Source organism: Melitaea cinxia, chromosome 27 (assembly GCF_905220565.1).
Source record: "Melitaea cinxia chromosome 27, ilMelCinx1.1, whole genome shotgun sequence".
In the NCBI taxonomy this organism is placed as follows: Eukaryota; Metazoa; Arthropoda; class Insecta; order Lepidoptera; family Nymphalidae; genus Melitaea; species Melitaea cinxia.
In genome coordinates, this window is record NC_059420.1 from 10,589,812 (window position 1) to 10,661,900 (window position 72,089).

The window sequence follows — 72,089 nt, forward strand, 5'->3', positions numbered from 1 at the left end:
TTTACTCACTCATCACGAAATCTCCGAAACTATTACACCTAAAAACTTGAAATTTGGCAAATAGGCTCCTTAGAGGGCGTAGACATTCGTTAAGAACAGGTTTTACAAAACTCGACCCCTAAGGGGGTAAAACGGGGGTTGGAAGTTTGTATGAAAGTCATATGTTTTTGAAGTAAGAGACTTGAAATTTAAAATGTATGCTCAGTAGATGCTGAGGAGGTGTCCAAATAATGTATCGTAATCTATATATATAAAAGAGAAAGGTCACTGATTCACTCATCACGAGAACTCAAAAACCGCTGGGACCATCCAGTGGTTTTTAATCCATCCAGGATGGACAAAGATGAAATTTGGTAGGTAGGTAGATTATAGTAAGTAGGCATCCGCTAAGAACGGATTTTGCGATATTCCACCACTTAGAGGGTTTAATTGGGGATGATAGTTTGTACGAAACATAAACAGCAGCTATAAGTTCGCCTGATAGGTTATTTATACTGCAGCCTGAAAATAAAGCTAAAATGTGGTGCATAGAGAGGTTTTATAAAAATAACTATTATATTATACGAAATTGTGCCTTTTAAAAAGTTACTCAGTGTGATAAGCATTTCAAGTGACTGAAATAAAAAAATAGTTTGCGTTAAACATCTTAATAGTAATGCATATCTTCAAAACCACGCGAACGTAGTCGCGGGCAACAGTTAGTATATTATAAAACAAAGTCCCCAAAAGCGTATGTGGTCGATTCCCTAATCAAAAAATCAAAATCTACTGAACGGATTTTCATGGGGTTTCACCAATGGAGATAGTGCTTCAAGAGGAAGGTTTACGGAATGACTAAGCCGATTTTGATGAAAGTTTCACTGGAAGTTTGCCGGTAAAACTTTTTGAAACACTGATTTCAACGCGGGCGAAGCCGCGGGCACAGCTAGTAATAATATATATAAAAGCGAAAGGTCACTCACTCATCACGAAATTTCCGAAACTATAACACCTACAAACTTGAAATTTAGCAGGTAGGTTCCTTATAAGACGTAGGCATCCGCTAAGAACGGATTTTATGAAACTCGACCCCTAAGGGGGTAAAACGGTGGTTGGAAGTTTGTATGAAAGTCCTATGTTTTTGAAGTAAGAGACTTGAAATTTAAAATATAAGCTCTATAGATGGTGAAAAGTTGTCTAAATAATGTATTTTTAGAAATTAACTCCCTTTTGGGGTTAAAACGGGGGATGGTAGGCTGACTCACTCATCGCGAAATCTCCAAAACTATAATAGCTACAAACTTGAAACTTGGCAGGAAGGCTCCTTATAGGGCGTAGACATCCGCTAAGAACGGATTTTACAAAATTCGACCCTTAAAGGGGTTAAACAGGGGTTGAAAGTTTGTGTGAAAGTCCCATGTTTTTGAAGTAAGAGACTTGAAATTTAAAATGTATGCCTTATAGATGATGAGAAGGTGTCCAAATAATGTGTCTTTAGAAATCAACTCTCTTTTGGAGTTAAAACGGGGGATGGTAGGTTGACACACTCATCACGAAACCTCCGAAACTATAACAGCTACAAACTTGGAATTTGGCAGGTAGGTTCCTTATGGGGCGTAAACATCCGCTAAGAACTGATTTTACGAAAACCGACTCCTAAGGGAATAAAACGGGGGTCGGAAGTTTGTATGAAAGTAGTTTTTGAAGTAAGAGACTTGAAATTTAAAATATATGCTCTATATATGGTGAGGAGATGTCCAAATAATGCATCGTAATCTATATATATATATATATATATATATATATATATTATATATATATATATATATATATATATATATATATATATTATATATATTATATATATGTATATATATATATATATATATATATATATATATTATATATATATATATATATATATATACCGGGTGATTTTGAAAGCGTTTTGGAAACGAAAATTTTGAATTATTTATCAATAACAGAAGCTATATATAACGTTAATTTAAAAATATATGTAATTTTTTTTTCATCAAAGTCGATATTCATATCGTTTACAGACAAAAAGTGAGAACCAGTAGTAGCGCTACACGGTAGGTACATTCTAAAAATAGAAATACTATACGTTTTAATATTGCGTCACAAAATCGTATTAGCCAATAAAAACAAAGCTACCGCGTTGCGCCGGAGTCGACCAATGACGGCTCACCTGTAATCGTCGGCGTCCCGCGTCCCTGGTTTTCAGTCGGTCAGTAATACCATAGCGGTACATGTGTAAACAAGGTCAAGGACGTTTAAATTATTATTCGCCGGAGTTTGAAGATGTTCTTGAGTACTTCGAGCGCGATACCCGGCGGAGGACAAGGATGGCAGCAAGAAAATTCGATGTTAGCCAAAACTTCGTATGGAAGATATTACGTACACAAGGATTACACCCGTATCATTTTCGTAACGCCCACGTAATAAACAACGCACCGGCAAGAATCGCCTTTTGCCAGTGCTTGTTAAATAATACAAACGACAACATACTCTGGACGGACGAGTCACTGTTTACTCAAGTGGGACTATACAATGTGCACAATGAGCATTACTCGGCTCTAATTAACCCCTACTTGATACGAGAAAACCATCACCAGGTTCGTTTCAGTGTGAACGTGTAGGCCGGTATTATTAACGACCAATTAATAGGGCCTATTTTTATTGAAGGTCATCTAACCGGCAACTCGTACTTAGAGATGTTAAGGAGAATAATATCTGAATTAGTAGACGATGTGCCGTTAGCTTACTCGAGAGGTATGTACTACCAAGACGACGGCTGTCCCGCTCATTACGCGAGTGTAGTGCGTGCGTACCTGGACAATGAGTTTAGTGATAGGTGGATAGGTCGAGGAGGGCCTGTGTCTTGGCCACCTGGAAGTCTGGACTTAACGCCCTTGGATTTTTTCTTGTGGTCGGAAATAAAAAATTATACACGTCAATATGAAAGCTGTGATGATTTACGCATTGTGATAGTGGACGCTTTTGATGAAGTGAAAAGTTATAAAGACACATTAAGAAAATTAAAAGAATTGTATTAAACGTGTACGTTTGTGTATTGAACGCAGCGGACTCCATTTTGAGCAGTTGTTTCGATACAGAGAAGTGTAAATAAACTGTTAATACGTATGTAAGTTAATTATTCTGTAGATAGCTCCGATTTTTTAAATACGCCAGAAATTTATACCTACAGTCCGTTTATAAATTTATTTGTTCTGAAAAGAACAATCGTCGTTAATAATCGAAAAGAAGTTTAAATAAAATAGGTATTTCTGACGGTCCTAAGCCCGTGTAAAGTATGAAGGACAAACGAGTCTATCTACGTAACTACTCGCTAGCTCGCGCCTATAGGTATACTTTTATCAACCGAAACGCGCACGGACGTGTTTCATTCATATAAAATAATGAATGAATGATCAGTGCCTTACTACTTTCCAAGTCGATCGAGTAAAAATGAATATTAAAATTGAAACTTTTTTTTAATCAACATTACAATTGATTTATCAATTTTTATAGGTACTATAGATGATTCCAAAGTAAAATATTTCGTTTCCAAAACGGTTATAAAATCACCGTGTATATATATATATATATTATATATATATATATATTTATATATATATATATATATATAAGAGAAAGGTCACTGACTCACTCATCACGAGAACTCAAAAACCGCTGGATGGTCTATCCATCCAGGTTGGACAAAGATAAAGTTTGGCAGGGATGTAGATTATAGTTAGCAGACGTCCGCTAAGAACGGATTTTACGATATTCCATCGCTAAGGGGGTTTATTTGGGGTTGACAGTCTGTATGAAACATATACAGCAGCTATAAGTTCGCCTGATAGGTTATTTATCCTGCAGCCTGAAAATAAAACTAAAAATGTGGTGTATAGAGAGGTTTTATAAAAATAACTATTAAATTATGCTAAATTGTGCCTTTTAAAAAGTTACTCAGTTTGATAAGCATTTCAAGTGACTGAAATAAAAAATAATTTGCGTTAAACATCTTAATAGTAATACATATCTTCATAACCACGAGGACGTAATCGCGGGCAACAGTTAGTGTATTATAAACAAAGTTCCCAAAAGTGTATGTGATCGATTCGCTCAAAATTTACTGAACGGATTTTCATGCAGTTTCACCATTGTAGAGGGCTCCACCATTGGCAAGAGGAAGGTTTACGGAACGGCTAAGCCGATTTTGATGAGAGTTTCACTGGAAGTTTGCCGGCAAAACTTTGTGACACACTAATTTCAACGCGGGCGAAGCCGCGGGCACAGCTAGTTTTAATATAATTCTGTGATACAAAATTGATTTCGTATAAGTTATTTTAAAAAATGAGATGATAGCCAAGAATTTGTACATCTAATCCTAATTCGTAAATCTTAATAATTCTATTTATTTCAATATTTAACTTATTTGGATTGCACCCAGTGCCATTAAGGGGTAAAATTGTATCAAACTACATGGTAAAAAAATTTGCAAGCAGATAAGTACAGAACTTTAATTCCATAAGTTTTATGCGTAAAGAGAATAGGGACGTGAGTAAAGGCTTCAAAAAACGATTTTTACGTAATCGTTTTTTTTTTAGTTTTGGTAATAATCTATTTTCTCTATTTATCTTATTATATTAATTTATTTTATTTATTTATTATTTATTTTGAGCAATCGATTTTTAAAAGAAAAATAAACGTTTTTTGTAAAAATCGATTTTCAAAAATGACATTTTAATATCTTTTTTTTTTATGACGCAAATAGGGATGTGGTCATAATATTTTTAGAGGTGAATGAACGGCATGAGCGATAAAATGGGCCGTGTTTTTTACGTTCCTATGTTTAGGAATTGGTAAAAAGCTTTAAATGTCGTTTCTTTGTTTTTTCAGGTAGGTTAAGGGTTTTTATAATTAATACTGTATCATATTGTATAAAGAAAAATTATATAATAAAATCTTTGTTTTTTCAAAGCAACACATTGTATAATTTTCCTATTCCAATTTTAAGTAATCAACTAATGTCTTATATATATTTTTTCTGTTTCTTCTAGACCTTTTGGTGGTAAATATTCCAGTTTTTCTTGATTTCGTTGTTCTGATCAAATATTTTCATGTTGTTGAATTTTCGACGTTTCTTTTTCATCATAATAGGGGTGGGAAAATGTTTCTTGTTTTGGTATCTGTGATGGACATCCTATCTGATTAAATATTACATCCCTAGCTTTTATAATTTTTCTCTCTTGAATATCCCAAATAGTAATACTGTGTCGTCAAGAAATAAACTGATTGTAAATAAGAAGCCAGCATATTATTTAAGTCAACAACATATCTTTAAATTGTGCAATAAATTGCTAAAATTGGGCTATTGGCATATCACGGATATGTGGCATCAAATCTTAGATATGGCCTAATTTTCTGGGGTAGTGTAGACAGTAGTGTAGACACTCATCAAGTTTTTAAAATCCAAAAAAATGTATAAGATCAATATGTGGCGCCGGATATTTAGACAGTTCAAACCATTAAATCGTTAAAAATACTACAATTGCCTTCGTCGTGCAGCTGTGAAGTTTGTGTATTAGTAAAAAAGCATTTGTACCTCTTCAAGACTTATCAGTGGCGTAGCGTAGTTGTCGGCCGCCCGGGGCGGAAGAAAATTTTGCCGCCCCCTTATTTAGGTATTTCAATTTAAAGTATATTAAAACTTACTGAGCTGAGTGGCTACCACATATAGAATTTAGCCACCCCCTTTCATCCCGTGGGTGTCGTAAGAGGCGACTAAGGGATAGAAAAGTTCCAATAATAATAATAATTATTATTATAAAGCTTTATTTAATTCCATACAAAATTCATCAATCCTTATCTCAATTTGCCCAAATAAAAAAATAACAATAGTTTATTACAAAATTGATTTCGTATAAGTTATTTTAAAAAATGAGATGATAGCCAAGAATTTGTACATCTAATCCTAATTCGTAAATCTTAATAATTCTATTTATTTCAATATTTAACTTATTTGGATTGCACCCAGTGCCATTAAGGGGTAAAATTGTATCAAACTACATGGTAAAAAAATTTGCAAGCAGATAAGTACAGAACTTTAATTCCATAAGTTTTATGCGTAAAGAGAATAGGGACGTGAGTAAAGGCTTCAAAAAACGATTTTTACGTAATCGTTTTTTTTTTAGTTTTGGTAATAATCTATTTTCTCTATTTATCTTATTATATTAATTTATTTTATTTATTTATTATTTATTTTGAGCAATCGATTTTTAAAAGAAAAATAAACGTTTTTTGTAAAAATCGATTTTCAAAAATGACATTTTAATATCTTTTTTTTTTATGACGCAAATAGGGATGTGGTCATAATATTTTTAGAGGTGAATGAACGGCATGAGCGATAAAATGGGCCGTGTTTTTTACGTTCCTATGTTTAGGAATTGGTAAAAAGCTTTAAATGTCGTTTCTTTGTTTTTTCAGGTAGGTTAAGGGTTTTTATAATTAATACTGTATCATATTGTATAAAGAAAAATTATATAATAAAATCTTTGTTTTTTTCAAAGCAACACATTGTATAATTTTCCTATTCCAATTTTAAGTAATCAACTAATGTCTTATATATATTTTTTCTGTTTCTTCTAGACCTTTTGGTGGTAAATATTCCAGTTTTTCTTGATTTCGTTGTTCTGATCAAATATTTTCATGTTGTTGAATTTTCGACGTTTCTTTTTCATCATAATAGGGGTGGGAAAATGTTTCTTGTTTTGGTATCTGTGATGGACATCCTATCTGATTAAATATTACATCCCTAGCTTTTATAATTTTTCTCTCTTGAATATCCCAAATAGTAATACTGTGTCGTCAAGAAATAAACTGATTGTAAATAAGAAGCCAGCATATTATTTAAGTCAACAACATATCTTTAAATTGTGCAATAAATTGCTAAAATTGGGCTATTGGCATATCACGGATATGTGGCATCAAATCTTAGATATGGCCTAATTTTCTGGGGTAGTGTAGACAGTAGTGTAGACACTCATCAAGTTTTTAAAATCCAAAAAAATGTATAAGATCAATATGTGGCGCCGGATATTTAGACAGTTCAAACCATTAAATCGTTAAAAATACTACAATTGCCTTCGTCGTGCAGCTGTGAAGTTTGTGTATTAGTAAAAAAGCATTTGTACCTCTTCAAGACTTATCAGTGGCGTAGCGTAGTTGTCGGCCGCCCGGGGCGGAAGAAAATTTTGCCGCCCCCTTATTTAGGTATTTCAATTTAAAGTATATTAAAACTTACTGAGCTGAGTGGCTACCACATATAGAATTTAGCCACCCCCTTTCATCCCGTGGGTGTCGTAAGAGGCGACTAAGGGATAGAAAAGTTCCAATAATAATAATAATTATTATTATAAAGCTTTATTTAATTCCATACAAAATTCATCAATCCTTATCTCAATTTGCCCAAATAAAAAAATAACAATAGTTTATTAAACATTATACATATTGGCATAGCGATTCGACGGGGAAATGCTGCCAGCATTCTTGGCACAATTCCACGCGGACATGATTTATACCAAAACTATATGTAAATATTTAGTTCTTAAGTTGTGAGTTGTAAATTTGCCCAAATCAAAATTTCAATCAATTAAATAACAATACAAAATAATTAATAGTACTTATTAGATTTTATTAGATTAGTGATCATTATTTAGACATACTATTTCATGTAAAATAAATAAATTAATCTAATATATAAAATTCTCGTGTCGCGGTGTTTGTAGTTAAACTCCTCCGAAACAGCTAGACCGATTCTCGTGAAATTTTGTGTGCATATTGGGTAGGTCTGAGAATCGAACAACATCTATTTTTCATCCCCCTATAGTCAACCCCTATTTTTTTTATTTTTTTTTTATTTTTAGATAAATTATCTATTTATTATTTATTTTTTTATGATACAACATTAAAAAATACATACAACCCTAAAGTTTCAATCTTCTACGATGAACCCCTATATTTTATTTGTTAATTATAAACTAATTTTTTTGCCAAGATTTTTATTTTTATTTTGTCATGACTTAGAATAAAAAAAAATTATATTACTCTTAATTTTCAACCTTTCTACGATCAAGCCCTATTTTTCCATCGCAATTTTTAATATTTTTAATAATTTCCTTTAATTGTGATTTTTTTCTCAATTCAATTTGATCTCCTGCCTTCGCCGGTCGATAACTATCAATCGATCATTTATCCCCGCTAGATGTCTACATTACGTTGTCACCTCTCATCCAGCAAACATCACGGAGTAGGGATGAGAATAAAGCCGGTCTCCAGTCTTACTCACTATACTGTTTTCGGCCATTTTTTTGGTTTTATTTGTATCGATCGTAGTAGTGACTGTTATACGTATTATTTTAATTTTTCTGTGCACTAAATAAAACATACTTTCATTGTCTATAACGCTTTCGTTTATAAGTAAATCCTCGCACACTTATATTATAGTAGATAGTTTATTGGCAAAACAACGTTTGCCGGGTCAGCTAGTTAATAATATAAAACAGCAAAGTTCCAATACCACCGTGGAACTAGTGAAGCCGAGTGATGGCGATATAGCCGTCCTACAGCTAGCTTTTTAAATACACAACCGAAGACGAGCAGCAGCGTCTTCGGTGCGACAAAGCTAGCCCTGCGGTCACCAACCCGCCTGCCCAGCGTAGTGACTATGGGCAATAAACCCCATGAGTTCGCGGTAGAATTTTAGGCCCTCAGTTCTCGGCAGCCTCACTATTCCCGACTACAGCAGCGCCGCGCTAACGGTGGGGCGGAGGGTGCTGAGGATTACCGCGATACGGGAGGCTGCCACTCAAAACTACAGGTACTACGTACCGGTTACGTATAATGGAGTCATGTTACAGCTGGACCATAACCTTACCTTGAAGTAAAACTGAGTTTTAAACTTAAACTTAAGTGAAGCATACTGGGGTTGTCTGAAGTTTGAAGAGAGGGCGAGGACACGATGATCCTGGACTCCGGGCACTTATTCTACTTCCGTGAAGGTGATGGGCTTTCCCAAGGTGGACTCGATTTTCTGGTCCACAAGACTCTCACTAACAACGTTGTGGAAGTCAGCAATATGTCGACCCGGGTAGCGTACCTTGTACTTAAACTCACTGAAGGTACTCCCTAGAAGTGATACAGATGTTATATAGATGATAGAGTGATAGATATTACTAGGGCCGTGCATGGGACTACTTCGGCCTTCTACAACGTTGTTATGGGAGACTTCAACGCTAAAGTGGGAATATAAGACCGCGACGAATCGAGAATCGGACCACACTGGTAGGGGCGCAGGAATCGCAGGAGGCAGATGCTCGTCAACTACTACGAGTCAGAGGGGCTCTTCTTGATGAATTCAATTTTTTGAGAAGAAGCCCCAAAGGACATGGCAAAGCCCCGATACTGTGACGAGGAACGAGATAGATTTCATCATAGCGGATAAAAGGCATATATTCAGAGATGTCTCAGTGGTTAACAGGTTTAACACCGGCAGCGACCACCGGCTAGTACGGGGCACGCTGTATCACTAGATATCTCGAAGGCCTTTGACAGGGTTTGGCACGCAGGTCTCCTTAGCAAACTTCCTGCTTACGGCATCCCTGCTGACTTTTGTAGCTGGATTTCAGACTTTTTGAGTGAACGGTCGATCAGAGTGGTCGTGGACGGCTGCTCCTCTGACCTAATGGATATAAACGCCGGCGTCCCTCAAGGTTCTGTTCTCTCTGCAACTCCTGCTCCATATTAACGACATGCTGCGACCAGGCATTGTTGGATACGCAGATGACAGTACGATTGTTGAGAGATATTTGCCAGCGCAAGAGACAGCAGGGACGTAATACGTTCTCAGAGAGAGGCCATGGTTGAACGAACAAATTCAATACTGGGGCAAGTATCCCAATGGGGTGATTGCAACCTGGTCACGTTCAACGCCGCCAAAACGCAGGCTTGTTTGTTCTCCGCCAAACGGAGTCCTTTCAACTTGACTCCTTCTTTCCGTGGTACACCTATCCCTGTGTCCGATACCCTCGACCTCCTTGGCATAGAGTTGAATTCTAACCTCAACTTTGGCAACTACAATGAGTCCAAAGCGCAAACTGCGGCCAGAAAGCTTGGCATCTTAAATAAGGTTAAGCGATATTTCACGCCTGAACAGCTTCTTACGCTGTACAAAGCTCAAGTCCGATCGTGCATGAAATATTGCAGTCACTTGTGGGATGGCTCGGCTAAATATCAACTCGCCACACTAGACTCAGTGGAACGCAGAGCCAAGCGGCTAATCGGTAATGCCAGTTTGGTGAAATCTCTTCATACTCTGGCTCACCGAAGAAAGGTTGCCAGTCTAACGGTCTTTTACAGGTTGTACTTTGGGGAGTGTGCCCTGGAGCTGCACGAGCTCATACTCCCATCTCCTTTCTTCCATCGGACTTACAGACGTACCGCAGGCTTTCATCCCTACTTGATTGATATACCTTTCATACGTACAAAGCGCTTCGAATCATCTTTTTTAATGCGCACAGCCAAGGAATGAAATTCCCTGCTGGCGTCTGTATTTCCGAGTTCATACAACCCGAACATGTTTAAAACGCGAGTGAACAGGCTTCTTCTGGGTGAACTCGCTCCATCTTCGACCTCATCTGTGCTCTAGAGCTAGACTGAGGTCAAGAGTAAGCCCATAACATAATAAAAAAAAAAATGTCTCCGAAAGGAGCAGACCCGCTTGATGAAATCTACTCTCCGACGTACGCTGCCCCAATTACTATGTGGCTCCGAGCAGTTTCAATGGGAACTCCAAAACCGATTCGATTCGCTGGAAACTACTGGCAACGTGGAAGAGATGACCGACAACGTGGTGAAGACGGTATGTACACTAGGTCGTAGGCACTTTCCGCCGAAGAAGTCAACGAAGCAGTCCAACTCTCTTCCGAAGCCTTGGATCTAATGTGGCGGAGGCGCGAGTTGCTCACTACTCAAGCAGCTTCGCCAGAACAGGCTTTTTCCAAGAAGATACGAAAAATTTGTACGCCGAGACCTCCACTGCTCAAATACGAGAGAGATTGCTACTCTGATTGAGAAGAATAGGGATGACGTAGTTACGACTTAGCTACTTAAAGCCGCAGGGCGACCTACCCTAAAAGTCTTGGCGAGACTCTTTCACGCCGTCACCCACCGAGGTACCACGCCGGAGGTGTGGTCCAGTAGTGTGTGGTGCTGTTCTTTAAGAGAGGCGACAAGTCTCTGTCAAAGAATCACACATCGATCTCACTTCTGAGCCACATCTATAAGCTGTTTTCGAGTGTTGTTACGAATCGTCTCGCCAGAAGACTCGACAAATTCCAAGTACCGAAATAGCGGGATCTTAAAATGACTACAGCACTGTAGACCACATCCATACCGTTCGGTAGATTATACAAAAGACAGAAGAATATAATCAGCCGCTGTGTATGGCATTTGTGGACTACGAAACAGCCTTCGACTATTGCTTCTCAAAATGGAAAAACAAAAAATACTATTTATCCAAATGTTTTGGATTAAGTTTTAAAATAGCTAGCAATTAATATTTTTTTTTTTGTATTAATAAATGAATTTGATGTAATTTTTTTATTATTATTTCACTTTATACGTAGCGAAGCACGTACCGGGCCGCTAGTATTTACTAATTGTTTTTATTATTTAAGTGTTGTTCAATTTTGCCGCCCCCTAAAAAGTGCCGCCCGGGGCGGGCCGCCCCCCCCGCCCCCACTACGCTACGCCACTGCAGACTTATTCAGATATGATATCACGAACAACAAGATATCCACAAAAGTTATATGTACCTACCCTTTCAAAAATTAGCTCTTTAAAAAAATACATGTATACTGTATGGCAATAACTTAAAAGATTTTACAGTTGCAATGCCTAAGAGAAAATTGTTTGATCGTCTGTTGGAGAAAATGTATTAGGTATGATGTTAATTACTTCTTATTACACGGAATTTAAAGATACAGATATTAGAATTTAGAATATATGTATGTCGTATGCTGTATATGTACGTGTATTTGTATTGAACAATGGTATCGTTCTAGGTGACACTATTCTTCACTTTATGTGTACACTTCCCCATCGCTTTCACTATACCTTGTCCTAGGTATATGCCCAAACGTTGTCATGAAGAGATCGTTCTTGTAGCGAAAAGAACGCCTTTGTACACTTTCTTTATTTGAATATGTTATTGTCTTGATAGTTGAATAAAAAGTTATTAGGAATAATACAACGTAGGGTGACGAAAAAACATTCAAGTAAATACGCATTATTAGATATAATTCAAATAGTACTTGTCAAATCTCGATAAAATCGGTACACCCAGTGAAAAGTTATCCGATATAATATACATAACATAAGTTGACAAAAAAATAGTCAAGTAAATACGCATTTTTAGATATAACTCGAAAGTTACTTGTTAGATCGCAATTAAATTTAAACATCACATGACACATACCAAGATTTCGATTAAAACAAAAATCATTGAAATCGGTCCGGTCCACCCAATCAAAGGTTTTGAAGTAACATACTTGAAAAAACACACGAATTGAGAACTTCCTCCTTTTTTGAAAGTCAGTTAAAAAGGTACTTAAAGAGCATCTGCTATGTTAATGTGAACAATTAATGGATAAAACGTTACTCAGCTACACTGCATATTGGTTAATTCAAACATACAAGTAGGTTAACTTAAAACATTATTGACAAGAAAAGACAAATTTTGAACAAAGTAAGCAAAACATAAATATATATTTTATTCGAGTAAGTAACAAAAACAGGATCATAATATTTATAAAAAATAATTATTTTAATAATTGCATAATGATTTATTTATTAATAACACAATGGAAATACATTTATTAATATAATTTCATTAAATATTTGTAATTTATTCAATAATTTATTGACAATTTAATTAAATATTAAAACCCCCAAATGTTTTTTCCGTCGCCTGTTCTCTCTGATCTCGCCTTGATCATGGCATCAGACGCTGTCTTGAGGTCGTAAGCCCATCCCAGCCACGCGAAAAAATCGATGAATAAAGTTGTAAAATTCAGAGCGCTGTTACCCAGTTCCGCTGTCTTGTAATCCCATGGAAAGACATGGTGATAATTATGGAAACCCTCACCGAAAACTAAAAGTGAAACCCATGAACTCTGCGTAGGTTTTATGGTTTTGTCGTAAGGTTTAGTGCCGTATAAATGGGCTACACTGTTGACTGAAAATGCACAGTGTAGATTAATAAAATAACGTAAGACAGTAATATGCCAAGCTGTGTTCAATGTTTCGCCGAAGAAGTACATCGGTATGACTGTTGGCAGTAAGAAGCACACAGTTCCTATAAAGGGAATTGCGTATCTGAAAAAAAAACCGAAAAATCATTTAACCTAACCGAGAAAATTACCTAGATTAAAAATGACCTAACCTAGAAATCAGAGTCTGCTCGTCCTAAAGAGAGCTGGTGCAATGCACTCACATTAAAATTACATAAGTAATCTTAAATCTATATTTCTTTATATTACATACTATTCTTACATTACATTTTTTCTATTCTGCTATGTCTATACAATTATATCACGTACATTTGGCTTTAAGTTGTAACGAGTTGAACGCCAGTGATTGCGTTCCTCACGTAGGAAAAAAAGTTTGGTAGATTCCTAGCACTGTATTCAATGAGTGCGAAAAAGACAAGTCGACGAGTGAAGTAATACATTTCGAAATTTTAAACAATTTGTGTTAAAAATGGAACAATACAGTGTATCTTTTAATATACAGCGAGAAAAGACTCTCAAAATGCACCTCGAACTGAATTTGTAATTACTACTTACTAAAAAATATAGTACGAAAACTAAATCTTCTACGCGTGTTTGTAATGTGTGGATGTGAAGAAAGAAATAAATGATTTTGTTTTCCGAGTCTGGTGTTTGTAACTCGCGCGACCAGTGGTGGTGATCTGCATGGACGGAATGGATTTTCTATACAAATAAAATAAATGGTAAGCTCTGATTTTTCATTTATTTTTTTTTGTATACACCCATCAAAAAATGTCACAAGCCGCCTCTGCTAGAAATGATTTCTGGGGTCTATATGTAGATATGTATATTCACCGACACAACAATAAACTTTAAATAGTAACAGAATTATTAAAATTGGTTATGAAGCTTGGACTGACCCTGATTCACACAGGGCAGTTACTTACCTTCTCTGAAACATAAGTACGGGATTTGCATAAATGTCCGACATGTCGAGAAACTTTCCACGCTTCTTCACCTCCTCGTGTTTTCTCACTAACATCCAGCCTATGTGGGCGAAAAAGAAGCCTCGCGTTGGATTGTATGGATCAGCGTCCGTGTCGCTGTATCTGATAAAACAATAACACATTAGTCCTACAAGCCTGTAATATTTGTGAAACAATAAATCTTACACTTTTTCGAACTACTAGTCTTGTTATCGGTCGAGGGAAATAATAAAAATAGCAATAAATTCGTTGTATAGAGATAAATTTCTGATATAATTGTAATACAATAAATAAATTTAAAACCGATAGCTAAGTAGAATTGCAGTTTTGTCATCAAATTGTGTAAAACTACAAATATTATCAGTTCACTCTGACAGAATAGTCAATTCAGTGAATCAAGAATTTCAATTCAGAGAGTTTTCACTCCAGGTCACGTATATTCCAGCGCCCACCTGTCATGTGACGCACACGTCTATTGTTGTTACGTGTATCATGCCACTGCAACTAAAAATAATTGATTCTATGAACTGGGTCAGTTAATTTGGACGTGTAGTGGATGATTCCATTTCTGTTGTTGACATAATTCTCCCATTGGCTTCATTTTCGAAGTTGTTTTTGGCCTCAACGTGTGTAATTTTAAAAACGCAACCAGCGATTAATATTAATCTCGGCATGACTTGTTTATAATTTAGGTCTTATCCAAATTGAAACCGTGACTAACCAACCAGGAGCTCAACTTTAAGTCCTACTGGAGTAGGTCTAGCCCTGCTTGTGACTGGGGCAAAACAATTACACTGACTTCACTCGAAGATCCAGATTTGTTATCCTCCTTAGCGTTAGTAAACAGTGGTGGGGTCAATAAACTTCTCAGCCTTACCCAGCGATGAAAATGAATGGTTTTTTTAAATCAATCATAGATTTATGTCTGCTTTGTGGTTACGATTGTAAAGAATATAGAACCTCCTTTATTTCCGTGTGTGTCGTAAGAAACTACTAACGGAAAGCACATTCCACTACCACCTTAGAACTTAAAAAGCCGACCGATGGCGGTATAACCATCCAACCGCTGGTTTTGAAATACATAGGCCAAAGACGGGCAGCAGCATCTTCGGTGTGACAAAGCCAGCCCTGCGGTCACCAACCCGCCTGCCCAGCGTGGTGACTATAGGCATTGACATAGTCACCACGCACATGAGTTCACGCTATTTTTGGCGCGAACTTGTGGAGGCCTATGTCCAGCAGTAGACTGCGATAGGCTGAAATGATGATAATGATGATATGGATTTAAATACTCAGTGTCACTTAGTCGGAAATCCAATCCATTACCTCAATATATCTAGCAAATATGACATCGCTGCAAGAATTCAGGACAGACTAGGTCTCGGTAGAGTCAAAAGCTTTCTTGTAGTCCACAAAATGTCAATCACAGCAGCTGAATGTATCCTTCAGTCTTCTGTATATGGTTTTGGTCCATAGTAGTAGTCATTTCGAAAAATAATCAGACTCCTTGATTGACACCTTCGAGGTAGTACCCAGACAGTTGGCAATTTTAAATAACTTCCTCTAAGCTTTTTAAGTAAGGGTGTATGTACCTTTCAGGATCTCAGCTGTAATTTACCAACCTCCAAGTGTCCCTTTTTTATATGGAAAAGTGCCGTATTACTCTCGCCGACTTTAAAATATGCTCAGCTCAGCCTATTGCAGTCCACTTCTGGACATAGGCCTCCCCAAGTTCGCGCCAGACATCTTGGTTTTCCTCATCCAGCCTACACCGGCAATCTTACGTAGATCGTCGGTCCTTCAAGACTATGTTCCATAAAATATACCGAATCTCGTAGATGTCGATAAATCCGAACAGATGAGAAAACAATTTTTTTCTCGAAATCCAAGAAAACACGTTACTCATATCTGTTTTAAAATATATCTTTTTCCATTGTTTTAGTGTAAGCTACTCAAGAAAGAAATACGTTTGCGTGGCTACTCCGGGAGCGCTTTGAAGATTCTTAAGCACAAAATATTTTAAGTGTTTGCTTCTTCAGGCTAAATATGTCGTATGATGATATCTCAAAAGATCCACCGTGTTTACCATATTGTCGATCATCTCTTTCACATAGTTAGTGCTTTAATATAAATCGAATCGATTTTTCGATGTTACTTGGGGACATTTAGAATAGCATAGACCGGATATTATTTACTATGTCAAGCGATTCCATTCGGTTCTAAAGTGGACTGCCAATGCATTGTAACGAACGATGCATTGAGAAATCTTTAACTTGACAATCATTTCACCGATTCTATTTATCATTTTATTTTAGTATTCTGATATATTATAAATAATATTTACTTAATAATAAATAACATTTTATTTACTTAATAAAAATTTTGCAATTTCTGGCGTTTGACAGTTCACCAGACAGGATAATGTCTATTGAATTAAAGATTGTCCTGTCTGGCCAGGTTGATATAGATTAAGAGAACTTACTTGTGATGCATTCGATGGTCCCGCACCCAATCGACTACAGTATTTTGAAATGCGAAAGTACTCATGATCATTAATATTATTTGCAAGGGCCGTTTCGCTTTGTAAGCTTTATGCGTCCATAGACGATGTGATCCAGCCGTTATACCGAGAGTAGATATAATAAATATTATACAATCTAAAATAGAAAATAGGATTAAGAATAATATTTAAGTAAATAATATAATAGCTGCGATTTAAAGCAAGATATTATACAATGTATGTAACACATATGAAAAAATAGTATTTGCGTTAATGAATATTTTGTATTCAAAGTAAAAAATATTGATGAAATAGAAGATTAAAAAAATTGAGCTGTGACGTGACGGCTGGCAGATGAAAGGTTTAATAAACATTTATCTAATACTACTAAACGAGCAATTCTTGTATATGTATATATATACATATATCTATAGAATCTGAATCTCGGAAACGGCTCTAACGATTTTCATGAAATTTAATATGCAGGGGATTTCAGGGGAGATAAATAAATCTAGCTAGGATTCATTTTTAGAAAATGTTGTTTTATCCCAGTTTTTTCAGACAATGAAAAAAATGGCTACAATATCGTTAGAATACGAAGGTAAATTTCGGATTCGTCAATAAATAAGTACTAGCTCAGGTGGGAAATCGGCCGGTCGCAATAAACCGAAAAGATCACACCGGTTCAAATCCTCAAATTTCCAGATCGATTATTGTTTTTTTTTTCTAATTGCACTCATCATTACATCATTACAGCCTATACAGTCCACTGCTGGACATAGGCCTCCACAAGTTTACGCCAAAAATAACGTGAACAATTAATCTAATTGCACTCGTTATTTTTTATTTAAATAGCCAGTTATTATTTTTTATTATTATGTCGGTAAAATCGAAAAATATTATTCATATTTTATCATTATTATTTTTTTTATTATTTGTTTAATTTTCATTTTTTATAATTACTTATATATTTATTATTATTGTCAGTAAAAAAAATATTATTCATATTTTATAAATATGTAATTCGTATTTAAAAATGATTTCCAAAAAACAGATTTACTAAAAATACCGAGCTAAGCTTGGTCACCCAGGTACTTTTCTTTATATACAAAAAAATTTTATGCTAAAATTTCATTAAAATCGCCACATCGAATCATATCTTTAAAATCGCGAAATCAGGATAAACTTTGTTTTGTACAGTAGATACATCTTAATCTTCACAGCCTGAACCATTCTTACGAACTAGATCAGGTTGTATAGTTTAGTTATTTTGGCCAATGGATAACTAGTAGGTACCTATCTTATTATTCGCAAAGATTACTTACGAAATATAACAGTTTTCCAGGTAGCAACTGTGCACAAGAGGTATAACCCGTACAAAGCCGCTATATGGCCGTAACCGAAGGTCATCAGGTTAAACTTAACGACTTCATATTTTCGTGGTGCTGCTTGAGGCGCAACCAGCTTTTCGAAATGGACCTCTTCGTTTACAGGTTCCTCTGTAATGGTGTCCGTTTTTGAGACTGTCATGATTTTATCTGCGGAATAATGAAATGCATATAAATAAAAATAAATCGCGGATTTGTAATTCCGAACGACTGCTCTAAATCGGATGGTTCTTTTGTGTTCGCTATTGTTAGGACTGGATTTGTGTAAAAGAAAATTAAAAAAAAAACGAATTATTCAAAAAAACAATATATAATAGTGACACGAAGTTAAGAAGGGTCAGATATTTCTATAAATTCGTCGGCTCTACAAGAATCACATTTCAACTACACTTTGCATGCAATACAACACTTTAAAAACATATTTGTATGTTTATTACAACATATTCACTGATATGTTTATTATAATTAACAAGTCTACATAGCTTTGAGAACAATACTCCAGTCAATTTTGGCTTTATATGCGGAAAAATTCCTAGTGAACTGAACTTTTGTATAATACGCCTTTATTACGGCATTTTAATGAAGATGGAAAAATCGACATTGATATCGTCCTGGCTAAAAAAGTTATAAAGGTCAAAAGGTCACGAAAATCAGTTTTTCGCGAATATCGCGCGACCTGTTGCACGGAGGTACATTGAGGTCATCATAAAAATTGTTTGTCGTGAAATTATCTACAAAAAATGTTTTCAGCATTTTCCTTAAAATTAACCGTTTTCGGAGTAGAGCGCTGAGAAAGCGACTACATTATGACGATGCACTCGTTTCCTTGCCACTTTCGAGGTAGAATGAGAGGCGCGTTTTTTTTTTACATGTTTTACGTAGGCATAACCCATGATATGTAATAAGAGGTTTTTTTATTATTTAAGAGTGAATATTTTTTTATTACAATCTGAAAAATACAGAAAAAACGAACTATGTAGTATATAATTTTTTTTTTTCATTCATTGTCGATATTTTGTTTCTATATTATTAATAGTTGCTAAAAACGTCGAGTTGACTTATTCCTATATTTAAAGCGACATCTTTATAATTTAAAACTATTTAATTATATTTAAACTAAGTGATAGGCTGAAATGATGAATGAATGATAATTTAAAACATGACTGGCCACGGCAATGTCCACAAACATTTGAACATCTTAATCCAACGATTTTTGCATCCACATTTGCCGTCACAACTTTTTGTACAATTACAAGTTTGTGTTCAGTAGATCATCTGCTGGTGCTAATAAAGTTGTTATTGACTTTAATATATTATTTTTTAATTCCCAACCCCACTGTTCTGAATCAATTTGTATTCCTAGCTAAGTTTGTATTTGATAATACACTCGATAAATATGCTGTTGAGCTGCTGAAGAAGTATGTGGCAATAATAGAAATTTCACAGCTGTGCTTTGTCTTATTAGTTAAGCAAAACTACAATGTCTGTACCGTCTTTAACACACTGGAATATAGGCCAGTGCAGGTCGTTTGTATCATGTAAAGTAGATTTTACTAAATTCCTAAGCCTCTATAATATGAATATATTTTTCATAAAACGCCCAAGTATTAAATAGAAGTTTTTAAGACACCTAAACACATGAATAAAAAGCAATAGAGTTTACGCCTTGGTGAACGAGATACAATACCGTGTGTGAGTGCGTTCTAGTCGCTTTCTCAGCGCTCTATTCCGAAAACGGTTAATTTTACAGATAAATGTATAAAGCATTTTTTGTAGACAATTTTACAACAACATTTTTATACTGGCTTCTATTGACCTCCGAGCAATAGGTCGCGAGATATTCGCGAAAAACTAATTTTTCGTGACCTTTTGACTTTTATAACTTTTCAGCCGGCACAATATCAATGTCAATGTCGATTTTCCACATCTTCATTACAACGTCGTAATAAAGGTGTATACAAAAATTCAGCTCTTTAGAAATTTCTCGCAGACTGGGGTTTAAAATGCCTAAAATGAATGGACTAAAAGGATATCTCTATATAAACATAAAATGAACAAATGAAACTCAGACGTGGATTATCGGTTCGTGGGACCTTTTTAAGCTTACAATACTACAACATATAAAATTCCCTTAGCAACTAGTTTGTATACACCTGAGCACGATATATATTTGTAACAAAAACACTTAAAATCTAAGTGCTTATGTTCAGCCAAATAAAAACAGCAAAAATTTATTTATAAAATTAGGCTTCAAAGCACTTTTGAAACGTCATTGCACAAATTAAAATTATATTCAACTTTACGGGTTCGATCCCCGCACATGACAAACATTTGTATTGGCCATACAGGTAGGTGTTTGCCGTGGTCTGGGTGTTTATGCAGTCCTAGTGGGTCTCCTCATCGTGCCTCGGAAAGCATGTCAAGTCGTCGGTCCCGGTTGTTATCATGTACACCTGATAGCGATCGTTACTCATAGTAGGGAATATATCCGCCAACCCGCATTGGAGCAGCGTGATGGATTAAGCTCTGATCCTTCTCCTACATGGGGAAAGAGGCCTATGCCCAGTAGTGGGATATTACAGGCTGAAGGTCGGCAAACAATCATACGAATCATCTGATGGTAAGCGAGCAAGTAAGCCTGCAACACCAGAAGCATAGAAAGCGCGTTGCCGACCCGATCCCCAATCCCCCCCCCCCCCCCCCACGAGCTCTGGTCGCCTTTACCACCAACAGGACTATAATAGTAATTTTTATGGAAAACGTATGCTTGAATATATTATTCCTTTCTTAATAAATGATCTGACATCGAATTAAAAAGAAAAATTAAAAAAAATAACTATAAAAAATACCTAAAAAACCTTTTTAAACCAGAAAGAGAGTGAAGTGACCGCATTTATTACTTTTATTATAATTATTTTTTTCCAATTATTTTTTTCCATTATCCATACAAATAAATAAAATTGGTGTTTGTTTGTAATATTAATATAACCGCTTTTTACTAAATGCTGGATGGATCAATATTCGGTACATATCCAAAATAACATTTTTTAAAATTTTTGTTTGTCTGTTTTTCTGTCTGTCTGTTTATTCCGGCTAAACTTTGAAACGGCTGGACCGATTTTGACGGGACTTTTGCTGGCAGATAGATGATGTAATAAGGAGTAACTTAGACTACTTTTATTTTAGACATTTATTTATTCTGTAGCTCTACGAACAGAACAATATTTTTTTTATTCCACGCGGACGAAGTCGCGGGTACAGCTAGTCTATATGTATAAAAATAAATGTTATCTGTATGTCCTTTATAGAATCGTAAACTATGAATTTGACCATCTCATGATTTTCAGCAAAGTGTTGTGCATGAGCCCACAAAGATTTCTTGAGTTAGTACGACCAAAAAAATAAAAAATAAACGTAGCAACGCGCGCAGGGTACAGCTAGTAATTTATATAATATTTTTTATTAATTTATAATACTTTAGAAACACGGGTTATTTTTTTTTTTGATGCACTGTTTATCACATAAAATGTATTTTTTTTCTGTAAAATAAGTAAATTGCATTGTATTATTAGTATTGTTTAACTGTTCACAGCTACTTTTCCTCCCGACCTTCCACTCGGATCGGTACTTACGCGGGCAAAACTACGACCTTTACCAATAATTACAAATTACTCACCCAGACGAATTCAACAATTCACGGTCAGATTTGTAATGACTGATGTTTCGCCTGTTAATGAAATATATGTATTCCTCACACGAATAATTAAGATTTTTACATGTCATGTTAACACTTTGTAACTTAGCGATGAATATTAATGTAAATTGTAAATTTTTATTACGTCTTATTAAATAAAAAACACGTATTTCCAATTTTCATTTTTTTTTAATAAATGCAGAAAAAAAAACAGATAGTGTTAGAGTACATAAAATAGGTAAAGCAAGTGGACTGTATTTAATGTAGAAATTAATGCGTATAAAGGCTTAGATAAATTGGATGTGAGCCTGGCGCGGTTAAACGTCAAAGTGACCGCTAGTAGGGGAGGGGCGCGCGGGGGAACGCACCACCAGCCGTATACGCAGCATGCCACCGCCCTGTACGCTGTACCGGTGCGCGATGTCGCGACCATACTCGTACTCCCGGGCCTTGAAGATCATGATCTTCAAAGTTGTTTAGCTGGAAGAGGACAGAGATTGTTAAAACTTCGAATTATAGGGCCTTTCTTTGTTTGTACTTCGGCAACTCTGCAAATTCCGTCACTGCCCTTCATCAGCTTTATTACTCTTCCCATAGACCAAAGCAATGGTGGTGCACTGGCATCCCTGATCAGGACTATGTCTCCAATTTCCAGTTTCCCAGAAGATGCGTGCCATTTCTGTTTCTGTTCAAGTTGATGTATATATTCATGTGTATAGCGGTTCCAAAAATGCTGTCTTAGCTTCTCTTTTCTCTGAAAGCGTTGAAGTCTATTAATGTTTACGTCTTGAAGTGGGGGATAAGGACCAGACATGAGCGGTTGTCCAATAAGGAAGTGGGCTGGTGTTAAAAAGGTAAGGTCTAAAGGGTCGATGGACAAAGGTTGAAGAGGTCTTGAATTGAGGATCGCTTCTATTTGATATAAACATGTTGAAAGTTCCTTATAAACTAGATGTAATTAATTTAAAATACGATGCAAAAGAGTTTCAATAGATTTAACTGCAGCCTCCCAAAAACCCGAAAGTGAGGCAAATATGGTGGTATAAAATTAAAATTAATACTAAGTTCGGCTACATTAGTTTGTACGTAAGCATTATTAAATTTTAAAAACCGTTTAAGATCATTACATGCTCCTACGAAGGTTGTACCATATCAGAATACATGTTTTGAGGTTTACCCCTCCTTGATATGAAACGATTGAACACAGCCGAATGCGTCCTTGCTAAGACCTGTCACGAGCTCTCAATGCACGGCCTTGACTGCAAAACAGATGAAAACACAAATATAAGACTTTTGCAATTAACAACCGCGTCCCTTTCGGTCAGCTATTAAAATTGGACCAGCGTAGTCGACTCCTGTGTTCAGGAAAGGAAATTCAAGATACATTCTTTCAGCTGGCAAGTTACCCATAATAGGTTGTTTTGATTTTGCGTTATGTCTTGTACATTGTACATCGAATGCAAGCAGAATTTCGCTAAAATTCTGCCACCCAATGACCAAAAATGATTTCTTATATTGCATAAAATTAATTGAGCGCCACCATGAAATAATTCTTTATCATTCAAAAATTATTTTAGTTAAATGATGTTTTGAGCACAATACTATGGGATGCTTAATTTCGTAAGTGTAAAATGATTTTTTCAACGTTCCACCAACTCGTATTAAATTATCTGAGTCTAAGGAAGGTGTAAGTTCTCGTAACCTTTTGGTATTGGTTTGGAAGCCATGAGTAATGCATATTCTTTCAGGGAACATTTCCTGCTGTGAATAATTGAGAAGACGTTTTTGTGCCATTTGTAATTCTGAAGAAGATAAAAAATTATTAAATTTATTTCGGCAATTAAAAATGAATCTATGAATGTATGCTAATACTCTTATTAATTTTTTAAAATTTGAAATTTGATGAACTAATTGATGTAATGAATTCCTATTATTTATTGATGAATTATTATTATTATGTATGTGATGCGTAAGCTCTGGAAGTGAAATTTTATTAAAATTTAGAGTAGAAGGAATATGAAATTCTGATGTATGTAGAAAGTCAGGGCCTCTCCACCAAAGTGCGGAAGCGCTGAGGAAGTCAGCATTCACCCCCCGAGAAGCTAAGTCAGGGTTTAGTTTAGACTACACATAACTCCATTTTATACAACTTGTGGTCTCTTTTATCTCATTTACTCTGTTTCTTACAAGTTGCTTAAGGGAACTTGACCCTGTTGAGAGCCAGCCCAAAACTATTGTAGAGTCGCACCAATAATAGCAATCAATTAACTCTATCATTAAGGATTTTACAACTATTTATAGAGTCTTGTAATAAATAAATAATAAATAGATAAACAACCTAATAAAGCGCCGCATAGCTCTAATCGAGGTATAGTTGTAGGTTTTAGTAGCGATACTTTATTTTTTGATATCAAAAGCAAACATGAATTAAGCCCTCTGGTAGAAATAGTTCTTACATAAACACACGCACCATAACCACGTTCTGAGGCGTCTGTGAGTACGTGTAGTTGCGCTTCTTGGGGATTATCTTGTCAAGTCTAACGTGGTATGTGGTAACGTGGAATTTAGATGACAGAGACAACTGATTATGCTAATGAATTTGTGTTTGATTTTAGGTGGTACTTCATCATCCCATCTACACTTTTGCAACCATAGGTGTTGTAGTAAAATTTTTGCCTGCACTATACGAGAGCCCACTAAGCCTAAAGGGTCAAAGACTTGACTGATCAATGAAAGAATGTTACGTCTTGTATATTGATGTTCAAAGGATTTTTTTTATTAAAAAATAAAAGTATCAACTAAAGTATCCCAGTATAATCCTAATGTTTTAGATGGTGAAGAGTCTAAATTTAGTTTTTCATTCGTACAATCGATACTAAAATTTAAACTTTCTAAAATTTTTTGCCTATTTGATTGCCACTTTCGTATGTTAAACTTTGCGGATTCTAGAGAAGATGCATCTGAAGATGCCATAGACTCCGAGAGAAGACTTCAAGGGGAGCGTCAGGACAAGGGCACAACGAGCTGCGGAGGCCACACCCACTGGGGACCAAGCTCCGCCCAGCGTGGGCCAAGCCCCGCCCACTGACCCCCGCATATCATGCCCCGCCCCCGACCACGCCCCCAGGCCCATCCTACTCGAATTCAGGCCCCACCCACTCGGATGCAGGGCCCGCCTACTCAGGCTCAGGCCCCGCCTACTCAAGCTCAGGCCCCTCCTACTCAGGCTCAGGCCCCGCCTACTCAGGCTCAGCCCCCCCCCATTCAGGCTCAGGCCCCGCCCACTCAGGCTCAGGCCCCACCCACTTTGTCTCAAGCCCCGCCCACTGGATCCTTAACCTTACCACGCCCACCAGCGACACCGTAGCTTCTACAGGCTCTCAAGTGGCTCTTCAATTAGGAAGTTTAATTAAATTAATGGAGCTGCAAAGGCCTGAAATTCATACTTTGCAAGAATCACAAGAGCAACAAAAGGCTGAAATTCGTAGTGCTTTGCAAGAATCACAAGAGCAAACAAGTTTCAAATTGCAAGAATCACAAGAGCAACAAAAGGCTGAAATTCGTAGTGCTTTGCAAGAATCACAAGAGCAAACAAGTTTCAAATTGCAAGAATCACAAGAGCAACAAAAGGCTGAAATTCGTAGTGCTTTGCAAGAATTACAAGAGCAGACAAGTTTCAAATTGCAAGAATTACAAGAACAACAAAAACAGCTCCAAGAAAAAACGCTTTGGGCTATAAAATATGTTAGTGACGCAGTGACTAAACTTCGAAAAGATGTCGACGTAGTGGAAGAACGAGCTACCGGGTTAGGATTGGATTTTGAAAATGTGAAAACCGGCCTCACTGAACTACAGAAGAGAGTAGTACGCCTTGAAACCATGGGAATTGCGATGTCTAGTGCAACTACCGGAGTGGCACAAGGACCAAAAGTGAAAATGCCTCCATACGACGGCACTACTTCGTAGAATGCTTATCGTCGACAATTCCAGGCTGTTGCTACTGCCAACGGATGGACGGAAGAACAATGCTTGACCGCTCTCACTGTTGCGCTCAGAGGGCAAGCTTTGTCGGTTCTGGAAGCACTGCCACATACAGTAAATGGGTTCCAAGACTTGATGAAGGCACTTGAATCCCGATACGGGGATCGACATCTGGAGCACGTGTTCCGTGTTGTGCACGTGTGCACAAGTTCAACGCCCAGGAGAAGGACTACAACAATGGGCGTTGGAAATCGAAGAACTCGTCAGGAAGTCATACCCAGGAGCCGACACCAAGATGGTAAACACGAATATTGTTCAAGCATTTGTCGACGGAATCAAAGACCTGGAGGTCAGAGCTGCAGTGAGGCTTCGTCACCATACCTCGATAAAGGAAGCATTGGCGCATGCTTTGGAGTTCGAGGCTGTTCGCCATGACATACGGCAGACCCATAGGATCCGGGTGGTCTCTGAGGAAGTCAAAGAGGTTAAGGCTCCTACGAAAAAAAGTGCTGGAGTTATGTGCTACAAGTGCGGCGAGTGCGGCTAGGCTTCGAACCCTAACACGTAACATTATTTTGTCTATAGTTTTTATAAATACAACCGGACAGAAGCCATCCCAGTTTAGAAGAATGCAACTTTGGATATAATGAACCATGAAATGATTGTAGAAATATCGACGATTGTAATCAATTGACGATTGTAGAAATTAATATGAAATGTTACTTTATTAAGTAGATAGAGGTACTGCTACATATTTGTAGCAGTACCTCTATATATGTAATATGAATATTATTTAAAAACTTAGGTATAGTATTGTATTTAAAACGTTAAAAAAATCCATAATTGAGGGTAGATATATAGGTAAATAAACTGCAAGTAAAATTTGTTTAATTTACGTATGTATATTAGTAATTTAAATATGCAATGATTATTATTATATGCCTTTATCTTATACTATTTAAACGAGCAATTCTTGCTCATTTCAATATATGATAATAATTATACTTTTTTCTGTTCCTTTTAGTAGAAATCCCAAAATAAAGACTATATTCGCGTTCTCTAAAACAAGAAATTAATTTCTATTAATACATAATTTCTATATTTACGATTAGCATTTAAACTGCATTATAATTACAATATTCACTTACCTAAAACAAGAAAAACAACATTTAAAGCCTTTATTAAACTAATTTTCTTATAAGCTTAATGTAAGAATATTTCTGTCATCACATCAAAGTTTTATTTTTCTGTCCTGACAATAAAATAAACAAAAAGGAACAGGGAGTGTGACAGATGTGTTACAAGGCCCTTAAATGTTCCTCTACGTCCTAGATAATATGTAAGAGAAGTATCTAGACTCTAGGATGTAATTTGAAGTAGTTAAGTGCTTATTGTAGCACAATACTACACTTTCCACAAAAGGTTTGCGATACGCCAACACAGGATACTTGCGGCGAATTCTCTTCTCGGCCCATACAGGCCAATAACCAATTTGGTCCTATCGCACAGTTGTCAGAGGGAAATATTGGGCTGGACCCTTATGCTTTTTAGCCTTGATTTCAGATTCAATACTTCGCTTTCTTTATAAAGCAGCCAGGCACTGGAAATTATACGAACTAAAAAACTAATAAAACATCCGGACCTACCATCTTTTGCTTCGTAGTTTTATTTTATACTGACCCATTATAATGTCGATCAAATCGACGCCGCCCTTATGGCGATTATAATTATTCTCTAATTACCTTTGGGCATTTAATGGTCATATACCTTTTATTATTTATTAATGGTCATATACCTTTTATTAGCGTCTTCGGTGCGACAAAGCCAGTACTGCGGTCACCAACCCGCCTGCCCAGCGTGGTGATTATGAGCAAAACACGTGAGTGTACGCCATTGTTGGCACGAACATGTGGAGGCCTGTGTCCAGCAGTGGACTGTATAAGCTGTAATGATACCTTTTATTCACCTTATAGTATCTTGTGACTTGGGTAGCTAACCCACAAAACTTGATGCTAGTGTACTAACTTTATTGTCTTTCCAGGCGACTGTGGATATTTCTTATCGTTAGTTTTTTGAGATCTCTTTATCCGTTGGTAGTTTGCAGTCTGGTATGCGGCTACGTCGGGTGGTACCAAAACTTAGTATGCCTTGTTGCAATTGCTTTAATCTCAATTTTGCACAACACCGTAAACAGCGTTAAGATAACAAAATTTATTATTTTTTAAACATACATTACATTTATCCATACTTGACAACTGTTGCATGTACAATATTGATTACGTAATGAAGATAATTACCTATAATTTTCTTAAAACCTAATTAATTTTACAATTCTTAACTACATATTTTATGTCTACATTTGTAAACTACAACATACTCTACAATTGTCAAAAGAAAAAAAAATAAGTCGATTTGAGAACCTCTTCGTTTTTTTAAGTCAAAGAAAATTCCGATTTCTTAAAAAATACAATTTTATATTTTAGATATAAAAGGTCCCCTTTAATAGCTTTTATAATAAATAAATTAAAAAATGTTGATATTAAAAACTGTTCCTTAAAACAGCGTCTATAAAAACGCTCTGAGATTTTTTTTTTGTGAAATGATTGGAAAAAAAGTTTCATCGGCGATCGATTTTTATAGATTTACGCTGATAACTTTTTATTTATGATTCTACGACTAGAGGTTGTAGATAATTTTATTTTCAACCAAAAATGTTAAATAACTTTTTTGTAAGACTTATTCGACAGATGAACCATTTTTACATTTGAACCTGTTTTTCCAAGATTGCGGACGTGCGATAAGAGTTGCAACCCCACAAACTTCAATTTAACCTTACACTAACCCCCCTTCATATCTAAAAAATAAAATTGCGTCCTCTGACAAACGCACGCTTAGCCAAAAAAAAAAACGTAACATTTCAATGGATGGAATGATTCACTTCATATATTTTTAATTTATTTTAAGACTGAAGAAAACGCAATAAAGAAAATTATGCAGGAAAGGTCAGTGACATACAGTAGCGAAAATGTAGCGATAAATGTCTACAAATACCCGAATTAATAATATTATGAATAATAAAGTAGAATCGTTAAGAAACTCAGGCATTAATAATGATTGGTCACGGTCTAAAGTTCAATAAAAAATAAATACCTTTTTTTGGCTCCGCTATAAAAGAAAGGTAAATAAAATTTTTACTAACGATGTATTTAAATATATATTTTGTATATTTAAATAAATACAAAGTTGTATTTAAATTGATGTTCGTTACTCTGTCACGTCAAAACGATTGAACGGGTATTTTTTACCACGCTTTTATTAGCTTGGGTTGTATGTATGTATGTATGTATATATTTAATGGAATCTTTGAGTATAATTTTCACCAATTTCCAGAAGTTTGATTAATTTGAAACTTTGCACACGTATAGAGGACCGAGAATAATGCAATAATTCAATTACAGTTTCCCAATATCCTTATTAGGACTGCCAGGATTAATAAATTCTTTCGTGGACCTTCTGTAAGGAATTAGGAGAGATCTTTGAGCATAATTTTCACCAATTTCCAGAAGTTTGATTCATTTGAAATTTTGCACACGTATCGAGGACCGATGACAATGCAATAATTCAATAACAGATTCTCAATATCCTTTCAAATTTAGACGGTATTCGGATTGAAGAATTTGATTGCTCTAAGTTAACAGGAAAAAATCCATGCAACAGTGAAGCCTTACACGAAATGACTAGATTACGAAATAGTTCGTAAGGTCTTTCAATACTATCACATGTCCGCAAATAATTAATTGAAAAATCGAACTAAAAATAAAAAATATAAATTATATTAAAAAATAAAAAATAAAATACCACACTTTTAGAGCTAATCGAATCAAAGAGTAGAAAATAACAATCAATCATAATTAATCACTTCAAAATAAAATTATAATAAAATATAAGTTATTAAGAGAATAATTCAATTCTGAGTAAAAAGCGGGGTGCTTGATATATTAAATGTAACAAATATTCTACTTGCAACTATCTATGTGCGGAGAGTTATAAAAACCTACTACCTAAAAAGTTATAACAATATAAAAAAATTCACCCTAGGTTTTTTATTCTGAAATAAACTATTCTCTTAATAACTTAAATTTTAATATAATTTTATTTTTAAGTAATTAATTTTGACTGATTGTTCGATCTTCTACTACTGTAATATAAACTCTTTGTAATTAAAAAATAATTTTCTACTTTTTAGTTCGATTAGCTATAAAAGCGTGGATTTTTAGTTTTTTTTTTAACTATAATTTATTTATCTTGTCACTGTGGTGGTAAGCAGTCATACGATTCCACTGATGCTTAGCGGTTATCTTAGCATATGGATGCCTGCAACGTTGTGTGTAGTGTGTAACGTGTTGTCGACCCTACCCCTCCCCTAACTTAACCAGTAAACTAAGTTTGAAAATATGTAAATTTATAGGTATCTACATACCCAAACGGCGGTGTTTATAATCCAAAATAAACCAAAAGATATATCCATAAAATGCTGTCCACAGTCACTATTCTACGTAGACGAAGTCGCGGGCACATCTAGTCAATAATTAATTATTATTAACCTTAAGGTTGAACCTATAAAATTAATCTAAAATTATAATAAGTCATTGTTTATTCACAATGAAATTGTATTCACACGTATTGTCAATAAGTATAAATTTATTATTATGAGGATTATCGTGAATTTTAATTGAATAAATTATCGATAATTTAGTATAATAAGGTTTCATTCCGTTGTGCCATTGCATACACAATTTTTATATATTTAAGGAAAGAACGAAGAAATACAAGTTACATATTAAGTGGTGCAACCTAAACAATACATAGTTGAACAGTGCACTGTTTCTAGAGAGTATAAAATACAATATTAAATTATTACAAAGATATCATACTCGGTTACATATATAAGTGTAGCATGAAATTGTACAAATTGTAACTAAATAGTAAAAATTAAAAAGCAGTTTTTATTTATGAATGCTATAAGTCGAATAGTAGCAGAAAATATGGCTGCAAAGTATATTTGCCAGAACACCAATGGCAACGAAATGATTGATCCTATAGAACGCGAAATTGCTGCAGACGTTCATATTGATGATGATTGAGGAGGAGCCATCTGACATAATGTTAGACGATCAGGACCAAGCTGCGGTAACATCGCTGAATATTCAGCAGAGACAACTTTTTAACAAGAGTTGCAAATAAATTATTTCAAAATTTGGATGTTGATGTTATAATAAACATATAATAATAATAATTGTGTTTGCTCGCAAACGAAAAAAAACCGACTTCAATTACATCGACAAGTAATACAACGTAGATCGACGAAAAAATGGTCAAGCAACTCAAAAAGTAGTTATCAGATCTCGATAAAATTTATATAAACATCAGCTTTCGATTAAATTAAAAACTATCAAAATCGGTACACCCAGTAAAAAGTTATTGCGGATTTTTGAGAGTTTCCCTCGATTTCTCTGGGATCCCATCATCAGATCCTGGTTTCCTTATCATGGTACCAAACTAGGGATAGCCTTTTTTTTAACAAAAAAAGAATTATCAAAATCGGTACATCCAGTAGAAAGTTATGCGGTATAATACAACGTAGGTCGACGAAAAAAGCGTCAAGTAAAAACGCATTATTAGATATAACTCGAAAAGTAGTTGTTAGATCTCAAATAAATTTAAATGGGACCAATTGGCACACACTACCTTTCGATTAAAAAAAAAATTGTCGAAATCGGTCCACACGGTCAAAAGTTCTGATGTAACATACATAAAAAAAAAATACACTCGAATTGAGAACCTCCTCCTTTTTTGGAAGTCGGTTAAAAATAGTTTTTATTTTGCTCAAATTATATGGTTTACATTATCTAGAAGCCCTACGACCCGTGCTAGCTTACAAAAGCTGTGTTACAGGCCACAGTGTCTTCCTCAAAAATTAGTTTATTGTTACATAATCAGACTTTGCGGTCAGATAGCGAAAACATGAATGAAACTAGTCTGTAGACAAATATGACAACAACACGATGATAAAACAAAAATTATAAATACAAAATTTGAAAACAAAAAGGTTGACTAAAGTAAAGGTAAGTAAAGGTTGATTAAAGTATGGAAAAAAATATATTTTTCATTAGTGTGTGTTTTATTGTGATTGTTGTGTGTTTAAATATGTGTGCGTGTGTGTATGTGTATGTGTGTGCGTATGAGTATGTAAATGTGTCTGCGTTTTGCTGTGATTTGGAGTGAGTTTGACCTATTATTTTATTGACACGAATAAATTTTCAATATTTTCATAGTCTTGTGTTTTAAACCAATTAGTTACTATCTTCTTTAAATCACGGGATAATAATTCTTTAATTTTAATTTTATCTATACAAATATTATAAAGCTGAAGAGTTTGTTTGTTTGTTTGAACGCGCTAATCTACAAAGCTAGCTAAACTACTGGTCCGATTTGAAAAATTATTTGTGTGTTAGATAGCCCATTTATCGAGTAAGGTTATAGGCTATCTATATATATCATCACGCTAAGACCAAAAGAAGCGGAGCACCAATGAAGAATGTTTCAAAATCGGGTGTTCTTTTTCCTTTTGAGAGCTTTCGCTACGTGCGCTGTGAAAACAGTTAAAGTTTCGCAAAAATCACGTATGACAGAATTGATCCTCTTTAAAAGTTCTAAAAAAAAGTCCGTGCCAGCGTATATCTATCTTTTAAGGTTGGCTCACTATAACCTTTTTTATGCTAACCAAGTTTGTTTTAAAATAATGCATTATTTGCGAAGATGTTTTTATAAACATGATATTAATCCTTATCTAAATAAATACGTTATTCATCACAAGTATTTAATTTAAAACATAATAGCCTTTTACATAATTCGATTTCAATGAGTATCTTAGGAGATATTGCAGTTTTAAAATAACATCGCAGCAAAATAATGATCAAGTATTGCGCGCGCCTCTGTTCCACGCGGACGAAGTCGCGCGCAGAAGCTATCTATACATACATACACACTACATATAATAAAATGGTAGGAAAGTCAAAACTGTACATTGAATATTTTTTTAAAAGAATACTTGGAGCGTAATCTACAATCGATACCAAAGCCAAAAATATAGTTTTTAGAAATTTTGTCTGTTTGTCTGTCCGAGATAAACTCAAAAAGTACTGCATAGATTTTCTTCAAATTTGGCACGAATATTATAAAGAAGTCGGGTCAACATATAGGCTACAAATTATCACGCTATCACCTACGGGGAACGAGCAGTGAACCTTTATTTCTTCAACGCATTCTGTAACAACGTGTAATCTAACGACACATATTTGAATGTTGTTGTTATTATCTTAATAACCATGCTATAAGCTAGCTTCACACAATAAATAAAGACATTTTGTAGTATATTTAGTATCAGCATTGCACCCGTGCGAAGCCGGGGCGGGTCTAATAAATAATAGTTTTGGGGAATTGTAATCGAAATGTCTTTTGGCAAAGTAAGTACTTCACATTTCTTGTATAATTCTGATGTCGAGAATCTGTATGGTAGGCTTTTAATGACTTTAAGTAGTGCTCTTTGTGCTCTTTCAGCTTCTAAGAAGTATGTTTTTGAAGCTCCACGCCACGAACTGATACAATACATAATTAAACTTTCTGCAAGTGCCTATATATACACATAATGAGTTTTTCATGTATATTTTCTCTCAATCTCTTAAACACATATATTAATTTCCTTATTATTTGAAAGATTAGATATTTGCAGTTCCCAAGTTAACTTATAATCTAATATTATTCGAAGGTATTTGATTTTATCACTTTTTAACAGGTGTGGACAGTTACATCACTTAGGTCTTAGTAAGTCTTTATTACATGGGTAGGTATGTATTTTCAGCTTAAAATTATTACTAGGTTAGGCCGCGTTGGCGCAACAGTTACAACCATGGATTGTACCTGTTGCGTTGGCGGTTGCGGGTTCGATCCCCGCTCATGACAAACATTTGTATTGGCCATACAGGTGTTTGCTATGGTCTGGGTATTTGTGCAGTCCTTGTGGGTCTCCCCACCGTGCCTCGGAGAGCACGTTAGCAAGCCGTCGGTCCCGGTTGTTATCATGTACATCTGATAGCGATCGTTACTCGAAGTAGGGAATATATCCTCCAACCCATATTGGAGCAGCCTGGTGGATTAAGCTCTGATCCTTCTCCTGCATGGGAAAAGAGGCCTATGCCCAGTCGTGGGATATTACTGGCTGAAGTGTTTGTAGCATCAGTTTTACAAAATGTAATATAATGAGTTTTGTTAATATTTAAACTCAAGAGATTGTCTTCTAGCCAAGCAGAAATTTTCTTTAGACCTCTTTCAGGATGTTCGAATACTGTCTCCCAGTCATTTCCTCTAAAAAGAAAAACTGTATCATCTACAAACATAACAGTATCAGTTCCATGATATAGTAAATTGCATAGATCATTAAAATACAATATAAATAATGTTATATATATTCTTTATATATTACTAGCTAACCCAGCCACGCATTACTTTGGCTCAGTAATTACAATTTATTAAAATATATGTAAATTGTATATTTGAACGTGCCATCTATAATCTATAAATAAAAATACGGCGCCATCTTCCGGATATCTGTGCAAGTTAGATGCCGAACCGCCATCTATTAGGATTTTATAGAACTAACCGATAAATACACTTTCAAGTCGTATAATAAACGTTTAATTTGCAAAATATTCAGATCAATAATTGAGATACGACCCTACTCCCAATCCTCCCCCAGGAGCTCTTTACCTTACTCACGACAGGAACACAACACTACTTGAAAGCAGTATTCTTAGCTGTGATCTTCTGTAAGGTCGAGGTACTTGCTCGGTCGGGCTGCTCCAGATTTCGAGCAGGATATTTCTTGCTGTGCCCTACAACAAATACACGCAAAGTTACAAGCTAGTAAAACACGTTTAAATTAAAATCGAACAAAATAGAAATTAATCACTTTTAGAATTTCCCCACAACATTTTATGTTTATGAATATTTTTTATTTTACTAAATTACTACATACTTAAGATAAAAAACCTTGATTGCTAAATAATTATAAAAAAAAAACCATCGAGAAACATTAAGTTACAAAGTATCTTTTTCCGACTGGATGTTTCGTAAGATATAAGGAAAACGATGAGATTTTAATTAAATAAAGAATTTGCTACCTCATGCTCGCCGTAGTGAAAACGCACTTACTAATTTTACAGCCTAATAACATGATTTTAATCTCGATTGAGTGATTAAAACCTGTATTTCGCGACTTATTCCTAGTTTAAACTCTTGAGTACCTGGGTGACCGAGCTTAGCTCGGTATTTTTAGTAAATCGTGTTTTTTGGAAATCATATTTAAATACGAATTACATATTTATAAAAAATGAATAATATTTATTTTTACCGAAAATAATAAAAAAATATAAGAAATAAAAAATAAATAAATACGCTTACGGTTCAGCCTGTAATATCCCACTACTGGGCATAGGACTCTTTCCCCATATTGGGGAAGGATCAGAGCTTAATCCACCATGCTGCTCCAATGCGGGTTGGTGGATATATTCCCTACTATGAGTAACGATCGCTATCGGGCGTAGATGATAGCAACTGGGACTGACGGATTAACGTGCTCTCCGAGGCACGGTGGGTAGACCCACAAGAACTGCACAAGCACCCAGACCACGACAAACACCTGCATGGCCAATATAAATGTTTGTCATGTGCGGGGATCGAACCCGCAACCACCAGCGCAACAGGTACAAGCCATGGCTGTAATCGTTGCGCCAACGCGGCGCATAAGCAGCGTTAAGAGAACAAAATTTATTATTGTGTAAACAAAGAGTAAAATTCACAGTATATTTATTATACTTATTAGCTGTGCCCGCGACTTCGTCCGCGTGGATTTTAACAAAAAAGTTATGGCTCAGTTTGCAGAGTTATAACATTTCTAAAATAAAAGTAGCCTAAGTTACTCCTTATGACATCATCTATCTGCCAGTAAAAGTCCCGTCAAAATCGGTCCAGCCGTTTCAGAGATTAGCTGGAACAAACAGACGGAAAGACATACAGAGAGTCCAAAATTGTAAAAAATGTTATTTTGGTATATGTACCGTGTATACCATCTGCATTTAGTAAAAAGCGGTTATTTCAATATTACAAACAGATAATCCAATTTTATTTATTTGTATAGATATATACACTTTTTGTATCCGTATATGTATTCTTGTTTTTTAATAATTAATGTGTCAAATTTTAACCTAATTATGATTTGTAAAATGATGTTTCAAAAGGGATTGAAACTGGTTTACATTACATTTTAAAAAAACGATTAAACCCTCTATTTAAAAATGAGATTAATATCAGTTGTAGCATTTTAAATTCATATTTAAACTATATTATTGAAACTTCTAAAACTTTCTTTATCCAAGATTATGATGCACCACTTGTATCATTTACATATTTTAGTAACGAAGCACGAACGCAGTAGTTACAAACTTTATAGAGGTACACAGCAGTAAAATCTTGTTCAAATTTGGAGCAGTCCAGTTGTGAAGTATCTCAACTTCACAGAAGATCACAGCCAAATAATCTGTCAAAGAATGTCGTGATCCTAAGAAGATTATAAATTAATAATAATAACAAAAATAGTAGTATAAAAGAACAAGATAAAAATTCAATAATCCACGTCTCGGCACCGTATGTTAAAGGACGAGTTTACAAGTTTAAAGTCACTCAACTTGCAATTGGATGGGCTATGCTTGGGGTCTCCCTCAAAGATAGGATCAGAAGGAAAACTATCCGCGAGAGAATGAAAGTAACCGACATGTTCCACAGAATTAGTAAGTTGAAGTGGCAGTTGGCCGATGGCCGCTGGAGCAGACGTGTTCTGGAGTGGAGACCGTGTGTTGGCTAACGTAGTGGGACGCCCTCTGGCCCGCTGGAACAACGATCTACGTAAGATTGCTGGTGGCGGCTGAATGAGAAATGCGGAAAATTGGGATGTTTGGCGTGAACTTGCGGTGCCTATGTCCAGTAGTGGACTACGATAGGCTGAAGTGAGTGAGTTGTTATTAAACGAAAACATTATCAGCGTAATTAGTCGAAAAGGGTAATTAAATACGCAGTATTGGGGATAACTCAAAAACTAAACGTCAGATATCGCTCAAATTGAAAAGTAAAAAGTTGTAGAAACAGACACAAAAAGAGAACGACTAAAGAGGTGAGGCTTTTTCTAAGTAAAATAACACACATAATACACAATATAACATTGTTTATATACATATTACAAAAAACATGAAGAGCTATAAAAATTAATTGTAAGATTATTTATTTTTATATATAAATATTTTACAGCTATTTATTAAACCTCAGTCGGTCAAGAGTTCAAGACTATATAATCGATGGCGGTATCACGCGACATCAGTATCTTTTCGGTTTTCAAAAACTAAGTCATGTAATTCAATGTTTGGAGTTTACTAAATTAAGACAAAACAATAATTTAAAATAATTTAAAATTAGAGTTCCGTATCTAATAAATAAAAGTAAGTAGCAAACATTATTTGATATCTTATAATATGTTTGTTGTCCATTAACCCCCACTAGTGGGCGGAGATACATACTAGTATTATTCGGTTCAAGATTATATTAGTGAGTACGTGTGGACTTAGTGGCACTCTATTTCACGTAACACGTAGCCAAACTTTGTAATGATTAGCAATTTATTTGAAAAAAGTAACTGCGGCATTTTTTGCTGATTCTTTTCTGTAGAATTTATATTCTTTTACCTGAGGTAGCAGGAAATATCTTGCTTAAAGTCTGTAGTAGCCCGACTGGTGAAGTACCTCGAGCTTACGGAAGTAAACAGCAAAACAATACTCCTTTCAAGCAGAGTCGTGTTCCTGTGGCGAGTAAGGTGTCCAGAGCTCCTGATTGGGGGTAGGGTGGGTAACGCGCTTGCGATGCGTATGGTGTTGCAGGCGTCTATAAGCTCCAGTATTCGCTTACCATCAGGGGAGCCGTACGCTTGTTTGCCGAACTAGTTTTATAAAAAAATTGAATCAGTGGTAGCTGCAGATTAATTAATTTATTATATTAAAGTACTTTGAAGCATAATTGAAAAAAAATTGAATTGTATTGTTGTGTGTGTGTGTTTTGTTGTGTTTTTACTTGGTTGAACATAGGAATTTAGATTTTAAGTATTTTTGTTACAAATATACGCCGTGCTCAGGTGTCTACAAACTACTTGTTAAGTGAATTTTATATTTGGTAGTGTTAGCTTAAAAAAGGACTTCTGCACGGTGTAGACAATTTGACAATTGACAATTTATTTACCTCTATTTTGTCCTTAGGGGTAGGATTCTCACGAACGCTGAAACAGTCATTTACTCACTTTAATCCCCACCACACCCAAAAACTGAGTTTTCTACTACTAACTACTGATTGTCTCTAACACCACTTTTAACACCTATTTCACTCCCTCAGGGGCAGAATTTTTAAAAATCCTTCCATAGAAAGGTGTAGTACTTAATAATCGGCCCTATATTCAGGGACGATGAATCAGTCAGTAAATCGAAACAAGTTCTTTTAATAATCGACTTCAATAAAAAAGAAGTTTATTCTCATCATCATCATATCAGTTTGAACTGCATGCATGTTATATTATTGGAATTTGATAATATTTGAGTATGATGATCTATTTTAGCTTCCACGTGTCGTACACTTATTTGAAAATAAAAACTACTTATTTATGTACTTACCGATAATCCACGTCTGAGTTTCCTTTGTCCATTTTATGTTTTTTTTTATGTAATTAAAAATTCACATCCACAGGTTCAAAATCCCATGCCTTTTGTTAAACATTATATATCGATACCACAGGCGATTTATTATTAAAAATAAAAATCAACAGTCCTGTGACTGCCTAGAAAAACTAGGATGTGGTCCGACACTGACGGTTTTTTTTTATTTATTTATTTATTTATTTTATAGGTACATCCACAGAATACATACAAAACATTATATATGAATCATTACTACATTATTATCTAATATGTATCCCATTACGGAGTACACAACATCTATCATATATTAATGTCAAGTATAATTAAGATAGCATCACATAAAAAAATTTAAAGTAAAAAGCAAAAATCCTCCTCATTAACAATAAAATTCATTTTAAACGATCAATAATCAAATTTACATAAAAAAAAGTCAAAGGTTAGTCAAGAGAATATTAATAATCCAATATAACTAAAATTTAAATAATTATATCAACATATAAAAATACAATAATTGCTATATGTTACTGTGATATTGATTGCTATGTGAATAATTTGAATGCTTAATTTCGTTTGCTATATCATTGACAAATATAGTAAAAAGAATGGGACCCAAAATTGAACCTTGTGGGACCCCTGATCTTGCGGTGTAACATTTAGATGAGTGTCCTTTAATATTAACTACTAGAGACCGATCAGCTAAATAAGAAGAAAACCAATGCAGAAGAGACCCAGTAATACCAATGCGTTCTAGCTTAGTTAGCAGCAAGCTGTGACTGACCCTGTCAAAAGCACTACTGGAATCAGTATAAATGATATATATATTTAATATATATCAATAAAATATATATAAAATATTATATAAAATATAGATAAATTTTTGTACCTTACAATAATTCTTTGAGATCAAAACATCATTCATTCATTCATTCGTAAACGAGTATATTATTATTTTTATTATCTATGTTTATATTTACACTTATTTGCTAGTTATTATATATCTACGTACACTTATATTCTACTTACAATATACACTTAACCTATGTTACTGTTAGTAAGGGTTTTTTACTAAATATTTATTTATTTATTTATTTGCTTTATTTATTTACTTATCTACTTTTTACTCACAATCACACAAACACATATACATTTCATTATATCATATCATTTCATTATACATTTCATTACATTGCATACTTACATAGATACACCTCTATATTTATCTATCCAAAGATTCACATACATACCTGTGTACCTACAGTTGTTTTGTTGATCAAACGCCGCACCGTTGTCACTATTTCATAGACCTGGACCCCACGCCTGCCCTTAACATATTGAGCAAAGTGTAGCCGAAATGTGATTCTTGTAGAGCCGACGAAATTACAGAACTATCTGATCCTTCTAACTTTGTGTCACTATTATATATTGTTTTTGTGAATAAATCGAGTTTTTCTTTTAATTTTCTTTTACACAAATCCAGTCCTAACAATAGCGAACACAAAAAAACTATCCGATTAAGAGCAGTCGTTCGGATTTACAATTCAGCGATTTATTTTTATTTATATGTATTTCATTATTCCGCAGATAAAATCATGACAGTCTCAAAAACGGACACTATCACAGAGCAATCTATAAACGAAGAGGACCATTTCGAAAAGCTGGTTGCGCCTCAAGCAGCACCACGAAAACATGAAGTCGTTAAGCTTAACCTGATGACCTTCGGTTACGGCCATCTAGCGGCTTTGTACGGGTTATACCTCTTGTGCACAGTTGCTACCTGGAAAACTGTTATATTTCGTAAGTAATCTTTGTGAATAATAAGATAGGTACCTACTAGTTATACATTGGCCAAGATAACTAAACTATACAATCTGATCTATAGTTCTTACGATTAAGACGAACTATACAAAGTTTATCCCTCATATACGTACGTATATTGTTACAGGCTTTTACAAAATCAAAATCAAAAATAGCTTTATTCAAATAGGCTCCAAGAGCACTTACGAATCATCATTTTACAAATTAAAACTTTAAAAATAAATTATTATTTTTGTAAAAGTGAAGCTACCACAGATTCGGAATGTAGATTCTGCAGAGAAGAGTCGGCAAGAAACTCCGCAGTTACTCTTTTGAAAATAATATATAAACTGTGTTTTAGTACAAAATTAGAAACATGTTGCATGAAATACAGCGTCACTAAGTCCACACATCTTTATCAACTATGTAATCCTGCACCGAGTAATAAGCATACAGCAGATAAAATAGGCCCTTAAGGCCAACAACAAAGATTATTTAGGACAATAATATATATATATTCACATTTGCGAATAGAAATACATATCTCATAAATATAGTGACATTGAAATTGAAACCGTTGAAATTGACCATTGAAAAGAATACATACATATCATAAGGTTTTGTCTCTCTGTCTGTTGGATAGATCCACCGTTGGATACTGTTAAATAGCGCTATCCACAACAAGTGAAACAGATATTAAGTCACTTGTCGCAGAGTATCTTTCATAGCGTATCAGAGTATTTATTTTGTGATTTGATTTTTTTCTATTGATTTCGGTGCACCCGGTGAAAAGTTACACGGTATAATACAAAGTATATCAAGTCACAGTATGTCATGTGAGGCAGCCGTCCATGCCCTACGCTCTTTCCTACCTTACGGTCAGCCTGACGTGTTGCTCAAAATTGATGTCAAAAATGCTTTCAATTCGGTAAATAGGGATACCCTGCTGGCAGAAATAAAACAGCATATACCGGAAATATATTCTCAGTTACGCTGACCCAACAAAATTATTATATTGTTCTAATGAACTGTCCTCGGAAGTAGGTTGTTGCCTCTTGGGCCCGCAATTTTTAGTTTGGCTATAAATCCGATAGTCAAAAATTTAAATTCTAAATTCAACGTTTGGTTTTTCGATGACGGAACCCTAGGAGGTGATGTGGATACTGTGTTTTCGGACCTTATTTTAATCAAAAATAAATTTAAGCCATTGGTTTTGAGCTTAACTTTAGCAAATGCAAACTTTTTATAAATAACTGCGACTTAAATTTAAATGACGTAAAACAAAAATTTAATATTTTGGCTGCAAATATTAAAATAGTTGGCAGTTATTCCCTTTACCTTTTAGGTTCTCCAATTTTTGCTGAATATATTCCGGAATATATTAATAATTCAATCACTAAATTTCAAAATTCTGTTGACCGTCTCCTTGAAATTAGTCCACACTGTGCACTTTACATCTAAAAAACTGACTTTTCGTCCCAAAATTTACGTATGCGCTCCTTTGCTGTTCCTTTTGGAATCACCCAGATCTTTTAACACAAGTAGACGACTTAATCAAAATTAGCTTAGAATCGATTCTTAATATGCAACTGAACGAGCGATCTTGGAACCAAGCATCCCTATTCATCCGTTATGGTGGTCTAGGGATTCCCAGAATATCCAGTGTCACTTTACCAGCCTTCCTATCTTCTGTCCATATTTCAGCAAATCTCATTAGTAAAATTTTAAGAGCATCCCCTTCAAACTTTGAGATTGCTGGCTTGACAGAAGCTAAAAACGCTTTCTTGATTGCATGCCTAAGTATAAATTTTCCAATTGCTCCAAATTCACAGAGAAGCTGGGACGGGATAAACTGCAAATTGACTTATGACAATCTTTTGCGCGAGCTAGGCTTTTGGCCGTGGGTGGGACACATGAGGCCGGCTACTGGCTTCATGCGTGCCCTTTGTCAAATACAGGAACATTTCTTGAGCCTGACATGCTCCGAATAGCAACCTGTCTACGGCTTGGGGTTCCGGTCTGCGTTCCTCATAAATGTCCCTGTGGCAGTGATGTCGACAAGCTAGGATATCACGGTCTGTCATGCCATAAAGTGCAGGCCGCTTCTTGAAACATGCCGCACTTAACGATATCATACGCCGGTCCCTTAACACCGTCAACGTGCCCAGTCTACTTGAGCCGACTGGTATTGCAAGAGATGATGGCAAGAGACCGGACGATATGAGTTTGATTCCATGGAAGATGGGCCGGGTATTGGTATGGGAGGCAACCTGTTCAGACACGCTGGCCCCTTCCCATCTACATGGAACCAACAACATAGCTGGTGCTGATACTGCTTGTGAAGCGGCTTGTTCGAGCGATATTGCGCGCGCGCTGCGACGGGGGTACAGCGGGTGGCGGGCGGAGGCCGTTAGTACGGTCAACACCCGGTGCACGGCAGCTGGCTTCGAGACACCAGCGGCGACGCACGTTTATTCTATTTATTCTTGTACGACACAATATACCAGCCTACATAACAGTCCTCTCGTTTTATTTATCATTTAGTCTAAGAACCCTAAACACGGCTGAAAAAACTAAAGCATACAAATACATAGGCTCCGAATATGATTTTGTCCCATTCGGTGTCGAGACCTTGGTCCGTGGGGTCCTAGCGCTATAAGACTTTTTAAGGAAATAGCAAAAAGGTTATTCGACGTCACAGGAGACCGAAGAGCTGGCAGCTACTTCGGAAAAAGAATTAATCTAGTTATTCAAAGGGGGAACGCTGCCAGTATCTTCGGAACCTTGCCTAAAGGGACTCCTTTGAATAATATTTTTTAGTTATTAAATTATATATATATTTAAGGTTTTTAGTTTTAGGTTATTTATTTATTTCTTTATTTAATATTTGAGAAACAAACAGATACACATAATAAAAAAAAATCACAAATTAATTTTACAAAATTCAGCAAAGTTTCCACCAATTATTATTTCATAAAAGTACTCCAAAGTAATGATAAGCTATAATAAATCATCGATATATAATTCATTCCACATTGTTTATTTATTTATTTTTATTTAACAATTTATGTACACTAGGATAGCAAAAGGAAATAGCTCTTATAAACAATGCTGGCACAAAGGCACTACTTATTTCATGATGGAATCTCTTCCAGTAGTCCTGCCAAAGAAACAATCGCAAAATCAGCGTGAACAATCTAAACATATTGAAAATAAAATTATAATATATAATAAATACATCATTTATTTATACAATATATAAATGCACACATACATAATAATGTATACACACGTAGTGTGTATTATACGATACAAATTATAGAATACTTAAACTTATACATACACGCATACACATATACGATACATAATATAATACATACGATAATATATTCCAATACGCATAAGGACACTTAATTAAATTGATTTTAGACTAGGATTGATTAAGGTAGAATTTTCTCACTCTTTTATTAAATAGCAATAGTGTTTTGCAATCGCAAATTTCATATGGTAGGGAATTCCAAACTCTAACGGAACGTACAGTAAAGGAGTAAGAATAAAAATCGGTACGGTGGATCCAAAGAAGAGAACGTTTAAGAGATCTCCCGTAGATACAAAGGAGGACGAGGATTAAAAAGAGTCTTAAAAAGGAAACAAAGTATTCTAAAGTTTTTACGATGGCGGATAGGTTATGAAGCCACAAGCGATAGCCATTAAAGCTTACGAGTGACTTACATGATCATATTTTTTTAAGCCGAAAATGAAACGCAACCATAAATTTTGTAGTCGCTCAAGCCTGTTAAGTAATTCTTCGGTGACATCTAAACAAGTGACATCGGCGTAATCAATGATCGGATGTATGAGAGTTTGCACGAGAAAAACTTTAGTCTTGAAGGGTAAAAAAATTTGTAGTGCTTTTAGAGAATCGAGTGAAAAGTATACCTTACGACAAATCTCATTGATATAAGCATTCCAGTTAAGATTGGAGTCAAAAACAACACCTAAGTTCTTAGCCGAGTCGGAAAAAGTAATAGAAACTCCGTCGATGGTAATAGTTAGTTCAGCTATTAAACTGTTTTAATGAAATTCGATTACTGCTTTTTATATTCAACCAAAGATAAATGAAATAAATCAAAATTCCCAAAATGCTTATTGTATTGACGACAAGCTCTGATCAAAAACAAATTAGCGTTATGGATGTACGACAAGTTAGAGTATGAAAACACCTCGGATGACGTGAACCAGACCGTGGACAGTTCAAAAGTAGATTGATCAGTAAAAATGAAGAATCTATGTGATTATTAGCAATTTTAAATAAAAATATTTAGTCTCGAACAGAACGGCGTCTAGACAGACTCAATGGCTTTTTTGGTAAGTCAGTAAATTTGTACTACAAATACTTCAGAAACTTATTCTGAATATTCTCAATCCGATTCTTATAAACGCCATACTGTGGATTCCAGACCGTAGAGATATACTCAAGTACTGAGCGAACGTAGGAGTTGTAAAGAAGATTATGCGTGGAAGGTCTCCTAAACTCAGATCCGATCCTCATAATGAATACAAGCAAACTATAGGCCTTTGTTAAAATGTTGTTAACATGGCTCCCAAATGTAAGTTTACAGTCTAGTATAACGCCCAAGTCTCTCACCTCAGTTTTCTGGGTTAATAAAGTATTGTTAAGAATATATTTATAAATTAAAGGTTGGAGTTTACGTGAGAAAGAAACTATACTACATTTAGTAATATTCAGATGAAGAAAATTAGATTTACAATACATTACAAGACTATTTAAATCTGTTTGAAGATCATAACAATCAGTGTCATCAGTGTACAAAAAGAATTCAGAGGACACAAACACATTGCTTATATTATTTATACCTAGTCCAGCCATAAGTTCTGTCACAAATAAAAATGCATTTTTTTAAATGAAGTAATTTAATATTATTAAAATATATACCTACATATTTATTAAGGTCTCAGCAAAAAGTAAAAAAAAATCTATTTGTAGTGGCCACCTTTAGCTTTTATACAGGTCTTAAATCTATCTCCTGTCAAAGATTTTCATTGTAATATGAAACTTTGAATAGTTACGGGTCTCTGTAAAGAACTCACTATAGACGGCGCCACGGTTCGCTTAAACCGAAAATAAAAATCATCATATCAAAAATTTCGCTCTAGCGGGTACATCGTTCCATAGCTTAATTGGCTAGAGCGCCGACACGGTCAGTCGGAGACGCGGGTTCGAATCCCGCTGGAGCGGTCGATTTTTGATATGATATTCAAAAATGTTTAGGTCTTTAATCTGTTTGGCCACGAATCTATGGATTTACACATTGTTTCCACGGGAAATTTCGCCATTGCTTGCTCCAAAGATTTTTTAAGAGACTCAATGTCACTGTGTCGTTTAGAGCAGGCCATGTCCTCTAAAACTGGCCATAATTTGAAGTCTAAAGGGTTGAGATCTGGGCTAGATGAGGGCCAGTCTTCAACTCTTATGAAGTCCGGAACGTTGGTTTCAAGTCAGGCTTGGGTAGTTCGTGCCTTGTAACAAGGTGTAGAGTCCTGCTGGAAAGTCCACGATATATTTTTAAAAAGTGTATTGCTGAGAGGTTTCACAACATGATCCAAGACTGTATCTTGATACACTTTGGCTGAAGTTTTCACTCCTTTTTCACAAAAATGTAGTTTTGTGACTCCTTGATAAGACACGCCCCACCAAACCATCACTGACGCAGGATGATGACCACGTTGTACCTTTCCGACAACTTGAGCAGCTTCTTTGAGATGTGAGCGTACAATTTATCATTTTGCTTATTATAGAGTTCTTCAATCGTAAATTTTTTTTTTATCGGTAAAGAGGATATTTGTGTGCCTTTCACCTGCGTATCGCGACGGAAGGCATTTTGGTCAATCCAGTCTCTTTAATTGTTAAGATTGATTTAGGGCATATCCTGTATATCGGCGATAAGCACCGAGCTTCCAGACAGAGTCTACAGAGTCCTAGCGATAATCTTCATTTCTCGTGATAAGGTTTTTTGCTTCCTAATGGGGATTCGACAAATTCTGGCTTTAACAGCATTAATAGCCTTTGTAGTTCTAACAATATGCGATCGCCCCGATCTTTTCTGATCCTTGACAGACAAAGTGTTGCTGTATCTGTTATCTGTTATCTGCACGATATACGAACATACGGCTGATACCAAGCTTTTAAAGTGTCTGGAATATGATCGACGGCTCCATACCCACTTTGTGCAAGGCGATCACTGCAATCCTAATTTCTTTAACACCCCATTCCATATTGTAATTTGATAATGAACACGAAAAAATATATGAAATGGCGCAAAATCGAATTAAGTTTTTAAAATAATATACGTGTTCCAATTTCAAAATAATTAAAAAGTTGAAGAAAATAAAAGTTTTTATGTAACAGTATTTATGGCCATACTAGTTAAATATATTAAAAAGTAAAGGCCCGAGGTGAGAGCCCTGGGGCACACCTGATGTAATAGGTATAAACGATGATAAGTAACCCTTAATGAATACAGTCTGACTTCGGTTGCGAAGATATGAATCCAACCAACGAAGAAAATCACCGTGAATTCCAATACGTTTCAGCTTAAGGAGAAAAAGACTGTTATAACTCAGATAGTAAATTTCACTAACATATTTTTGTAAAGAGTAACTATTTTATTACTTTTCGAACTATGTTATGATATAGTCAACAAGAACTAAGGTAGCTTAAGAGAACTAACACATGATTCAAATATATCAGTTGCCGAATCAAATTTAGGCTAAGTATTTCTAAATATGTGTATTTCACAGACAAGGAAATGAGAAAATCAGCATGTTCATAAGGAATTGTTAAAACTTCAATGCCCTTCTATATTTATATTGATCAAGCCTCTAGACAAAAATAGGAAATTCACAGATTGTTTCAACATTATAAAAATTTCAAGTACATTATAAAAGAACTTACTGGAATTTTGTATAAATCTTGAGGATCAAGATTACCCTATAAAGAAATATTGTCATTCGTTGAAAGCTTAAAATTGTAGCTACTATATTATTTTCATATATAATTTTATCATTTTACAATTAAGTATTATCCTAAATCATATTTTCTATTTTAGATTTTATAATGTTTATTATATCTACTCTCGGTATAACGGCTGGATCACATCGTCTATGGACGCATAAGGCTTACAAGGCGAAACGGCCCTTGCAAATTATATTAATGATCATGACTACTTTCGCATTTCAAAATACTGTAGTCGATTGGGTGCGGGACCATCGAATGCATCACAGGTAAGTTCTCTTAATCTATATTAATCTTACCAGACAGGAAAATCTCTCACTAAATAGACATTATCCTGTCTGGTCAACTGTCAAACGCCTGAAATTGCAAACTTTTTACTTAGTAAAATCGTAATTTCTTAAGTAAAATATTTTTTTAAAATGTGTCAGAAAAATTGATTAAAATGATAAATGGAATTGGAATGGGCGAAATTATTCTCAGGTTAAAGCTTTCTCAATACGTTATGACGAGGCACTCCACTTTCGAATCGAATTGAATCGCTTAATAAAGTCAAAAATATCCGGTCTATGCTATTCTGAACCACGTGTCTCCAAGTAGCATCGAATAATTATGTTTGCTCGCAAACAAAAAAAAGCCGACTTCAATAACATGGACAAGTAATGCAACGTACGTTGGCGAAATAAATTAACAAACGCACTAATCGTTACTACGATTTTCGAGGGTTCCCCTCGATTTCTCTGGAAATCCATCATCAGATCCTGGTACCACCCTGGTGATATATCATCATACGACATCTTTGGCCTGATGAGGTCAAGACTTAAAATATCTTGTGCTTAAAGAATCTTCGGAGCGCTTTCCAAGGAGCCACCCAAACTTATCTTGAGAAGCTACACTAAGAAATACTGGAAGATATCTTTCAAAACAGATTAGAGAATTGGGTTCTCTCGGACTTTGAGAAAAAAAATTCTCATCTGTTTTGATTTATCTGCAAGATTCGGTAAAATTTATGGAACGTAGTCCGTGTCGATCGCACACAAACTTCAATGACTCGGGACTAAAATATTTGCGTACACTGCTTTTACAATATTACACGAAGCACATCTCGTATTCTAAAGTTAGCAAGATTAATACAGCCGTTTTCCATATTAAAAGAGGGAGAACCTACAGGTTGGTGGAATTACAGCCGAACTTTCGGGATTTAAAGGCACTGGACCTAAATGCCTTAATGGAAGTTGTTTAAAATCACCAACTGTCAGGGTGGAGAACAGGTGGGAACCACGCTGGAGGTGTAATCAAAGAGTCTAGCTATGTTTCGAAATGAGTACAGCACTGTGAGCTAAATCGGCACCTACTGTTATTATACTGAAGACCGAAGGGTACAGTCAGCTGCTATAAGTGACATTTTATGGACAGAAAGCTTTTGAATCTACCGAAACCTGATCTGTCCTGAATTCTTACAGCGATTTTGTAACTGCTAGGTATGTATCGAGGTAATGGGGGTATTTACGACTAAGTGGCAATATATAAATGTAAATAAATATATTATAATATACACACACGGCCGTCTGTTCTCATGTCAAGCAACTTAACGCTTGTGTTACAGTTAACAGGCGAGTGTTATAGCAGAATATATATATTTTTAACATAGATAAAAATAATACATATTTATATATGTTTTATTTATATGTGGATATATAAATACACATATTACACCCAGACTCAAGCGGGAAGTGAACCCGCAACTCGCAGAAAGAAAGCAGAGCCACTACAAACTGTGCTAACAAAGACATTAATTTTCGTCGTTGTGTAAAGAAGAAAGAAGTCTATGACTCCGCCAATGTTTACCAACGCTGTACAAAAAAACATTATGATGTGGATCTAGGAGTAGAGTCAGTGTTATCATTTTGCTGCAGCCACAATCAGGACTAGACCGACTCCTGTACCACTTAAAGTTGAGCTCCTGGCTGGTTTTAGTCGTGGTTTTTAATTTGGATATGACCTGAGTTATAAATAAATCATGCTGACTTGCCGAGATCAATATCAGTCGCTGGTTTGAGTATTTCTATGATTTCATGCAAATCGTATGTCCATGAATTTTTTGGCCAATCTGAACATCCCAGGAGCCCACAAATATTTTTTATATATAAACGGGCTGTTTAACTATTTCTGCCACGTAGAATTAAAATAATCATGACGGGTTACTGACTGAAATTAATATTTTAGTTTGTTAAATTTCACTACCTTCAGTGTCTTTTTTGCGACGAGTCAGAAAACAAATCATTTTTAAATATACGTAGAGATTTATGCTGCGTATTGTTACTTGAGGAACTTCAAGTACAGAATAACGAATTTAATTATGATCTTACTATCTAGTTGTAATATTGTTATTATTTAAATACACTGTGATAAAAACAATTTTACCAAAAAAATATTTCAGTGCCTTCAGCCTGGCTTGAAATATCAAAAATCAGACTGTATATGCATCGTAACCGGATCTCGCGCCCCCTGCACCTACTCACTTGCCAGTCAGTTTGCCAGCAACAACAAATGGACAGGACGCTCGTCAGTTTTTTCACTACGGTTAAAAAAGATCGTCAACTATGTGCTTCAACCCATTTCGATTTCATTACCTACAGCAGATTGTTCATATTAAATAGTTATAGTTTTTTTATAGTTTTGGTCTCGAAGTATTTGTTATTCGTATATGGATAGTTAAAAATATTATTATTTACGTTGATCGATTAATTGCCGAGTAAAATCAAAAACAGGTTTGAAAACTCATTACCCTCACTTTCATTACCATCGATTACCTTCAGCTATGAAGGTGACTGTAATGCAATAAAAATGAAGGTAATGAATTTTTTATTTATTTCTATGTGATATTATATTTATCTTCATATGTTTTAAGATTCTATACGATAAAATGAAGTCCTTAAAACCTTGCGCGATCTAGACGTGAATAAAACCTGATTCCCCCTCCCCCTTCGATCATCCACATCCACAGTTTTCATTACCATCAGCAGTATAGATTGTCATTAGTCGATATCTATTTATCTAATGCGTATAATTTTGTATAAATCACATCATCATCATCAAGTCCTATGTCCCCTGGATGGGGCAGAGGGCGTCCACAGTGCGCTGCCATCCCGGTCGTTCCTGGGCCATCAGCTTAATTTCGGGCCAGGAAAGCTCGACATTCTTCATCTCCGCGGCGACGGAGTGACGCCACGTTTGCTTGGGGCGGCCACGTTTCCTTTTCCCTTGAGGAGTCCATTCTAAGGCCTGTCTCGGTATGTGAGAGGAATCCCTTCGGAGGGTATGACCGATCCATACCCATTTACGCCGCTTTATCTGGTGGCCGATTGGGGTCTCTTTGCAAAGTTTCATCAGGTGGTCATTTGATATTTTTTTGGACCACCAGATGCAAATGATCTGACGTAGGCATCGGTTGATGAAGACTTGGATAGGCTGTGTGATAGATTTAGTAACGAAGAACAGAACAGAAGAACGGTCTTAACGTTGGAGCGAAAGATTTTGAGTTTCACTCTTAGTGTCAGCTTCCTGGACCTCCACACGGGTCGCAACTGAGAGAAGGCTACCCTCGCTTTGGCTATTCTTGAAGCGGTGTGCTCTTCCGTACCTCCAGAATCCGACACGACACTACCAAGGTATGTATAGCGTTGAACGCGTTCTAATGGCTCTGTACCCAGCAGCAGCCTTTGTGGGTTGTTTCCCCCGGTACGCATCTCCTTGGTCTTTTTGATGTTAATTTTGAGGCCGTCTCTAGCCGCCTCCCGCTGTAAATCTGACAGCTTGGCTTGCATGTCTGCGTGTCTGTGGCTGAGTAAACATATGTCATCAGCATAGTCCAGCCGGCCTAGCATGCATACAACGAGATATCTCTTGACGAGAGAGAGAGATAATGTCTACATCGAGTATTTTCTCGATTACCCTAACATGTGCACTACGAGAGACAAAATTCTCTTCCGAAGACTTCGCCTTGTCGAGTAGAGAAACATTACCAACCATAATCACAACTGAATATCATTCTTATTTCTTATGTCGTAAAGTTGAATTTACAAGGTTATTGACCAATCGTGCCAAACCGGGATGAGCCAACGTTTGTATAATTTCAAACGAGTGACACATGTTTTATTTAACAATGTTCTCGGCCTTTTGGCTAAGATAAAAACTGTATATCTAATTTAAAAAATCTAATATGGAAAATAAAACGGCGTAAGTAAATGAATTTAATTATATATGTAAAACAATATGCTCGTGTTGTGCTTTATATCTTGTCGCACATTAGATAATTGTAATTCTATCACGCATTGTTTTTTTTTTTTAATTTTTAAATTTTTTTGAATTTTTTTTTTTTTTTTTTTGATTATTGATTTTACTTTTATTCTATTTAATTTTATTTTTACTTATTGATTTTTTTAATATAATTTTGTTTTGTTTTTTATTCTGAATGTTGTCTTGTCTTGTTGTACTAACCCAATATGGACTTATACTTTGGTCTGAAATAAAGTATTATTATTATTATTATTTAGAATAAGAAGCAACAGGGTGCAAATACGTTTTTTGTGTCATTATATGGCACACTTCACTCGACTTTTCGCATTTCCCGCTCTTCGTATACCGAAATTATATAATTATAATAGGGAAACGCCATGGTATACAAAAAATAGGCACCCGGTTTTATTAATTTTTTATTTATCGTCTTTCTCGTCGATAATATTGAAAACGAGAAGTTTCTCTTCCTAAAACGACAAAATTCGACAAAATTACGATGTCATGTTAGCTTCCGTAGAGATAAATATCACAGATCACTAAAATTTAATGATTATCTCTTCTATTGACGTAACGAGAAGAGTATCGCGTGCACGCATGTCAGCTACTGTAGACATAGAGAGATAATACGAGAAAAGGGGTAGACAAAATTTTGTCGTGGCGCGCATGCTAGGCCTGCAGGTCATCAAGCTGATTTCTCAGACCCCACTCTATGCCTCGAAGCTTGCCATCGTTCGCTCTACGCATTATTCCATCCAGTACGATGAGAAAAACAAGGGCGAAAGAAGACAACCTTGTCTGACCCCTGCGTGGACTTCAATGTCAGCGGAGATAAGGCCGTCATGAACTACTCTACAAGAATAATCTTTGTAGAATATAGTAATATAGAAATAGTTTATATTCTTGGTAAAAATTCTTATGAGTGTTGAAAAAATTTTTGAAAGGGGACTGTCCACTTTGTATGGGGGTTTCGGCCCCGAGGACAGTCACTGAGAAAAATAATTATATATTAAGTTAGTAGTACTAACAAGTAGAAATTAGAAAAATAATATAGTTTTGTGTCCAGGTGTTTCATTTTTTGTTTTTTGTGGATAATTACAAGAAGGTTTCTGAAATAAAAAATCATTTTTTTTGTTTTTTTTTGTTTTACTAATCGGATTCGTACGTTAACAGAATGTTATCTAAAAACTAGGCAGGTAGATTTATAAAATCTTGGAACCTTTTGCAGCCCAAAAACCAAATAATTATCATGACATGGGTACAACAACCTACTGTCCGTCGACCAACCATGCAGTTGCAATAATAGTTTTTTTATAGCTAGTTATAATTACGACTCGTCCATCCGCCTTATACATTATACATAGACTAAGATACATAGAATATGGTACATAGAATAAGATACATAAAATAATTCATAGAATAAGCGTGAGACGCAAACTCAGCGTCTGGTCCCCCCCCTGACATCCGCTGGGCCCAAGACTGTAGTAGTTAAGCAGACATATTAAAGCCTCCAAATCGGTCACATGTCTTTCAGTTTCTTTAATTTAAATTAAGTTAGTTAATAATAAATTAATATAAATTGTTTCCAAACGCTCCGAAACCAAAAGTAGCTTCTCTGCCTAACCTATATTGCTTACATATAAAATAAATACAAAATATATTTTCCTATTTATTTACTGTGTATTTTACGTCGCAGTAGTGATGAATTCTCGGTTGACGAAAAACGTTTCAGTAGGTAGGTAGCAATATGAAAGTCAAATGAATGTATGACGCAAAAGTTTGTAGTTTAGGGTTGCCATAATAAATAATATTTTCAATAAACAAATAAATCGATTAAATCGATAATTGAATTTAATATAATTAATTCCTTGCTTTTTATTAACCGACTTCAAAAAAAGGAGGAGGTTACTCAATTCGACCGTATATATATATATATTTTTTTTTATGTATGTTCGGAGATAACTTCTTCGTTTATGAACCGATTTGGATAATTCTTTTTTTGTTGGAAAGGAGATATTCATAGTTTGGTACCATGATAAGGAAACCAGGATCTGATGATGGGATCCCAGAGAAATCGAGGGAAACTTTCAAAAATCGTAAGGGTGACTAGTAAATTTAATCATGTTTTCATTAAGCACTATAAAGCACTACTATTTAATAAAGGTCTGGAGTCGATCTGATGATGGAGACGAAAGATAGTCGAGGGTACTTTTCAACGATTTATAGCAATTACCTGCTGTTTGAACTTAATTCGTTTCTATTGATTAGAACTTTGCACCTATATGAGTTACAAGTGCCATTAAAGTCTGATGATGGAGACGAAAGATAGTCGAGGGAACTTTTCAACGATTTATAGCAATTACCTGCTGTTTGAACTTAATTCGTTTCTATTGATGAGAACTTTGCACCTATATGAGTTACAAGTGCCATTAAAGTCTGATGATGGAGACGAAAGATAGTCGAGGGTACTTTTCAACGATTTATAGCAATTACCTGCTGTGTGATCATCTGTGTCGCAGGACCAGGTTTGATGATGGAGCCCATAAACACTCGAGGGAATTTCTCAACAATTTATAGCAGTTACCTTTTGCTGTTTGACGACCGCTTTGATATAATGGTGCATGTGCCGTGTCGGCGGCGCCTAAACACCGACGGTCGCGGGTTCTATTCCCGCTCGGAGTGGATATTTATGTTTATACAAATATTTATTTTCAGTCTAGTTGTTAATCCTTGTGGTTCTCCCAACCTAGCCTCGCTACACGCTAGGCTGTCAGTCCCGGTTGTTATTACGTACACCTGATAGCGAACTTTACTCATAGTATGTCGACGCGTTAGCACAGCGGTCACAGTACCGGCTGTTGCGCTAGCGTTAGTGGGTTCAATCCCCGCGCACGACAGACATTTGTATTGGCCATATAGATGTTTGTCATGATCTGGGTGTTTGTGCTTGTGTATTGTGTATGTTTCCGAACCCCTGACATAAGAGAAAAAGCATCCTTGTTAGGTCTCCCCATCACTAAAAATTGTAAAATAAAATAATTTTTAACAAAAACAAAAACCGACTTCAAGGAATCAAAAGGAAACTAAAAAGTGAAAAATAAATTTACTTAGTACAAAGTAATTCGTATTTTGATTTAGTTAATCAGAAATGATTAAATAAATATTTTATAATTTTGAAGTTGGTGCCAAGTAAATACTACAACAACCTGGCTACAATAACAAATACAAACAACACACACACAACAAACAAGTACAAAAAATATTATTAGATATGTCAAAACAATAACAGAATAATAACAGTATTCTACCTAATAGTCAATGAAACAAATTATGAAAGAAAACTGAATACAACTTATGAGTAGATACTAGAGTAGTTATTGTTTTACTTGGCACCGACTTCAAAATTATAAAATATTTATTTAATCATTTCTGATTAACTAAATCAAAATACGAATTACTTTGTACTAAGTAAACTTATTTTTCACTTTTTAGTTTCCTTTTGATTCCTTGAAGTCGGTTTTTGTTTTTGTTAAAAATTATTTAGTCAATAACAATGTTTCTAAAATAGTTTATTTTTTACCAAAGTGAAATGTTTTTTTACTAAATCCACTTTTATAGATAACTTTTATATTTATTAATTCGATTTAACAATACTTAAAAGTATAATTAAATATTATATATAATTATCTATTAAAATAGATATTAACAAATAATTGATTTAAAAATATTTTAAAATCGATTGATCGTTAATAATTATTGTTTATTTAAGACTGGCAACGTGGTGTAATCAAATCACCAACCGAAAACTAGAAGAGATAAACTAGAAGTATATAATTAATGAATTATAATACTTATTAAATAAACTTTTTGTCAGTTTATATTGATACAACTGGAAATCACGAATAATCATGATTTAATATAGGAAAATTTTTGGTATATTTGTTTTTTTGTATGAATTCTTCTTACGCTGGGCCGAAAATGGACAGTCCCATTTTCTCACAAATCTGTCCGAATTGCACCAAATCATAGAAATACCCGTTTCCGTTTTTGAAATCGTACATGATGAAGCGTGGTGACTATGGCTAAAACACATGAGTTCACGCCATTTTTGGCGCAAACTTATATAGGCCTGTGTCCAACAGTGGACTTTGATAGGCTAAAATGATAATGATGATGATGACATGATAAGGCCAAAACAGCTTCGAAAATGAAGTCAACGGGTGAATTAAGTAATTGTGAGATTTCAATGAGTCAACAAGATTATTTTAAGCATTCTGTAATATCTGATACCTTTAGAACACTAACTAGTCCACAAATTTATTAAAGGACAACAACAGAAATTAAATCATCCACTACATATCCAAATTAACTTTTTTATTCCTTCAAAGTGAACTGACAATATTTGTGGTTTTACACAATTTGATGACAAAACTGCAATTGAACATAGCTATCGGTTTTAAATTTATTTATTTTGTAATACAATTTTATCAGAAAATAGTAATTTTTATCGTTTTCCTCGACCGATTACACTAAGTAATACAACTATTGTAGTTGTTCAATAAATTGTTAGATTAATTATTAGACTTTTCGAATATTACAGGTATTAAATTACTAATGTGTAATTGTTTCATTAGATACAGCGACACGGATGCTGATCCACACAATCCAACGCGAGGCTTCTTTTTCGCCCACATAGGCTGGCTGTTAGTGAGGAAACACGAGGAGGTAAAGAAGCGCGGAAAGTTTGTCGACATGTCGGACATTTATGCAAATCCTGTACTTATGTTTCAGAGAAGGTAATTAGCTATGCCCTGCCTAAATGAGGGTCAGCCCAAGTTGACATGACTAATTTTAATAATTCTGTTACTATTTTAAAGCTACATTATTGTTATGTCGGTGAATATACATAATATATTAAAAATGTATGTGGGTAACATAAAAATAAATAATATCTACGAATTAATGCCAAATGTACAATATAATACACTATTGTATGGGCATAGTAGAATAGAAAAAATGTAACGTACGAGGGTGCGTTTTTAAGTTCGCGGAATGAGAGGGTTAGAGGGGGGTGATTAGGCTCATTAGGATCGTAACGTGTTTAGTGACTCATAATTAGTATAAATACGAGATTTCATTGTTATTAGACTATTAGTCTTTGAGCTATCGCCAACCAAGCAACATAATCAGGAGTGAAAAGTTAAATATGGAAAAAATCGAATATCGTGCCGTTAAAAATTCCTTACCTAGCAAGGAAAATCAGTTGCGACCATAATGGATGAGATGTCATCGGTTTACGGTGACTCTTGTCCAGGAAAAACCATGGTGTACAAGTGGCACAGTTTGTTTAAAACGGGAAAAGAATCCCTTGAAGACGACCCGAGGCCGGGCAGGAGCATCGAGGTGACCACGCCAGAACTTATCCAAAAAGTCGAAAAACTTGTACTCAACGATGCTCGACTAAAGAAGAAACAACTTGCAGAAATGATTGGCGTATCTGATACAACCATTTTTAAAATCCTGCACGATCATCTTGGCATGACTAAGGTCAGCGCAAGATGGGTACCGAGAATGCTCACGCCGCCGCAAAAACAACAACGCGTAGAGTGTTCACGTGCATATTTGGACCTCTGCAATCAAGACTAGGATGGTGTATTGAGTCAAATTGTTACTGAAGACGAAACTTGGGTTCATCATTATGAACCTGAGTCGAAACAAGACTCTATGCAGTGGCATAAAAAGGGCACAGCACCCCCCAAGAAGTTTAAGATGTCACAGTCAGCTGGGAAACTCATGGCAACGGTCTTTTGAGACTCAGAAGGAATGTTATTGGTCGATTATAAAGATAAAGGTGTTTCTGTAACCGGAGAATACTACGCTTCAATCTTAGAGCGATTAAAAGAAGCCAATAAACAGAAAAGACGGGGAAAATTGACGAAAGGTGTGCTGCTTTTGCACGACAATGCGCCCGTCCATAAGAGCCGCGTTGCGTTGGCTGCCCAGCTTAAAGTGGGCTTCGATATTCTGAACCACCCACCCTACAGCCCAGACCTGGCCCCGAGTGATTATTACCTCTTTCCAAAAATGAAAAAAGAACTGCGGGGTAAAAAATTTACCACCGATGATGAAGTGAAGATGAAGGCAGTTTCAGCGTATTTTGAGGACAAAGACAAAACATTTTTTATGAGGGTATAAATAAATTAATTGAAAGATCTTTAAAATGTGTCCGTCTTGCAGGTGAATATATTGAAAAGGAAAAATAATTTGGTTTTTTTATTTCAACCCCTTACCCTTCATTCCGCGAACATAAAAACGCTCCCTCGTAAGGATAATATGTAATATAAATAAATATAGATTACTTATATAATTTTCGTGTGAGTGCATTGCACCAGCTCACTTTAGGACGAGCAGCCTCTGATTTCTAGGTTAGGTCATTTTTAATCTGGGTAATTTTCTAAGTTCGATTAAATTATTTTTCAATTTTGATTTCAGATACGCAATTCCGTTCATAGGAACTGTGTGCTTCTTACTCCCAACTGTCATACCGATGTACTTCTTCGGCGAAACATTGAACACAGCTTGGCATATTACTGTCTTACGTTATATTGTTAATCTACACTGTATGTTTTTAATCAACAGTGTAGCCCATTTATACGGCACTAAACCCTATGACAAAACCATAAAACCTACGCAGAGTTCATGGGTTTCGCTTATAGCTTTCGGTGAGGGTTTTCATAATTATCACCATGTCTTTCCATGGGATTACAAGACAGCGGAATTGGGTAACAGCGCTCTGAATTTGACAACTTTGTTCATCGATTTCTTCGCGTGGCTGGGATGGGCTTACGACCTCAAGACAGTATCTGATGACATGATCAAGGCGAGATCAGAGAGAACAGGCGACGGAAAAAGCATTTGGGGGTTTTAATATGTAATGGAATTTTCAATAAATTGTTGAATACATTCTAAATATTTAATGATATAATATTAATAAATGTATTTCCATTATGTTATTAATAAATAAATCATTATGCCATTATTAAAATAATTATTTTTTATAAATATTATGATCCTGTTTTTGTTACTAACTTGAACGAATATATATTTATGTATTAACTTTGTTCAAAAATTTTTGACAATAATGTTTTAAGGTAAATTTATATTACGGCTTGTGTATATTAGTTGTTGTACGTTTGAATTATCCAATCTGCAGTGTAGCTGAGTAACATTTTATCCATTAATTTCTTCGCCTTAACATTAACAGATGCTCTTTAAGATTAAAAACTTTGACTGGGTGGACCGGACCGATTTCAATCTTCTTGTTGTCATGAAAATTTGGTGTGTCACGGTCCCATTTTAAATTTAATTGTGATCTATCAAATAATTTTCGAGTTATATCTAATAATGCGTATTTACTTGACTATTTTTTCGTCGACCTTCGTTGTATTATACCATATAACTTTTCACTGGGTGTACCGATTTTGTATCCAGGGTGGTAGATCGAGCGAATGTGTCCTATCTTATGGGCACCCCGTTCACCCGATTTGAACCCCCTGGACTTCTATTGGAGTTGTCTTAAAGACAGGGTCTACTCAAAACCCGTTGCGAAATTAGACGATCTTCGTCAAAAAATTGCTCAGGCTGCGAATAGCATAAATAGTAGAAGATGCAAGACAAATAAGATGATCATTTTTAAGGCGTTGTCTTGCAGGTATTAATGCTGATGGTAAACAATTCGAACATTTGCTATAGTGTTAATCTATAATATACACGGTGATTTTATAACCGTTTTGGAAACGAAATATTTTACTTTGGAAATATCTATAGTACCTATAAAAATTGATAAATCAATTGTAATGTTGACTAAAAAAAAGTTTCAATTTTAATATTCATTTTTACTCGATCGACTTGGAAAGTAGTAAGACACTGATCATTCATTCATTATTTTATATGAATGAAACACGTCCGTGCGCGTTTCGGTTGATAAAAGTATACCTATAGGCGCGACCTAGCGAGTACTTACGGTGATAGACTCGTTTGTCCTTCATACTTTACACGGGCTTAGGACCATCAGAATACAACAATACAATACCTATTTTATTTAAACTTCTTTTCGATTATTAACCACGATTGTTCTTTTCACAACAAATTAATTTATAAACGGACTGTAGGTATTCAGGCGTATTTAAAAAATCGGAGCTATCTACAGAATAATTAACTTACATACCTATTAACAGCTTATTTACACTATTTACACATCTCTGTATCGAAGCAACTGCTCAAAATGGAGTCCGCTGCGTTCAATACACAAACGTACACGTTTAATACAATTATCTTTTAATTTTCTTAATGTGTCTTTATCACTTTTCACGTTATCAAAAGCGTCCACTATCGCAATGCGTAAATCATCACAGCTTTCATATTGACGTGTATAACTTTTTATTTTCGAGAAAAAATCCAGGGGCGTTAAGTCCGGACTTCCAGGTGGCCAAGACACAGGCCCTCCTCGACCTATCCACTTATCACTAAACTCATTGTCCAGGTACGCACGCACTACACTCGCGTAATGAGCGGGACAGCCGTCGTCTTGGTAGTACATACCTCTCGAGTAAGCTAACGGCACATCGTGTACTAACTCAGATATTACTCTCCTTAACATCTCTAAGTACGAATTGCCGGTTAGATGACCTTCAATAAAAATAGGCCCTATTAGTTGGTCGTTAATAATACCGGCCTACACGTTCACACTGAAACAAACCTGGTGATGGTTTTCTCGTATCAAGTGGGGGTTAATTAGAGCCCAGTAATGCTCATTGTGCACATTGTATAGTCCCACTCGAGTAAACAGTGACTCGTCCGTCCAGAGTATGTTGTCGTTTGTATTATTTAACAACCACTGGCAAAAGGCGATTCTTGCCGGTGCGTTGTTTATTACGTGACCCTTACGAAAATGATACGGGTGTAATCCTTGTGTACGTAATATCTTCCATACGAAGTTTTGGCTAACATCGAATTCTCTTGCTGCCATCCTTGTCCTCCGCCGGTGATCGCGTTCGAAGTACTCAAGAACATCTTCAAATTCCGGCGAATAATAATTTTAACGTCCTTGACTTTGTGTACGCATGAACCGTTATGGTATTACTGAAATACTGACCGACTGTAAGCCAGCAATGCCGTCATTGGTCAACTCCGGCGCAACTCGGTAGCTTTGTTTTTATTGGCTAATACGATTTTGTGACTCGATATTAAAACGTATAGTATTTGAAGAAGAAGAAGAAGAAGAAATATACTTTATTATGCATATTACAAGCTAACATAACATACATCTTTAAAAAATAAAATTTGCAAAACAATATTATGCACAAAGGCGGTCTTATCGCTAGGTAAGCGATTTCTTCCAGACAACCTTGGGGTAGAGGAGATTTTAAAATAAAAAGAGTAGGGTTATCAAAAGGCAAAACAGAAAATTAAAAACAAAGTAGTATTTCTATTTTTATAATGTACCTACCGTGTAGCGCTACTACTGGTTCTCACTTTTTGTCTGTAAACGATATGAATATCGACTTTGATGAAAAAAAAAAATACATATATTATTAAAGTAACGTTATATATAGCTTCTGTTATTGATAAATAATTCAAAGTTTTCGTTTCCAAAACGCTTTCAAAATCACCCGGTATATAAAAGCGAAAGGTCGGTCATCACGAAATCTCCGAAACTATAACACCTACAAACTTGAAATTTGGCAGGTAGGCTTTTTATAGGACGTAGACATCCGCTAAGAAGTGATTTTACGAAACTCGACCCCTAAAGGGATAAAACGGGGGTTAGAAGTTTGTATGAAAGTCCTATGTTTTTGAAGTAAGAGCCTTGAAATTTAAAATGTACGCTCTTTAGATGATGAGAAGGTGTCCAAATAATGTATCATGAAATCAACTCCTTTTTGGGGTAAAACGGGGGATGGTAGGTTGACTCCCTCATCACAAAATCTCCGAAACTGTAACAGCTACAAACTTGAAATTTGGCAGGTAGGTTCCTTATAGGGCATAAACATTCGCTAAGAACGGATTTTACGAAATTCGACCCCTAAGGGAATAAAACGGGGGTTGGAAGTTTGTATGAAGTAAGAGACTTGAAATTTAAAATGTATGATCTATAGATGGTGAGGAGGTGTCCAAGTTATGCATCGTAATCTAGAAATATAAAAGGGAAAGGTCACTAACTCACTCATCACGAGAACTCAAAAACCGCTGGATGGTCCATCCATCCAGGATGGACAAAGATGAAATTTGGCAGGGAGGTAGATTATAGTTAGTAAACGTCCGCTAAGAACGGATTTTGCGATATTCTGCCGCTAAGGGGGTTTAATTGGGGTTGATAGTTTGTATGAAACATGTATAGCAGGGTAGGTTTAAACGAAAATAGCCACGTTTGCAGCCCTATGTGTTCAAGAAACGTTTATATTGATCACTTATAAGTAGTACAAAAAAAAATATTTTATACAATATCTAACCTTTAAGTTACTAGGATAATTTATTAATAGGATATTTTATATACCCCTGTCGTCACGGAGTCACGGAGGAGCGTGCGTTACGCTATTCCGTGGCATATATTTACGTAGAACCATATTAAAAACTAAATTGCATGCAGTATACTTTAAACATATTTACACTACAATACTATATTATTACTACATTATTTCATACCACAATTCTGATAAATTCAACGAACCATTTTGTTCAACGCGACGCGCGCTTCACGCGGACGTAGTCGCGGACAACAGTTAGTGTATTTATTATGAAACAAAGTCCCCAAAAATGTATGTGATCGATTCCCTCAAAATCTACTAAACGGATTTTCGTGCGGTTTCACCAACGGAGAGAGGGTTTCAAGAGAAGAGGTTTACGGAACGGTTAAGCCGATTTTGATGAGAGTTTCACTGGAAGTTTGTTGGGAAAACTTTGTGACACACTGATTTCAACGCGGGCGTAGCCGCGGGCACAGCTAGTAACGTAATAAATTACATGTGAAATTGTTTGTACCATTTGTTTTGAAATATTAAATATTTTTCAAGAACCAATACTTTTTATTACCCGATTGTCATTAAAGTTGGATTTATATTTGACTGTCGTGTCGTGTCGGGTCGTGTCATGACGCGATGGCTAGCGTTACATTATTATGTTGCGTTCTAATGCATCAGAACGATATTTTGAATCAATACAGCCGCAGCTCTAGGCAAGGTCAAATGTTTAAAATGTTCTTCTATGAGTCATCGGATTCTGATTCAGATTTTGAAGAAGATATTCAATTTTTAATGCTCGCAACTCTTTTAAAAATAGAAAAAAAGAGAATGAGATTTTGAATTCATCCAATTAATAGACAAATATATTATATATTATATTGTTTATGGTTTATATTATAAATAACATTATATTATCGTATAATTTTAATTAAGTCATCCATTTTTAAGAGCCAAATAAATTATTATCACAGCGTGAAAAGAACCAGTGGGCCAACGCGTTTAAAGTCACGCGAAATGCCGCTTTTGTGTAGACATTCGTCATTGCTGCAGGGTTGTCACAATATAATATATATTTTATATCATCCGTTCTACAATTATGTATTCGTATTTGTGTGTAGAGTACGATTAATAAAATGAAAAAAATATTCAAGTACATAATATGACGAGGTTTATTATAAAGAAATACAAAAAAAATACAAATTAGATCATCATCATCATCATTCCAGCCTATTGCAGTCCACTGCTGGACATAGGCCTCCACAAGTTCGCGCCAAAAATGCGTGAACTCATGTGTGTTGCCCATAGTCACCACGCTGGGCAGGCGGGTTGGTGACCGCATGGCTGGCGTTGTCGCACCTAAGACGCTGCTGCCCGTCTTCGGCCTGTGTGTTTCAAAGCCAGCGGTTAGATAGTTATCCCACCATCAGTCGGCTTCTTAAGTTCCAAGGTGGTAGTGGAACCTTGTTATCCCTTAGTCGCCTCTTACGATACCCACGGGAAGAGAGGGATTGGCTATATTATTTACAAATTACTAGTACTAGTACTAGTTACTACTTAAACTAGTACAACTAATACCTAACATAATTATTATTATAAGCAGATGTCCTTTTAATAATATTCTCAAGATATCAAAATAAAAAAAAAATTACCGATACGGATTCTTTTAAAATCTACAAATGTGAAACTGAAAGGTATTTTCGACATTTAGATTTACTAGTTTGCAGATTGCGATTGTTGAATTTGACGATGTAGTAGATTTTCATACGTAGAAACAATTTTAATAAAAATTCAGACGGGAAGCGGGCGCATGGTTTTGTATTAAAATTAATGTTCTTTAGGTGTGGATATAATTGATTTCCAATACTAAATTTAAAATTCTTATTTATACGAGATGATGACATGCAGTCTCTCACAGCACATGTAGTATGAACTATTATAATTTACAAAAACGCACAACTCAAACAAAACCCTTATAAAAATGAAATTAAAAAGCGTCAACCCCGACTGACTTGTCCCATACGAGTGTATGGCAGCTTGCTACCGCGCCTCTCTCACCCCGCAAACCCCGCACGATTGCTCTGTCTAGACGTGTCCGTTGACCGACTGTATGTTTCATAGGCTGTGCTATTATTTTACAATTAACGTAAATAAACAAGCGACGCTGATGCGTCATAACACAACACTGTTCACATTAATCTGGAGTGTCGTGATAGCGCCGTTTCAGCATCCCCCGCAATCCGCTTATCTGACGCAAATCGGGATCGGTTCTGATGCGACACATCAGAAGCCATCACGACATGACAGAGACGTTTTAACAGCAACATTTTGATTACAACCATAAAATATTCCACCGAAATGTCTCGAACTCGAGTAGTCTTTAAATACATATTAGTTTTAATAGTCGCTTGTGATCTCTCACAGCTTATGTTATTGTTATATCTGCAATGTACCAAATTATTAGCTACGTTTCAAGTAAAATCTAAGCAGCGACTCCTAGTGTGAGACACTGGTGCTTATTACGATACACAGTTTGTTTTTAAAGAGTTGCTGCGGAGTTTCTTGCCGATTTTACTCTGCATCTACATTCTGAATCGCAGGTACCTACCTACACTTTTAATTATACTAAATTAAAACAAATATTATTTCAATTTGTAAAATTAAGATTGAAAAGAACTTATTAAGGCTACTTGAATACAGTATTTTTTTACTTTGATACAATAATTTGTGTTGTTGAAATATACAGACGATACAAACGAAAGGCATTTAATTAAATCACATGCACTACACGCCATTGATTGATTGATTTGATTAGTTATATACAGTAACACTAAAATAAAGAATCAGTAATTAAAATTCATTTATATGAGACTATCTTTTGCTTGTGAAGGAGATTGTTACAGATAATGTCTTTTTATTTTTTTTTTATTTACTTTAAATAATTAATGTCAATCATTTAATAAATTTGGGTACTTTCTTTTATTATTATTATTCTTGGGCTTAATGGCTTTCAGTTGTGCCAAGGGGCACTGTCGATTTCGCCAATGTCACGTGGGATAGAAAAGACACGAAGGAGAATGATCAGTGTGGTTGAGATTGTAAGCTATATTGATCATGGCAGACAGAGAAAAAAAATAGTCAGGCTTTTGTTGTTAAACGGGTACTTTCTTCACTTTGATATTTTCTTTAAAACGTCAACTTTTGAAGTCGGTAGATAAGTCTGTACAGCGCCCTCTTTTTCCCGCTGCCCTCAAATCCATCCTCAAAACAAAATCGAAATGTTTAACAAAAAACAAATTGATGTACTTTTGTTTTTAGCCAACTTAAAAAAAATTGGATATTCACAAGTCGTCTGTGTTTTTGTTAACTCACAACTTTCTTTTTAAAAGATTCTTTTTTAAAGATAAGCCGGTGCTTGTCATCAAAATCAAAAACAGCTTTATTGAAATAGGCCCAAGAGCACTTTAGAATCGTCATTTTACAAATAAAACTTTAAAAATAAATTATTATTTTTGTAAAAGTAAAGCTACCACCGATTCGGAATGTAGATTCTGTAGAGAAGAATCGGCAAGAAACTCCGCAGTTACTCTTTTGAAAAATAATATATAAACTGTGTTTTAGTACAAAATTATTAACATGTTGCATAAAATGCAGCGTCACTAAGTCCACACATCTTTATCAACTATGCAATTCTGCAGCGAATAATAAGCTAATATAATTAATTTTTTTTTAATTAAAACTTTAAATTTATGTTGAGACAGTTCCAAAATTGTATGCGGGATTTTATTATACATGTGAATACCATAACCCAGAAAAGAGACGTTTACTTTGCGCAGTCGGAAACTTGGAGTTACAATTTTGTTATTCCTTCTCGTGTTTACAATGCGATTATTACTATTTATTTCAAAATAATGAATATTCTGGTGAGTATACATAATATTGCTATAAATATACTGCGACGCATCGTTAATATCTCTACCTTTTGAAAAATATTCCGTAGAGACGGACAGTAACGTTGCAGTCGTACTTTTCTAACTGCGAATGCTGCGGAGCTAAGTCTACCATTCAAAGATGACAAATGGGTATTCCACTGAAGTTTTGAGTTCAAATGTATCCTTAAGAAAACTGTAAGTAATATTGACAATAAGCCTCTCATTAATTATTATATAATTATAATTTGGATGCTTTAGCTGCTATCAACTTTAAATATAAGAGATGTTCACATTTAAGTTTGATCGAGATCAGATGTGTACTTTTCGTCTTACCCTTAACAAGGGACCTGGTGACTTATAGTACAGGTATTTTATACCTTTTTAGCACCAGTCCTTCGCTAATAGTATTGTCAAACTTTCATCATCATCATCATTACAGCCTATCACAGTCCACTGCTGGACATAGGCCTCCATAAGTTTACGCCAAAAATAGCGTGAACTCATGTGTTTTGCCCATAGTCACCACTCTGGGCAAACTTTGTGTTGTAGTTATATCATTAATAAGATAAGGTTTCATTGTATCAGCATGACTGTGATGGAAAATAAATCATTATTATTATTATGTGACTGGATGTCACTCCACCCGCTTAATATATAATAGATACATATATTATAATAAATACTTATATAAATAATATAGTAAATTTATATACATATAAAAATAAGCGGGTAGAGGAATACGCCCCGGCAGGGAGATCAAACGGGGGTTAGGGCTGTAGGCTGAGAAACCGGCGGACAATCCTAGCAGAATCAAGTAACACCGCCTTCTGCATCCTGGCTGCGAGCGAACCATCCCGGATCTCCTCCATCTTGCCTCAGATGGTAAGTGAGGCTAACCGGGATCAAACCGTTGGCAGATATTACGATAGGAATGATTTCAGCGGACCCCACATCCCACATGTCAACAATCTCGTGCGCCAGATCCGGATATTTACGTTTTTTCTCAGTTTCAGCTTTCACGTGGTTCTCGTCATGTGGAATGGTGATGTCCACTAAAAACACCTTCGACCGTGCCCTGTCCATCACCACGATATCAGGCTTGTTCGCCAGTATCGTCCTGTAGGTGGTTATAGGCAAGTCCCAGTATAACCGGACTCGGTCGCGTTCGAGTACTGGCACCGGTGGGTATTAGTAATACGGTATCCTCTGTTCCAGGAGACCGTACATAAGAGCAAGGTCCTGGTGGAGAATCTTGGCCACTTGGTTATGTCTGTGCAAGTACTCAGTGTTAGCAAGCGCAGAACAACCCGAAAGCATATGCCTGAGTGACTCACCGGAATGACAACAGGCTCGACAGAAGTCGGGAGTGCCATCCTTCAGGAAGTGCTTTCGGTAGTTGTTCGTTTTAACCACCTGATCCTGTATTGCACAGACAAAACCTTCGGTTTCTCTAAAGAGGTCGATTATTATTATAGACTGGATGTCACTCCACCCGCTTAATATATAATAGATACATATATTATAAGAAATACTTATATAAATAATATAGTAAATTTACTTATACTTACATATATCGTCAACGTCATATAAACGTCATCGTCGTCGGTCGGAGTCGGACATATCTCTTGGACGTGCGTAATAAGTTACGTATATAAATCAGGGAAGTCACCCTGAATAAGTCTAAACCTAGAGGGATAGTTGTAAAAGGCCAATTCTAAGCTACGGGAAAATGGATAAAACAGCAACATCCACGGATTACGTCAACACCGAGCGCGGTAGTCGAAACCCAAATATCTCACCCAAATATCTCATACAAGGTGGTTAAAGAAGACAGCATTAGGGAAGCGATCCGGGAGCTTCACTTAGAAATGAAAGCTCTCATGGACAATCAGATTAAGGAATATGAAATACTACGGAATAGATTCATAAATACTGAGACAGAACTAAAAGAATTAAGAAAAGAAATGAGGGTACTTCAAGAAAAAGTAGATAAAGTACAAATATTGGAAGCGAACGTAGATAATATAGTCCGAAAGGATGAAAAATTAGAGAGCACCATGGTTGGGGTAAGTCCATCAATTGACAAGAATGAGGAAACTTATTTACAAAAAGGAACTATGCAATCATTTGCAGCGGTAGTGAATCGAAACCAAAACCGGGTAGTTAGAAATAAGTTCTCAACGAAGCAAGCGAGTGTGGTCACGAAACCATCTAACAAATCGATTTCCGAAAACAATACGATTGAGAAGGAGATAATAAAGGAAGGAAAGGAAAGGAATAATTCTGAGCAAATTATCGAAACTGAGGATATAGAAGCTCAAAAGGAAGGAAACTGGACAACAGTAAATAAAAAGAAGAAAAGAAGATACCCTAATACTGAGGTACAAAAAGGTGGATGCACGAGTGCAGTAGAGATTAAGGGGACTGAACGGAAGAAATTTTTGCATGTGTGGCGTCTCCATAAAGAAACCACGATTGAAAATTTAGAAAAATACGTGAAGAATATATGCGGCGAGGAAGTACCAGTCCAGTGGAAAAAATCAGACATAAGACGGAAAGGGATTATTCTTCCTTTATTATTGGTGTACCTGAAAGTAGTTATGACACTTTATATCAATCGGATAATTGGGCTGTAAACATTGAATTCAGCCAGTGGGTATGGTTTCGTAGACCAACCAAAAAAACATATAATAAATAGCACAGCTATTGAAATTTACTACCAAAACGTGAGAGGTTTATATAGGCGTCTCATCTTCAGGAGCAGATCTATTCGCCATTACTGAGACAGGCTGTAACGGATCCATTCACGATGCAGAACTTGTCCCGCCGGGATACACAATAATTCGCTGCGACCGCGTGGATGGACGAAAGCAAGGAGGCGCATGTATCGTGGCCACACCGCGCTTAGAACTGCGGCGCGTGTCGAGCCCGAGTGATGTCAACATCGACGACAAAGTGTTTGAACTGGTTGGTGCGACCGTTTACTTGCATAAAAGACTTTTATTTTTATTGTGCGTTGTTTACATACCGCCGAACAGTTGTGAGGGTGATTATATGATACTGTTTAAGATAATAGAACAACTGTGTAGTAAATATAGTGATATTGTAGTGATCGGTGACTTCAATATGCATTCCTGCTCTATAAATGTATGTAATTATTTTCAATATTTTTTATCTTACTGTGGATTTATTCAGTGTAACACGATCGTTAATTGTAATGATCGGTGCTTAGATTTAGTGTTGAGTACGCTTCCTAGGGAAGAGAGTGTGAATGTGCGCGAGGCAGGGGCGCCCCTCGTACCTGTGGATGCGTACCACCCACCACTGGACGTGTTAGTGGAACTGTGGCCGCACCGGGTCGCAGGTTCATTCCAGTGCGAAACGAGTACTGTACCGACATCTTGGAATTTTAATAAGGCTGATTTCTTATCATTGTACGCATCAATAGCAACAATAGATTGGACTAATATTTACAACCTTGATCTAGAAATGAGTTTAGATTATTTTTATGATTCAATCAATTCAAAAATAGTTGACTGTGTTCCCAGAAAACAGCGAAGTCGTGTAAGCTCGAAGTATATTTACCCCGAGTTTTACACTGTTGAAATAATTCGCAACATGCGCCGGAAGGCAATTCTCCACAAGCGTTATAAATCAAGCAAGGATAAAAATGATTACGAGGCATTCGCTCTGTGTAGGAGTAAAGTAAAACGGTTAATAAAACTAGCACAAGAACAACATGGTAACATGGTTCAAAACCAGCTACAAAAAAATCCGCAATCTTTCTGGCATTATGTAAAGTCCAGAAGAAGTAGTCGAAATACACAAAAGATATTAAAGGACGGGGCAGTGTTGTCTGATGAACAATGTGTGAAAGAGTTTGCTCAGTACTTTCACTCAGTTTATAGTACGACACGGCCCGAGTTGAACGTAAATACTGCGATAGAAGGAGCGGGTGGCGAGAATGGGGTGGCGCGAGTTCATCTAGAGGATTTAAAGTTGGGGGATGTGCAGAATGCGCTTAAACAACTTAAGCCGAAGAGGTCCGCAGGTCCGGATGGCATTCCGGCGTACATCTTCAAAGACTGTGGATCTGTGCTGGCTGAACCGTTACTCCATATCTTCAATAAATGTCTGAGCACGGCTGTGTTTCCCGAGAGATGGAAAACTACTCGTGTCGTACCTATACCTAAAGGGGGTATAGGTAACGACATCGTTAGTGGGTACAGACCCATTGCGGTACTGTCGTCACCGGCTAAAGTGTTGGAGTGCGCTATTCATAACATAATTTTTATGCAGGTGAGAGCGCAACTTTCAGATGCCCAACACGGGTTCCGACCAATGAGGAGCACTACTAGTAACTTGCTCAGTTACATGGCTCACTTGCTGCCGACAGTGGATAGCGGAGGGCAGACTGACGCTGCTTACTTCGACTACAAAAAAGCATTTGACCTAGTCGATAATGACGTGTTGCTGAAGAAGTTAGCAGGTGTTGGTTTCACACCGCATCTACTTAACTTTTTTTCCAGTTATATGAGGGATAGGCAGCAATATGTAGAATACGCGGGACACAGATCGGAGCCGTACTTTACGTGGTCTGGTGTAAGCCAGGGAAGTAATCTCGGTCCTCTGCAATTTATAATCATGATGAACGATTTGCCCAAAGTCGTTAAAGAAGCAAATTGTTTAATGTTTGCAGATGACCTTAAGCTATCTCTGGCTGTGAGGGAGGATGACGACTGTGGACGGTTACAGAATGCCATTGATAGTGTAGTTAATTGGAGCAAGGAGAATCTTTTACAATTCAACACGGAAAAATGTGTCACAATCACGTTTTCGCGTGCGCATAGGCCTATTGTGCATAGTTACAACATTGACGGAATGCCAATGGTCAGGGTTACAGAAGTTAAGGATTTAGGCGTTACTCTCAACGCGGGGCTAACGTTTCGTGATCACATTATTAAGTGCTGTAAAAAGGCTTACAGAAACTTAGGGTTCCTTTTACGAACTGTTCGTAATTTTACAAATATAGCAGCGATTATCGCTTTATATAACGCTTTAGTGAGAAGCCAATTAGAATGCAACGCAGTCATCTGGGCCCCGCATGAGACCAAATTTAGTCTCATGTTGGAGCGGATACAAAACAAATTTATTAGGTTTTTATATTTTAGACTATATAGGGTATATCCTTTTTATCCTCTTATGTATCCAACTTTGTTTGTGTTGGGCATGGTGGGATACAACGAGCTACGAGTCAGGCGGGAGCTTGCACTTGTTTTATATTTATTTAGGTTAATTAGGGGTAAGGTACATCACGCCGACATATTACGTTTACTGTGTTTGTGTGTGCCGGACAGGTATGTGTGGCGACGACGTCGGCCTCACCTGCTGGCTGTACCTCGTGGTCGCACTAATTTATTGAACGAGGCGCCTCTGACGCGGGCGCTTCGCACTCTCAACCTTGTAGCAGAGGAGACAGATATTTTTACGTGTACACTGAATGAATTCACAAGGATAACGTTATATGTTATTTGTTATTTAAGTTAATTTATGTTTGCTTCACTATCGAATTGGGTAGTACCTGTAATGATAGTTGTAAGTTATGATTGTAATAAATAAATAAATAAATATAAAAATAAGCGGGTAGAGGAATACGCCCGGCGGGGAGATTTATTATTATTATTATTATTATTGATGCGTTAATTAATTATTTATTCAACTACCTACGCTTCTTTTTATATAAAACTAGGTTACGGCAAACAAGCATACGGCTCAAGTACTGACTGTAC

The 72,089-nt window shown here is 35.7% G+C and overlaps 2 protein-coding genes across 2 annotated transcripts; one reads left to right on the forward strand and one right to left on the reverse strand.

The window, feature by feature from the left end:
* Positions 1-12,934: 12,934 nt before the first annotated feature.
* On the reverse strand, positions 12,935-22,363 carry LOC123667014 (acyl-CoA Delta(11) desaturase-like). The gene is made up of 6 exons (XM_045601023.1): positions 22,271-22,363; positions 19,699-19,777; positions 18,146-18,358; positions 16,803-16,977; positions 14,282-14,443; positions 12,935-13,440 (listed from the first exon to the last, which is right to left on the reverse strand). The coding sequence occupies exons 1-6, from the start codon at positions 22,361-22,363 to the stop codon at positions 13,005-13,007; spliced, it is 1,158 nt and encodes a 385-aa protein (XP_045456979.1). The 3' UTR covers positions 12,935-13,004.
* Positions 22,364-25,002: 2,639 nt separating this feature from the next.
* Positions 25,003-58,866, forward strand: LOC123667015 (acyl-CoA Delta(11) desaturase-like). The gene is made up of 6 exons (XM_045601024.1): positions 25,003-25,181; positions 35,077-35,101; positions 40,363-40,522; positions 47,653-47,827; positions 56,486-56,647; positions 58,344-58,866. The coding sequence occupies exons 1-6, from the start codon at positions 25,003-25,005 to the stop codon at positions 58,777-58,779; spliced, it is 1,137 nt and encodes a 378-aa protein (XP_045456980.1). The 3' UTR covers positions 58,780-58,866.
* The last annotated feature ends 13,223 nt before the right edge of the window (positions 58,867-72,089 follow it).

What these genes read in the sequence shown, in the direction of transcription:
- LOC123667014 (XM_045601023.1), bottom strand. Translation starts at nt 22,363, where the DNA reads ATGATCTTCAAGGCCCGGGAGTACGAGTATGGTCGCGACATCGCGCAC. An exon ending in ATTCCAGTGTGTTAAAGACG is followed by an intron (nt 18,359 to 19,698) that starts GTACAGACATTG and finishes ATTATTCCGCAG; the next exon opens with ATAAAATCATGACAGTCTCA. An exon ending in CTGGAAAACTGTTATATTTC is followed by an intron (nt 16,978 to 18,145) that starts GTAAGTAATCTT and finishes TTTCTATTTTAG; the next exon opens with ATTGTATAATATTTATTATA.
- LOC123667015 (XM_045601024.1), top strand. Translation starts at nt 25,003, where the DNA reads ATGCCCCGCCCCCGACCACGCCCCCAGGCCCATCCTACTCGAATTCAG. An exon ending in CCCATTCAGGCTCAGGCCCC is followed by an intron (nt 25,182 to 35,076) that starts GCCCACTCAGGC and finishes ATGTTTCGTAAG; the next exon opens with ATATAAGGAAAACGATGAGA. An exon ending in GACCATCGAATGCATCACAG is followed by an intron (nt 47,828 to 56,485) that starts GTAAGTTCTCTT and finishes TTGTTTCATTAG; the next exon opens with ATACAGCGACACGGATGCTG.